At 33.1% G+C, this 60,220-nt stretch overlaps 4 protein-coding genes and 1 long non-coding RNA gene across 7 annotated transcripts; 4 read left to right on the top strand and 1 right to left on the bottom strand.

Annotated features, from left to right (window-relative positions):
• The first annotated feature begins 11,906 nt into the window (after positions 1 to 11,906).
• On the top strand, positions 11,907 to 17,289 carry LOC133695116 (mitogen-activated protein kinase kinase kinase 3-like). Its single transcript, XM_062116934.1, has 11 exons — positions 11,907 to 12,519; positions 13,238 to 13,615; positions 13,969 to 14,056; positions 14,188 to 14,250; positions 14,420 to 14,580; positions 14,677 to 14,752; positions 15,265 to 15,324; positions 15,486 to 15,593; positions 15,712 to 15,948; positions 16,466 to 16,572; positions 16,666 to 17,289. The coding sequence occupies exons 1-11, from the start codon at positions 12,122 to 12,124 to the stop codon at positions 16,916 to 16,918; spliced, it is 1,929 nt and encodes a 642-aa protein (XP_061972918.1). The 5' UTR covers positions 11,907 to 12,121; the 3' UTR covers positions 16,919 to 17,289.
• A 1,150-nt stretch (positions 17,290 to 18,439) lies between these two features.
• On the bottom strand, positions 18,440 to 19,197 carry LOC133693443 (uncharacterized). Its single transcript, XR_009842129.1, has 2 exons — positions 19,123 to 19,197; positions 18,440 to 18,936 (listed from the first exon to the last, which is right to left on the bottom strand). It is a non-coding gene; the product is annotated as an uncharacterized LOC133693443 (long non-coding RNA).
• A 7,793-nt stretch (positions 19,198 to 26,990) lies between these two features.
• LOC133694282 (disease resistance protein RPV1-like) lies at positions 26,991 to 34,347 on the top strand. 2 transcript variants are annotated; one of them, XM_062115771.1, is made up of 4 exons: positions 26,991 to 27,300; positions 27,421 to 27,505; positions 27,633 to 28,171; positions 34,128 to 34,347. In XM_062115771.1, the coding sequence occupies exons 3-4, from the start codon at positions 27,696 to 27,698 to the stop codon at positions 34,264 to 34,266; spliced, it is 615 nt and encodes a 204-aa protein (XP_061971755.1). In that variant the 5' UTR covers positions 26,991 to 27,300; positions 27,421 to 27,505; positions 27,633 to 27,695; the 3' UTR covers positions 34,267 to 34,347. The 2 variants fall into 2 exon arrangements, with proteins under 2 accessions (XP_061971755.1, XP_061971756.1); XM_062115772.1 differs by lacking the exon at positions 27,421 to 27,505.
• A 4,607-nt stretch (positions 34,348 to 38,954) lies between these two features.
• Positions 38,955 to 47,136, top strand: LOC133693806 (ABC transporter I family member 10). The gene is made up of 6 exons (XM_062115129.1): positions 38,955 to 39,107; positions 39,228 to 39,411; positions 39,517 to 39,603; positions 44,632 to 44,757; positions 44,840 to 44,962; positions 46,431 to 47,136. Exons 1-6 carry the CDS (start codon positions 39,034 to 39,036, stop codon positions 46,638 to 46,640), a joined length of 804 nt encoding a protein of 267 aa, XP_061971113.1. The 5' UTR covers positions 38,955 to 39,033; the 3' UTR covers positions 46,641 to 47,136.
• Positions 47,137 to 48,888: 1,752 nt separating this feature from the next.
• LOC133694190 (GDP-mannose transporter GONST1-like) lies at positions 48,889 to 56,509 on the top strand. Of its 2 annotated transcripts, none has more exons than XM_062115652.1 (10): positions 48,889 to 49,052; positions 50,480 to 50,638; positions 51,630 to 51,867; positions 52,028 to 52,167; positions 53,571 to 53,700; positions 54,280 to 54,378; positions 55,050 to 55,204; positions 55,671 to 55,787; positions 55,869 to 55,966; positions 56,108 to 56,509. In XM_062115652.1, exons 3-10 carry the CDS (start codon positions 51,649 to 51,651, stop codon positions 56,158 to 56,160), a joined length of 1,011 nt encoding a protein of 336 aa, XP_061971636.1. In that variant the 5' UTR covers positions 48,889 to 49,052; positions 50,480 to 50,638; positions 51,630 to 51,648; the 3' UTR covers positions 56,161 to 56,509. The 2 variants fall into 2 exon arrangements, with proteins under 2 accessions (XP_061971636.1, XP_061971635.1); XM_062115651.1 differs by lacking the exon at positions 48,889 to 49,052 and adding an exon at positions 49,064 to 49,576.
• Positions 56,510 to 60,220: the final 3,711 nt, after the last annotated feature.

Below are 60,220 nucleotides of genomic sequence, written 5' to 3'. Positions count from 1 at the left end.
ACCCTCTAATCAGTATATCTACTCCATCTTCATGTTATTAGAATTATTAGGGATGGCAAGATCTGAATTTTAATTGAATGAGAAGAAAAAATAATTGGTGGTCGCGTGGGTCATATTAAAATAATATTTGGCATAATTTTTCAAAATATTTTTTATTTAAAAATATATAAAAATAATATTTTTAAAAAATTTATTTTTATATTAATATATTAAAACGATACAAATTAAAAAAAAATAACTAGAAGTTATAAAACATTAAAATTTTTAAAAAACACTGGCAACAACAGCGCTAAACACCCTCTAATTACAAGGAAGAAATCAAAACGAAAATGATAAATAAGAGATGGAAAAGAGAAGCAAGTAATCCATGTCTATTGTTAGGTCAGCACAACCTTATGGCACGTACGAGACAATCTATTGTTTTGTGACCTGGAATCTTATGCGTGGTCCGTATTAATTTCTTAATAATTTCCAAATATTAATCTCATCATGAAGAGATGGTACCACCGCCTCATACTGTATTTTTCAGATATTAATTTCTTCTCGATATGATATTAGCTCGGTGGTCCAACTCTTCTAGTCAAGTGAGTTCATTTGAAGAATCCAATACTTGGATTCTGTTTTGAGCTAGGTTTTTAATTGAATTTAATAAAATATTAATATATATGATGAAACTTAATTGATTTGATTAAACTTATTATTTTTTTAATTTTTAATAAAATAAAATAACTGAATGACTTGCAAAGTGAACTAATCCCTTGTTCAGATCACTTCTCGAGAGAAGTCTACAGCCATGGTTGTTACGAGTCCAATTCAATATCGTCATCGATCCTTATTAATACTTAATTAATCTATTGTTCTAGTGGTTGATCAGGGATAAGTTTTGTTTAGCCATCAAGAGCTAAACTGCAGTTAGAATGTGAAATACAATTTTTTATAAATCCAAAAAATTAATCTTGTTTAAGAAAATTAATTCAAAAAATAGCTTTGGTATGGGATGCGGCACAAACAAAACCGATTAAAATTCAATTTTTTTTTATTTTTTTTTTTTTGCACTTGAAGGCCTAGCTGCTGTGGTCAACCGTGTGACTTGTTCCGCCCCCGTCCCGGGTTCGACCTTCTATGTGCACGCCTGTCACCCCCGCGGTGCCTAACCTGCTCCTGGGCTTGTAGGATGTCCAGTGGGCCGTGGGGAATAGTCGTGGTGCGCGCAAGCTGGCCCGGACACCCCACGTAAATCAAAAAAAAATTAATTTTTTTTATTTTAAATTAATTTTTTTATTTTTTTAAATTATTTTAATATATTAGTATAAAAAATACTTTAAAAAATAATCAGATACATTAAACCTACAATAATATCTTTTTATGTATATAATAATCTATGAGGTGATGATGACAAAACTCAGCCTGAGGTTACTTCCTGGGAGATGTATTATTACAACAGACATCAATCACAATTGCCAACATAAGAAGGCAATGTGATTCCATCTCTTCCTCACTGATCTTCATTTGGGTGGGCCCTGCATTATCTCAATTAATCAAAGGTTGTTAAAAGAGGTTCATCTAATTTAAAGAAAAAGAGAAGTGATCATAAGAGTGTTGTCCAAGGTAACACAAGCTTCCTAATACTGTCCTAATCATACCAGAGATTATTTTATTTAATTAGGGTTTGGATTCTAAAATACATAACTGTCGTTTTTTCTAGAAGTTTCGGATGATTGTCAGTTATTTTCTCGGATGTTTTACAATTGGGCGTTGCTGTTGGGCTACGTGAATAGATGTTAGAAGATTGTGTAGCTACAACCTGTCGAGGAGTAGTGTTGGAGTCCTTGGTATCATGCTACTGAATGCATCAAATTCTATGTATGATCCTTCCTTTAGACTTCAGTCTCTAAATCAAGTCATTTATGATATGGTAGACCTGCTCATAGAAGATTGACCCACGCATCCATTGCTATAATCAAATATATATATTATAAACAAAAAGAAAAACGTTCATTAATTCACGCCATTTATGCACCAATAAATTAACTATCAATACAACTAAACTAGCTACCAAGTCAATGGATATGTATGGGATGAGCAAAAGATCTTTGGTAGTATTTGTCACGTAGACGCCAACCCTCAGCTAGTGTTCTACTCAACTGTCGAATATATATAGATTGAGACATTTATATATGCTTACATATGAATGTGTTCGTTGTATGGAGACACCGAGCCCTACATTACTCGTAATTGAACAAGTAGAGAACTCTACCTGCTCTCTTCTCCGAATTTTCCATGAAACAAGTATAGCTGTTTGAGCCGGGCCCAAACAGCTAGAAAATATATGTTTCTTTTTTTTTGAAATATGGTGCAGCATTGGTGTTTGATTTTCTGTTTTTAGCCCATTAAATAAAAAGAAAAAAGGACAAGTCTTGGGTGACAGCCAATTAACCTTAAGGACATGGCTTAGATAATAGATTATGGGGTATTTGATATACTTCCTTCAGTTCCTTGTTCGGTATTAGCATTTAAATGCATATATAGAAATTATAAAAATTAAAATTTTCATGAATTATTTAATTTTAATTTTAATGTAAATAGTTGTTTTTACTATTTTTAAAGAATCAAACAGGTGATTAGGTGTAGATATAAAAAATTTAATTCCTTCATAATTAGTCACGGATTACAATGAATTTAATACGCTATTGTTTGTGTTATCAAGTTTTTGAAAAAGTTGATGATTTTATTATCTTATTTTTATAAGTGGACAACATGTTGATATGAAGGATTTAGAATCAATAAGCGAAATTTTAAGAATGAAAATTCACCAAGATAGAAGTAATAGGAGGATTTGACTTTTCTTAAAAAATTATTTAAAAAAAATCTTGGAATGCTTCAACATGTAAGATGCATGTCAATTTATATCCTATTTTTTATTAACTTTAAATTATTTTTAAGTATTTCTTTTATCAATGAAGTCTTGTATCAATAAAGTAAAATAAACTAAAAATGATAAAGGTGTTTGTATATATTAAAAATAAACAGTTTAATATTTGTCCTGATATATACAAGATTAGACATTACACAAGCAATGAAAATGATCGATTGATATAAAATAAATTTTAATAAAAAAATATTGAAATACTACAGAGAGGATCTTGAGATAAATCAAGATATCTTAAATGTTACATTATATTATATTATATTATATTATATTATATATGGAGGATAGAATTTATTATGTTGATTCTGATTTTACAGTTAACCTAGAAAAAAAAATCCATTATAGATTATGTGTTCATAGTTGCAAGAGGAGATGTTATAAGTTGGGTATTTAAGCTTCAGACTGTGTATAGTAGTAGCTTTTACATGTCAAAATCTCAGTCAAAAAAATGTTCCGTTGAGCCTTTGTTTACTCCATCGAGACAACTTTTTTCTTTGTTGTTTGTTCCTTTGCGAATGCAATCAGCCTCAAGCGCCTGATCTGATGTTGTTGCTACGGTTTGCTTATATATTTCAAACACTTAGCATTTCCATTACAGTGATATCCTTTGACACTCTTTGTTACAATGCCCTGCTGTTCTTACCTCCTTTTTATCCTTTTCACTCTCATAGTCTCATTCTTCATGCTAATGCACCAAATTTCACACTCAACCAAAGGTTGTTATAAATCTCTACTCAGCTGCATTTGGGTCCTATCCTTCGACATTATAAGCTCTCCCGCCTATCTCTCAGCCCCGAATCAGTTCTTTTGCACTTGAATATTCTTTATCTCACATTTATCATATATCATCTCTCTCATTATTCCACGTTCACATTATCAACCCCTTTTACAATACCAGTTTCTTCATTACAGCTATTCTTATAGCTGTTTTAAAAAAAAATCCTTTTGCAAAGCACGTGATTACATGAACAACCGATCAAAGCTGCCAGGAACTCATTGCACAGCTACCACAGCACAGATTTCAAGCATTTGCTTTTGCCTTTTGAAACTACATTACTGTACCGTGGAGCGCTTATCCACGGCTGCTTAATTTATCCTTTTGCTTAATCTGTTTTTTGAGCCCTCTCCATAACTGCAGAAAACATATATGTCTGAGATTTGTCTTGCACCCACGAGAGTCTTTTGCCTCTTACAATTTTTTTACACAATTTTCCTAATGGAACTCCTCAAACATATATGTTTAAAATCTCATTACTTTTGTCCTAGCTCAAATCTGTAGCAGCCTGTGCTTACATATAAATCAGGATCAAAGAGCAATGTTCTTTGCTCCGCATTAGCTACTTCGAATCGTGATATATAGCAATGTTAATTAGTTGCCAAATCCTTTTCTTCCTTCATTTCCCATTATAATTAATTCCTTAAAAATTTTATTGTTAGCAACTGCTATAGCTTTTCTCGTATCTCTTTTTGTCTGACAATCGCTTGCCAACCATTCAATCCCATTGCGTTTCTTTATGATTGTACCAATTCACATACTAAACAGGAACAATGCATCCAAAATAATTGCTTTTCTGAGCAACAGAAGCATTGCTCCTGCTCCCCTAAAAACACTGATCACATAATTATCTGTTGAGTTTATTCTACATGCAATAGAACTATCATTTCTAATCTTGATTTTCCAACTTTACCTGTTCCGAAACAGACACTGTGCAAGTCGTGATCTTCCAATCTTAATCTTGATCACTGATGAAGATGAAACCGCTCGTATTACCGGTTGGGTTCGATTCGGTTATTTTAGAGCAATGCTTCGGTTTTTTTACGGATATTGTTCAAACTGATTTGGTTCGGTTTTTTCCGGTTTGGCTCTGATTTTTTCAATTTCAGGCTTATAAAACCAAAATCAAAACTGACCGGTCGGTTTTTTAAAAATTCTAATCAGTTTAATCGGGTTTTTTTCATGGTTCGGTTTTTTCAATTATTTTTTTATAATTTTCTCAGTTTAATCGGTTTTTTGGTTTTTTTCTCCTCCCTAAATTCAACCATTCAACAGCACTGAAGCGCGGGATTATGTGGAAAAAAATGTTATAATTGATATATGATATATAGTCCCTTGAAAATTAAGCACAAAAGCTTAAACACAAATACATTTTCCGTTTTATCTATAAATCTTCCTTTTAAAACATCCCATATAGGTGAATATATTCATGGACAACTCTTTGGTGGTGCCAAGGATGAGAGAGGCAAGGTTAATTACCCGAAGAATATTTAGTTGAGGGTTGCATCACAGATTTTATTTTGCAAAGAGGTTTTAGTAAAAGTTTTTTTTTTTCTACTTACAGTAAAATCGTCCCCAGAACTGTTGGTGGTGTGGTTATTGCCACTTTGATTTAAGATTAATTTTAATATAATTTAACGATTAAATGTTTATTAATTTTATTTTTTAGAGTCAACAATCATGGACTGGCTTGAGAGTAATAATTAAAGATGTCGAATATTCAACGTCACGTCGTTGTGTACTCGTAAGTCCATGAAGATATTTATTTATTTTGTTCATAAAATGTTTATTTGATCAAATTATTTGGAAGATAAATTGAAGTTGTAGAGAATTAATGCAGTCCATTATAATCTTTGCATTAAATGCTTGCACATTATTGATGAAATGGGCTTGTTATAATCTATTGGAGAACCGTATATGGTGTTTGCATTTTCTTTTTATTTTTGAGTTGGGGATATAGTTTTTAGACTCGGTCCGGTAGCCAGCCCGGTCCAAGGTCTGGATTTCAGGTTTTGACCGAGTTGTCCGGGTCAATTTTTTTAAAAAATAAAAATCAAAACGACATCGTTTTAATGAAAGAAAAGTCAACCAGGTCTTGCCGGGTCGCCGGGTTACACCAGATTTTTTTTTTTTTTTTCTTCAACCTGGCCCGGTTTCAGCCCCGAGTCGGTCAGGTTTCAAAACTATGGGTGGGGCATCATCTATTATAATTTTTGTACATGCTATGAGAATATATATCTTGTTTATTTATGCATATAAAAAAATAGAAAGGAAAAACATCATTAACTGAAAAATAATAGGTTTCTGCTTCATTTTTTTTTTAGATTTAAGAAACTGAAAAATTAAAAGAAGTTGAGAAAGTGATAATAAAATTGTAAAAGAGGAATGGATGAGGGGAGACCAACTTACTTGTCAAGCCGAAATAATTTTGGTGCTTCAATATGCGAAACCATGTCAAAACGCACAAAAAAAGTTGTGGGTAGAAGTCAAAACGCATGGATATAATAAAAGTCAAATCTTTAGCAAAATTGACCAGAAGGCACCTCTAGAGTTAAAGGTGAATCCTTGTGTATTTTGATTGAAACTTCAGGCAAATCCTAATGGATATTATTTGAGCAAGTTCGATCAAGGTCAGAAGTATTTTCTTTTTTTCAGATTTTACAGCCACAGATATATATATTTTTAAAATCGGTTTTTACATACTTAAATTTAGTTAATTTTTTATTTATTAAAAAATATTTTTTTAAGGAAAAATAGACATGATTATTTAAGTTGAAAGAAAGTGAACGTATAAAAGTGCTTAAAAATACAAGATGCAGAAGTTATTGTCAAAATTTAACTTAGAAGTTATTGCTCGGATTTTTATTATTTTCCTTACTTTATTTGGATTTGTTGACTGTTTAGATTAAGACTTTTAATTTAACTAGGATTTTACTAATTAGGATGGTTTTTTTTATTTAAAAAGTTTTATAGGCTATTTTTCAGGGAAAAAAGTTATTGAATTACAAACTTTTTAGAAAATATAAGAATTTTCTCTCTATTTCTCAACACTTTTGAATTGTAACTTTAAAACTTGAGAATTATAATGCTTTCCTTGTATTTAATAGTTTTATAGGCTATTTTTTAAAGAAGATTATTGAATTATAAACGTTTCATAAAATATAAAAATTTTCTTTCTATTTCTCTATAGTTTTGGATTATAAAAAGAATTTTAATTTTTATTAACGCTATGTATTGTGTCACACAGAACTACAAAACACATTGGTGTGTTTATATTGACATATTTAATAATTTCACCGTTAACAAATTGTAAGATATGTTGATATTGTAAGATTACATGCTAAAAGTATGTAATATGGTGATAATGGTCACGGAAGTTAAAATAATATATAGCAGCATTAATGTAGTTTCAAGAAATTAACCGAGAAGAAGCGTGGAAGATACATGCCTGGGACACGGCCACGCCGCGAGATAAACAGAGATTCCACTTGCCAGGATGCCGAGCTAGTCCCAGACATCCTTCCATACCTTGAAGCTGTCGCAATCAGAGAACCATGATTCTTCCTTTGCCTCAGAAAATGAAAACGGGAGTTTTGGAATTGGCCCATTGATTTCATGTACAGTTCCAGTTGTATGATTCATTTTCAAGCAAAAGTTACACGTCTAGAGATTATCCACACGTACAGCGGTACAGGGGCTCTAAATTTGTACTGGCCAACTTGTATACTCTCTTAAGAGGGATCGGAGAAATGATGTATAAAATAAGAGGGAGTAGGTGCATCTATGGGAAGGATAAAGAACAAAAAAATAGCGTTTATATGGTTGTTAATTTCAGGGCCTGTAGGATTAATTAAAATGCGTGCAAACTGGTCCGGACATCCACGTTAAACTAAACAAAAAACAAAAAAGAGATTAGAGGGATTCCTTTTATTCTTTCTTATTACCGAAACAATTTGAAAGATTAAACGTGCTTTTCATGAGCTGATAAAATTAGGATTTGGTGGGCTCAATAATACCTGTAAAAAAAAAATTCAAACTTAAATCAATATAGTGTTTATTTAAGTGAAAAGAATAATAAATATTTTTTTGATATTTTAAAAAACAAAAATAAACTGATTTTTTGCTCAATTTCCACGTATAACATCAATTGATGAAGCTGGAAAAATTCATGGTAGAAAGTTTTAGCCATATAGCTTTAGATACACGTTATTAATAACTCCTTAAGATCCTAAACGAACAAAGATTCCAGAAAATATGCTTAGGATTTAAACAATTAAAACCTAAAATGAACTTGCCTTTTTAATTAATTTGTTAAAACACCTAACTACATTAATTGCAATTCACGTGTTTTTATAAAAATATTTTTTAATTAAGAATATCAAATTTATGATTTCTTAGTATTTTTTTTATTGGTTTTAATATCATTATATATTAAAACACATTTTATTCTCTAAAATGTATTTAAAAAAAAATACTTTTGATCACACTGCAGCTGCACCAAACGAGGCTTTATTATTTATATTTATATTATATAGTAAATATATATAGATGTGTAATTATAATTGACAAGCTATTAAGACGAGGATTTCAATTCATAAGAGTGTCCCGTGCTTGATTTAATTTAAATCCAATGAATCCAATTATTGCTCCCTTCATTAATTCCTACGTTTTGTGCCCATAATCACTCCATATAGTCAATAATTTTCACCTGAAAGACAAAATGTATTAATTTTCAGCTGCTGGCCGTGAACCTTAAAGTGCCCCGTTACCTAACTTGAGAAAGGAGAAGATAAAATGTGCTTAAATCTTACATCAAGCATTTTCAATAGCCAATTGAAATATAAGAGTGTAAAAGTATTATATATTATAATATATATTTCGAGAAGTGATATTTTAAAATTAAAATAAATTTATATAAGAGTGTAAAAGTATATATTATATATTATATTTTCCTAGTTATATACTAAATGTAGTGGGGTAGTTTATGAGATTTATTATTTTTTATAATTAAAATATAAATTTTCATGAAAAGTTATTTATAAATAAGTAATGAAGTGAGAATACTAAAAAAATAAATTATAAATAACAACATTCAGGTTTTTGTAGCAGATTTAATGTAATTGTTCTCTCCATTTTATTTATTTGTTTGTTTTTATCTGTAAGTCAATAGTATTTTTTATATATATAGATTTATTTGTCAATCCATGTATCTGGAAATAAATAAACAAAAAATTGTCTCATTAACCATGTATTTTATACATGCTTCCTTTTGGTCTAATGGTGATCTAAAAACTTAAACAATGGAAATTGATTTTTTTTTTTCATGTACAGCGATCCTAGGCGAAGATATATGGGTTGGAATATAGATTTTGTGTTTGAATTTGATTAATAATGAAGAAATAAGCATCTAATCATGGAGTAAATAATCAACTCTTCAATACTTAAGTTAGTAAATATATATAAAAAAATATAAAAATTAATTGTCGAAGAATGAAATGTTGAGTTTAAAAAAATTATTTGTTTATATTTATAATCTAAAATATTTATAAATCTTGAGCACATTTACCTTAAACGTGGAGTCAAGAGTTTCATAATTTTTTTTTAGTTTAATATGGGTGTTTGGTCTAATTTACATGCACCTCGACTAATCCCACAAGCCTTAAAGTTAACGACTATGTAAGTTTCTAGTGGTCATCATATGAGCAACTATAGAGCTTGAACCTGAGACCTCAGAGAGAACAAATCTCTTAATCCCAAGCTTTTATCACTAATCCACCACCTATATGATTAAGAGTTTCATAATTGGCACTTGAGGGCCTAACTGCTGTGGTCAATCGTGTGACTTGTTCCGCCCCCGTCCCGGGTTCGACCCTCTATGTGCACGCCTGTCACCCCCGCGGTGCCTAACCTGCCCCTGGGCTTGCAGGATGTCCAGTGGGCCGTGGAGAATAGTCGTAGTGCGTGCAAGTTGGCCCGGACACTCTACGTAAATCAAAAAAAAAAAAAGAATTTCATAATTGATAAAAATATTAGTGCTCATTATTAATTATAGTGTTTGGGTATGTTATTAATGAAAAGATTAATGATTCTTAATTAAAATTATTGACGGAAAAAAAATACCATCAAGACGTACGAATGAAATCCGTCTGGGGTTGGCACAAATCACATGGTGTTATATTGTTTTTGAAAGTACCGTCCACCATCAAGACGAATACAGCATAAAAATAACTGGCTTCACACACACTTTCTTGATTTTTTTGGATAATTTTCACACTTTTTTTTTTTAAATAGGTATATTATGCATTTTATCAAGTGAAATCCAAGTTAGCATCTTCTTTCATAGCCAATCATTCAGAATTATATTAAAATAATATTTTTTTTAAAAAATTATTTTTAATATTATTATCTCAAGATGATTTGAAAACATCAAAAAATAATATTATTTTAAAGTAAAAAAATAAAAAAAATAATTTTTTTTAAAAATATTTTTAAAACACAAAAATAAACAAGATAAGAATAATTATAATGATATTTACAATGAAAAGAATAAAAATAAATTGTAAGCTTGGGTAGTCCTGAAGAATTTAAAATATAGCCTTAGTCCCTAATGAAAAGGGATTAGTTAATTCAGAATTAAAAAATAAATTATAAATTAATAAGTTTTGGAGAATATATAACTTTACCTTCTCCTCTTTTAATATTATATTGTTAAGCTTAGGTAATGCATGATATCTAATGGTGATTAAGTGACGTACAACATGTAAACTAGATCCATAGGGATTTATTATCAACGTGCACGCTTTGAGACTTTCCTTTCTCTTTCTATATTTCTTTTTAATAACAATCACACTTGCATTATTTAATAATATAATTTCTCAATTCTATTTTTTTCTTCCAAATATTAGGTTCAACAACCCTTAAATAATAACATAATTTTTTTTCTTGAATATTTTATTAATAGAGTCTTGTAATAGAATCCTCGCTCATTGGTTTACAAAACCTTAAATTCATCCACGTATATGAGATAGTATAATATAAATCGCTCCAAAGAAATAATAATAATAAAAAGAGCAAAGGAAAAAAAATTAAATCAAGCCAGCTTGCGTTACAGTTAATTTAAAAAAATTATAATTCAAAACTTAATTTAAATTGAATTTTAAATTAAATAAAAAATATTAATTTAATGACATCAAATTAACACATTAATCGTGTCAAAATAACTTTAAAACAATTAAAAAATAGAAATAATTAATAAATTGATTTTTTAATTCAGGAACCGATTCAATATGCTAGAATTTTTTCTAAATTAATCATTATAATAAAATCATGTTTGAGGTTGTGATATAATTTATTTTTTATTTTATTTTTTAATATTTTAATATCATTTTAATATATTGATATTAAAAATAAAAAAATACTAAAAAAAAAGAGGTTCATGACTCTCCTAAAAACCTCTAAATATTCATACAATATATGATAAATAAATAAATAAACACCTTTTATTAATAAAAAACTGCTACCCCCACGTAAAAACCCCACTCTCTGTCCCCTTTCACTTCTGTCTGAAAGTTGAAGAAAAATATTAAAAGAAAATTGCCACGTCATCACTCCTCCTCTTTATCCAACCACCGCCTGCCGTCTCTTCCTTCTCCTTAGCTGTTCCTCACAGTAGCCTCTGGACCCCACACTCACCTTCTTCGCTTTCTCTCTCTGAAACCCCACTTTTATATATATATATATATATAGATATATATATAAAACTCATATAAACAATAACATTTGTATCATTTTTCCATATAGTTTGGCATGTGATCTAGATTCTTGAAAGTGAAAAGTAAAATTCTCTTTTGTTTTGAATTATAATATTATTTATTATAAAACATAAAGTAAACCCCACTTATCATGTTTTTTTTATATATATAAAATACTAGATCAGAAATTATTTATTTATTTTCATTTGATTGATTTCGTTCTTAAAATTATTTTAAAATTGAAATTGGATTTATCGATATTTTTGAACATTTTTTTATAAGAATAAAAGAAAATGTACGAGGATTATATTATATTTAATCTCAAATTAATGTGATTAAGAAACGGATGCTTCAGTTAAAACAATCTTACTCAAAGCATAGAGAAATGGAGATGAAAACGTGTTTTTAATCTACTCTAAACTAATTATAAGCAAAACCATGTTACAGAGCAATTAAGATGAGTTCTCTCTCTAGAAAGTTAAGTAAAAATCTAACCTTCTCTCTCTAAAAAGACACCAAAAAAGTCTCCTTTTTTTCCTACCTTTTCTTTCTTCGAAGTCTCCTCTTTACACACACAAAGAAAGAAAATCATATCTTGTTCTCTATTTTGGCTCGGAAGTTGATAAAGTTTGCATATTTACAATCTTACAAAGCGAAAAAAAAAAAATGCCTGCTTGGTGGGGTAAAAAGAGCAGCAAGAGCAAAGAAGGGAGTAATCAAGAGAACCCACATGGAAAAAATGATAAAAAACTCTTTAAAATCAAAGAAAACAAGAGGAGGAGCAGTCTTGATGAGGCGGCTTTGAGGAAGAATTCACCACGTGCGAACAGGGAATTTTCTGGCAGTGGTGGCTTATCCGCGTTTTCGGGTTTTGATTCGGATGCAGGTGAAAAAAGAGGGCTTCCTCTGCCTAAACCATTCACGAGTGATCTTGGTGGTGGAGGAGGAGGAGTCGGGTTTGGATCTGGGTCGGTTTCTGTTTCTAGTGTTAGCTCTTACGGGTCATCTGGAGGTGAAGATCATGATAATAATCAGAGTAGTAATGGTCTGTTTGATGGTTACAGGTTAGTGTTTTTATAGAATTATGGGTTCAGTTTTTATATTTTGGTGGGATTTGGAATTCTGGGTTAAATTATGATTTGTGAAATGGAGTTGTTTTTGGATATGAAGAATAGACTTGAGCTATTTTTAGGGGATTTTGTTTGAGTTCCGAAAAAAGGGGTATTTTTAAATCTTTTCTCTATGTTTTTGTGTCAGAGTATGGTTTGTCGTCTGAGGTTGCTGTCTCTTCTGTTTTCTCAGCTTTTTTGATATCTGAACTTCCAAATACCTTGTCCTTAAATCCCCTGCTCTCTCTCTTTTCCGAGTTTTCCTGTCAGAGTTTGATTGCTTTGGATGGGAGCTAGTTTCTCTTTCCAATCAAATATTACTGATTTGGATTTTTCTTACCTGTTTGGACAGTCTTATGATTTACTGGACTTGTCCTTAACCATTTTAGTTTTCATTCGGGCATAAAATTAGGGGTGAACGTTTTTGTTAAGGTTTTAATCTTAAAATGATGTGTGAATTAAAGATGTCTACTTTATTGTAAAATTATCAGCTTTGTTCTTTTGCTTTAATTGTTAGTTTTAAGCAATGGATTTTCTGCTCCATTTGCAATATCTAGAGACGGGGTTTGTTGTATGTCACAATCAGCTTGCTGATTTGAAAATCTAATTGGCTAAGCTTTACAAATCTGTAATTCGGTATGTTTCTCAAGTGCATCTGCCAACTGCAACCCAGGTTATCTGTAGATCATAAAGGACACGGTGGGGGTTCAAGGAGTCCTGGTCCAGGTTCGAGGAGTCCTGTTCCAGGTTCGAGGAGTCCTGTTCCAGGTTCGAGAAGTCCTGCTCCAGGCTCGAGAGCAGCAAGCAGGCCTACTTCACCTCTCCATCAGCTGTTGGGTGCTTTAAGCATAGACTCCCCAACCGGGAGGCTGGAAGATGGGAAGAACGAATGTCATCCACTGCCTCTTCCACCAGGTTCTCCCACCAGCCCTCCTTCCTTGCCTGGCCCAAGAACTGCTGGAGCGACAGAGATGTCTACCTTGTCAAGATGGAAGAAAGGAAAGCTCCTAGGAAGGGGAACTTTTGGACATGTTTATCTTGGATTTAACAGGTAATGTCAATGATTCTTGTGGGACTAGTTAGCCTAATCGTAACAAGTTTTAAGTCTTAATAAAATACTACTTGATGATGTTTATTGGCACGATTTACTCATCAGTAGTCGGTGCTTGGAGACAATAATAGTTTTTTGGTATTGATTTTTTCTGTTTTAGTGTATCCATTTTATGGAATGTAATGTCTGTAAGTTATGTAAAGTGCCAATTACTGTCTCCATCTGCTCAAAGGGGGGAAAAAGAGAAAAAGGCAATAGGAGTGCAACAGATCCTAGAACACTGTTTTTATTTATGCTGTTCCTCTTGCAATTTATGGCTTTCTCTTCTAAACATTGTTTTGCAACTTAAACAGCGGGAGTGGGCAGATGTGCGCAATAAAAGAAGTCACGGTTATTTCAGATGATTCAACATCAAAAGAATGTCTCAAGCAGCTGAACCAGGTAAACTTGTTTATGGCATCAGATTCAGCAAACAGTATTATAGTATAGTTTCTACACATGCATTTTCTGGTTGTCCTTTAGATTTTTTGGTGATTGATGATGCATTTCTAATTGCTGCTCCTTGCCAACAGGAGATAAATTTGCTTAGTCAGCTGTCACATGCAAACATTGTTCGTTACTATGGAAGTGAACTGGTATGAGTTACTTTTGCACATGAAAGTCTCATTTTTTCACACATATGATTGAGAGGGATGATTGAAATCCATTTCCTGACATCTTAACTTCTATTTTGTTCAATCCGAGTGATCAATTGTGTATACTGGACCCTGATTCTGTAATCTCTTTGCCTTTTCATTTTCCCAGAGTGAAGAAAGGCTTTCAGTTTATCTGGAGTATGTCTCTGGTGGTTCAGTCCACAAGTTACTTCAAGAATATGGTGCCTTTAAGGAACCGGTTATTCAAAATTATACCAGGCAGATTCTTTCTGGGCTTGCCTATTTGCATGGAAGAAATACAGTTCACAGGTATGTGTCAACTGTAATTATGGTTAATAGTTTGCATCTGAAATCACAGTTTCTTCAGTCTCTCCATTGTTTTATGAAATGTGTTGTTCATGGCAGGGATATCAAAGGTGCAAACATATTAGTGGACCCTAATGGTGAAATCAAGTTGGTGGACTTTGGCATGGCTAAGCATGTATGTCTCATCTGCAACAGATTTTAAAATATAAAATATTTTCAAAGAAATATTGGACTTATTTAATTGCCAATTTACTCCAACTCCTTAGATGTGGAAGTAGCTAAATAAGAGAGTGTATGTTTGTGCAGATGATGCTCTCTTTCATGAGAATTTTGTCATGTGTGCACCTTAAAATAACTAATAGTTGGGATTCAAGTATTCTTTTCCTTTTAATCAATCTTCTGGAGACATTATGTTTATTACAAATTGCCATTAAACTTGTGTTTTTATGTTAGGGAGATTTTTTATTTTCACTTTTAATGTAACATAAACTTTAACAATTTCACATGAGGGTATAAAGTGCATGTAATGTTAGAAAACACTATATCATAGGGTGTCCAAGATAATTTTCCCTAAATATTAATTCTATAAATTTTGCCCCATTAGTATCAGATACTTTTTTTCCCTTTTCCATCTCTTTTTTTTGGCTTATAATTGAAAGTGTTTTAATTTGTGTTATTTTGAATTAGATCACGGCATGCTCTTCAATGCTTTCATTCAAGGGAAGTCCTTACTGGATGGCGCCTGAGGTAGCCTCTCTCTCTATCTCTCAAGAAAAAATACCTTTCCTTGTCCTTTGCCTTGCTCAAATCCAATCTTTCAGTCCATTTTTAGCCTTTCATTCTTCTTGTTCTTTTTGTTTTTTTCTCTTTAATTAATGCTACTGTTTTTCTGGATACTCTTATTTCAGGTGGTGATGAATACAAATGGCTACAGTCTTGCAGTAGATATATGGAGCTTGGGATGCACACTTCTTGAAATGGCAACATCAAAACCACCATGGAGTCAGTATGAAGGGGTGCGCCTCTGAAAATCTAGAACTTAAATAGAAGAAATAGTGTTGTGGCTATTGCTCTGCCATTTCCAGTTTTAAAGTGCCCCTTATCAAGACTGTTTTATCTTTTTGAATTTAACAGGTTGCTGCAATATTTAAAATTGGAAACAGCAAAGATATGCCAGATATACCTGATTATCTTTCCAATGATGCAAGAAGTTTTATAAAGCTATGCCTGCAACGAGATCCATCAGCGCGGCCGACAGCCTTTCAGTTGTTGGACCACCCGTTTATTCGGGACCAAGCAACAACAAGAGTTGCGAACATCAACATTACTAGGGATGCCTTTCCCAGAACTTTTGATGGAAGCCGCACACCGGTATGCCTCTTAGATGCGTAGTAACCTAATATTTTAGATAGGTGTTTGCTCCTCCCAAATGAGCTGAACTTTAATTTATTATATAACAAGGGGATAGATGATTTACGGAACATGATTATTAGAAGGAATTTGTGACATGTTCGTGGAATTCACAGTAAAGCAGTGTTTATTTAGTGAAAAGTGTACATGCTAAACAGCTACGTGGTATTTCACCAGGCTATTCAATCTCCTTCACCAAAAGCTTTTGTGCTGTAAAAGAATTGTCCAAGAAAGTTTTTGTTGCTTCAAATGCAATATGAGATTGAATCTATCACGTTTACTACATATCATTTGGCAATTGTAGACCCCTATAGTATTGTTACTAAGATTTTATTAGAGTCTGTGTATGTGAAAGAGACTTGTTGCAAAGTTTTCACTGCTGCTATATCCTTTAGAACTTTAGCATTAGCGCTCTTAGTTCTTTTCAACCTAAAGTTGCACACTATCTAATTGCTTAATTATTATATCGTCTGAGCAGCCAGTCTTAGATCTGCACTCCAACCGAACAAGTGCCAATTCTTGGGATGGAGATTTTGCAATGAAGCCAGGGGTTAATAGTAATACCAGAGCATTGAAAAATCCAAGGTAAATGGCACAGTGCCATCCATTTATATATTTCCGCTCATGCTTTATAATCATTCCTGAGTTTTAAATTGACTTCAATTTTGTTGTGTGCAGGGATGATGGCGGAATGATCACATCTATGCCTGTATCTCCTTGTTCTAGCCCACTGCGACAACGTGGGTCTGCATACAGGAATTATCTTTCTCCTCACTCACCCTATGCTATGGTAGGACAAAGCAGCTACCATGTAAGCGACCCCTCATTACATCCAATAAGACAAACTACATATACTCACGATCTTTTCTTTGATACCACCTTATTAAAAGTTCAAACACCTGGTACATCACCAAGAACGAGACCCATTTGAAGGAGTGTAAATATCAACAAAAATAGTCGAGCTGAACCCACACAGGTTTAACATCTAACGGTTCCTCGCTCTTTCGAAGAATCCGGCCATAAATTTTCTTTTTCCACCGAGTGAAGTTAGTGAACTCCTCTTTATAAACTCCTAAGAGGGTAAATGGAGTGATCAGGGGAGAAGAAACTTAATTTTGATGCGGAGGGGGAGGTGCTGAATTTGTTGATACCAAGACAACTCTCTTCTTTGATTATTGTAAATGGCAGATGTCAGTTTGTTTGTAACATTCTTGTTGTAATCTAGTCTGTTGTATAAAGATTACTGCTAATACCAACTCTTTCAGCTAGATAATGAAAAGCATGCTGTTCAAGTTCCCCCCCCCCGATAAGGCCTTCTCCATTGTTATTTTCACTGTTTCTTTTGACTTTCATGTTTTTTCCTGAAATTTTTTTTTTAAGAATAATACAAGGGTGAACACTATATTAATACTTTTTAAACGCAAACCATGTTTTTAAAAGCTATAAAAACATGTTTTTTATCAATATATATATAAACTAATTCCTATTCGAACACCCTCTATTGGTGGCTTTTATCTTGAATGAAGTTGCTGCACCATCTATTGGCCTGTGGCCTGTGGTTTTCGTTCGAGGTATTGTCTGCTTGAGGGCCTAGGGGCGGTGGCAACGGAATCATTAGGGGCAGCTGTGTCTAGCAACTGCAGCTGGGGAGCTCTGGATGGTCTAGACAGAGGCAGTTGTGATGGTAGACCTCTACTACAACTTGGAGTTTGCTAGTGGGACAAGCGGGAGGGCTACTGTATGGATACTTTCCAGGACATTTTCATGATAGTGTCATGAAAACGCGTCAAATTTGAAACTTCTTGTGGGCATGATCTGATAATACCACTGGCAAATTTGATGTGACAAGGTGATGTTGGCAGCAATACAGCACTGCAGGAGGTTTTCGCTAATGATGCCAAACGTACAACGCCAGCTAGTGTAATTCTATTTTGTAGCTTCTGTCATCGATAGCTCCAAGCTACTCTCTACCCTCTGCTCTACTCTCTTTGATGCAGGATTCCCTTGCCGGTTTTTTTGATAGTTACTTGCACGACCGCCTTGCCAACTTGACCGTATTGGGAAAAAAGTTTGGAAAGGGATCATGTAAAAGAGAGATCCAAATTCAATCCAAGCGTTAAATTAATTTTTTTAAAATATTTTGATATATTAATATTAAATGGTTAGGATACATGCGGATTAGTTGTTACTAGTTCTTAAACTCTGAGATTAAATCCTTTCTTATTTGGTTTCAAGATAGGCTATCTAAATATTCATAATAAATTTTTCATTGGACATCCTTTATTTGATTCAAACAATAAAGATGATATGTGTGGATTAAACTCGCCATCTCCATGAATACCTCAGGGGTTCGTCTAAACAAAAGTTGGGTTTTCCTTAAGTAATTTTGAAAGAATTAAAAGTTGAGGAGTTAATTAAGAACTGAATTGGTTAAATCTGAAATTAAGAACTATTGTGTAAATGACACTAAAATTCAGGGTCCAATTACAATTGATCCACAGGTGAAATTAAAAAAGAGAGGAATATTTCGATGAATAAGGCGCTAATTGCTAAATGTCAGAACTTCAGGGGCAATTGAAGATAGACATTTCAGCCGAGTAAACGACGCCGTTTTTAAGTCAACTGTTCATTCTCCCCTTCCTTCCGTAACAGAGGAAAAATTGTGCGAGAAAATTGCTAAGAATGGCATCGGCCAGACCCAATCTCTTCACTAATCTCACCAAATCCAACCCAAAATCACAGACCGGGTTGTCTACCACAAATCGCACAGGTGTTTCAGTTCCCTTCATCCCTACGATGCGCCTCTGGCGCTAGGATAAAGTTAATCACCAACAGTCCCACAATGGCAGGACTGTTGGTGTTTTCATTCCACCCAAACACGGAGCAAAAATAGTAATGATCTTCATCGCCATCCCCAGAAGATATGGATGAGATTTGATATTTTTGGCCCTATAAAAAGCCAGCAAAAGAACAGAGTAAGAGGACCAGGAAGAAAACAGAGAGAACAGGAAAAAAAACAGAGGAAAGACCATACAGAGAGAGCCAAAAACACAAAAAAACAGAGAAACCAGAGAGAATGACTATCGGAGAGAAACGAAAACAGAAACAGAAGGGAATAAAGAAGCGTTGCCCAACCAGTGCACCATCGCCATCGGCTTCATCTCCAGCAAACCAGGTAAGCTTTTCTTTCTCCCACTTGCAATTATAATTACCTTGTCACTGTGCATGCTGCTACGGTCAGCCTGGCCACGCATGCATGCTGTGCTGGGAATAATTCACGCATGCATGCTGCTACGGTCAGCTTGGCCACTGTGCTGGGCTAGCGACCAGGCTGGATCAAGCCTATAAAAATAGAAATTATTGAAACCGGGCTGGTCCTGGGCCACAGGCCCAGTCAACCTATTTTTTTTAGGTTAAATGTGTGTTTGACACCCTTATATAAGGAGAAAATAAATTGATTTGTATTTTTAAAATTAAACTAGGACTAGTATATACAGATGGTAAAAATTGAGTGATGACAAAATATTGGAAAAAATATATTAAAATGGATGATATACTTCTATAAAATCTCTAATTTCTGTATTAAAACATTGTAGAAGCTAAAGTTAATGAAAAAAATTAGCCTCTACTGTAACTCTATAAACTGTTTAAATTTTATTTTACATATCTATTAATTAGCATGATTTTTATCAATAATTTGAATGGCATCAAATACAAACACTTCATCAGTTGCATTTATTCATGGAAAAAATGTTTTGGAATTTCATCAATAATGAATGCATTTAGCACATCTTACAAGTATCATTATCATCATCTGCCTTACTTTGGTTTACAAGCTAAGCTAAGTATGCCGAGCATAAGAGGCAATCAGAACATGACCATTACCTCCTAATCTAATTTTGGATTTCTTCTAAAATTATTGTTATGTTTTTTAAAATAAAAATAAATCAAAGAATTAAAGACTGACAACCTAGCAAAAACAAGTTAAAAAAGATTTCAAATACATGGAGAAACTAAGATGGAATTTCGAACAAAATTAGGAGTTCAATTGTTCCCATTGTATATAATATTAGAAGACAATGTAGATTCAAGGTGAAATTAAATGATTATCGGATGAATTTGCATAAAAATTAAGTCCGAGAACCTAATTAGAATAAGCCAATTTGATTTAATCATGAGCCCAATTAAAGGTTTAATGAAGTTTAAGAATTAATTTATGTTAGATTAAAAGAATTAATTAAATGTAATGACTTAATTAGACTTTTAATGGGTCAAATAAATTTTATTAGGAACTTAATTGATTAAAAATTAAGTTTAGAAGCTGAGTTTGAATTTAATTAAGAATATTAAAATTATAAAGAACCAAATATAATTTTTACAAAGTCAATTGGGTGAAATAAGAGTTAAAATTTCATGAAATTAGAAGTCAATTGGGAGTTAAATTAAAGAATATCGAGACCAATGATCACTATGTAAAAAGAGTAGAAATTAAAGGGTCTAATTAAAGCAGGCTAAGGATGAAATTAAAAAGAATTCAAAATATTAAAGCTGATTGGGGTTCATTACAGAGCTCCAAAGGTTTAGGAACCAAACTGAGAAATACTGTAATTTTATTCTTCATCCTTTTCTCATTAAAACAAGAGAAAAAGATGCTAAAGTGCCAATCTTTCATCCTTAATATCTCTCTCACTCCTTCACCGTACCATAAAAATCTTATGCCATCGGATACCATTAATGTATTATTACTTCACCCTCGCTTTAAATTTCAGCTCTAATTGCACCAAAAATACATGCATGCAGATTCTCTCCCCGCAAAACACTAACCAACACTATTCTGCCTACAAATGCAGCATTGATCCTCCATTTGACAGTTGCAGAGGAGGACTCCATTTGGTATTTTAACTTCACTCTAAGCTAAAATTCCAACTCTAATAACACTAAAAACACCTGTAGATTATCTTTTAAAAGCACCACTCAACACTGTTTCGCCTGCAAAAACAGCCTTGCTCCATCCTTCGAATTGTTAGAGAAGAATTAGAAATTAAAGCATACAGCAGTTAAATTACGAGACGGAATCCTTTCTTAAGTATTAAAGAAAAAAGATTTGAACATAGGCACTCTCGCCTTACCCCCTCGTATTAAGGAAACGCTCCAGAAGAAAAAGTCTCTTATGGCTCTTGATGACTAAACAAATAGCAGTATTGGCAGGAGGGGATTGTTTGCTTGGATCGGGAAGCAGAATAATTTTAACAAGTAGAGAGATAAGCAAGTACTTAAACCTCGATGTGCCAAAATATACGAGGTTAAGGAATCAGAGAACCATGAAGCTCTTCAACTCTTCAGTTCACACGCCTTTAAACAAACTCTTCCCAAAGAAGGGCTGGAGGAGCTATCAAAGAGGTTGGGGAGCTATGCTAAAGGCAATCCATTGGCTCTGAAAGTTCTAGGTTCCAATCTATATGACAAGGGTATGAGAGAATGGGAAAGTGAGATTGTCAAATGGGAAAGAACACTTGACATGGAAATTCAGAAAATTCTGAGAATGAGTTATGATAGAATAGATTCAGATGAAAAGAGCATATTTCTTGATGTTGCATGTTTCTTTAGCAAGGGCAGTAAATATCGGGTCCTAGAGATAAGGGAATGCGGCAGTTTCATGGGCGAAAAAGCAATTCGTCGTCTTATTGATACATGTCTGATTTATATATCAGAGAACAAGATATATGAAGATACGTGATTTGCTGCAGCAACTAGCACAGGATATTGTTTGCCAGGAGTGCATGAGCGATCCTCAAAAACGTATCAGACTATGGATTCCCGAGGATGTCCTTCATGTATTAACACATCATCAGGTATGAGTCTGGACTTAATTTGTTTTAGACATTTGTGTTCTCTATCTAGGAGATGAAGAATTATATAAAAAAGATCCAACGCGAGTTGTATTTAATTAACTTCTTTATATAATGATACCCTGTTACTGATATTTCTTTTCTTTTGGTTATTTGGGAACTGAAACAGTTGAAGCTTTGATTCCTTGAATTCTACCTTCCAAAAAATGAGGAAAACAGCATATTTCTTCCTCAGGGCCTTAATTTTCTTTCAGATAACCTAAGGATTCTCCGCTGGGACCAATACCCTTTGAAATCTTTGCCCATAATTGTTTTTCCAACAAATATTGTTGAGCTACAAATATCTGGAAGTCTTGAGAGTCTACCAAACAACATTGGCCAGTGGAAATGTCTTATAAAGCTTGATCTAGGTTTCTGTCGTTAGCTAGCAAGTCTTCCAAACAACAATATTGGCTAGTTGAAAAATCTCAAAGAATTCAGCCTTAGTTATTGTTATATGCTAGCAAGTCTTCTAAACAGCCTTGACCAATTAAAATGTCTCGAAAAATTTGACCTTAGTCATTGTTGTCAGCTAGCAAATCTTCCAGACAACATTGACCAGTTGAAATGTGTTAGAGAGCTCGATCTAAGTTCCTGTCATAAGCTAGCAAATCTTACATGCAACGTTGGCCAGTTGGAATGTCTTGAAAAGTTGTATATCAAGCATGCAATATTGCAGTCAGCTAGCAAGTCTTCCAAGTAACATTGACCGATAGATATGTCTTGAAAAGTTGTATATCAAGCATGCATTGCAGTCAGCTAGCAAGTCTTCCAAGTAAAATTGACCGATAGATATGTCTCAAAAAGCTTGATCTCAGTCATTGTTGTGAGTTAGCAAGTATTCAAAACGACATTGGCCAGTTGAAATGTTTCAAAAAACTTAATCTTAGTTATTGTTCTAAGTTGACAAGTCTTCCATACTAGGCCAACTGGATTGTCTCAAAAAGCTAGATCTCAGCCACTGCAGTCAATTAGCAAGTCTTCCAAACAGCATTGACCGATTGAATGGTCTTGAAAATCTTAATCTTAGTCATTGTTATGGGGTAGCAAGTATTCAAAACGACGTTGGCAGTTGAAATGTCTTAGAGAACTTAATCTTAGTTATTATTCTAAGCTAGCAAGTCTTCCATACTACATTGGTCAGCTGGAATTTCCTGAAAAGCTAGATCTCAGCCATTGCAGTCAATTAGCAAGTCTTCCAAACAGCATTGCCGGGTTTAAATGTCTCCAAAAAATTGATCTCGGTCATTGCTGTGAGCTAGCCGGTCTTCAAAATGGTATTGGCAAGTTGAAATGTATCAGTATTAGAGAATAATATAAATTATATCTTAAGATTTTATTTAACAATTTAAGTTTTTGGGTTGAATTTATTTTTTAATATAGTATCAAAACCTTGATGATCAAGCGGTTACGAGTTCGAATCTTACCATCCCTATTTATTTGAGAAACATCAAGTACAAGATAGTGTGAGTCTGTGATAGTTTTAAACCCAAATGTCTTTCACTTGAGGGGATATATTAGAGAATAATATAAATCATATCTTGAGACTTCACCTAATAGCTTAAGCTATTGGGTTGAAATAGTTTTTTGACATGGTATTAGAGCCTTGATGACAAACGGTCACGGGTTTGAATCTCATCATCTTTATTTTTTTGATAAAAATCAAGCATAAAATAGTATGAGTTTGTGCAATTTTCAAAACCAATTTACTTTCACTTAAGTATGCATCCTCATTTAAGAGTATAAATTGTTCTAATAATCATATGAAGTATGGTTCTCTTTCAATTCTTTGTTTTCTGTAATTCTTTACGCAGTAAGACTATGCATTTACTTCTGAGTATTTTGATTTTGATATCAACACATTAAACTCAGAGTTTGTCGGAAGAAAATAGGTGTGGTAAATGTTTATGAAAAACAAAACAATATGCAAAACTAAAGAAGAAGAAAATTTGAGAGGAAAAACAATCTTATTAAATGTTTTCTCTTGTGTATTTATCTCTTGACTTATTAAATTATGTTTCATATTACAAGCCTATTTATAGGTCTCAAATCCTAGACAAATAAGAAATTAAACCACTTAAAGGAAATTCTAATATGAACAGTACACATATTCTATCAACTTAATTGGTTGACCTTTTTTGAACCGATCAATTGGTTCTCAACCAGTAGATCAATTCCTTTATTTTTTTAGAAAAACTAAATGTGATTTAATTTCAACATCCCTTTTTAGACCTGATTTTTTTATAACTTTCAGCATATCTCTCATCTTGGCAAAAACATCATGTTTGGGTGGCGTAATGAAAATGTTTGCGACTTGATATTAGGTCTTTACATACTTGACTTAGACTTCCTTGTTTGTAATGCAATCTTGTAAGTAATGAAATCTTGTGTTAATGTGCTTACTTTTGTAATGAAACACATGATTCTTTGCTAAAGCAATGACTGATGAGTTGTCTATATAAATTTTTATAGGCTTCTCTCATGTCATTTGCAACTCTTTTAATCATCTTTTTAGCCATATAGAATTACAAACACATGTTGTAGTAACCACATATTCAGCTTTATAAGTTGATAATGTGCATATAGGTTGTTTTTTTTGAACTAAATGTGAATGTAGTGTCTCCCACGTAGAAAACAAAACATGTAATGCTCTTTTATCATCTATATCTCCAGCCCAATCATTATCAATATAACTTATAAGTTTAAAGCTATTAGAATATCCATAGAACAAGCCAAAATCAACGATACCTTTGATATATCGAAGAATTCACTTCAAAGCTTTGAAATATATCATAAGTGGTATTTCCATAAAACTACTCATAAGCCTTACTCTAAAAAGAATATCTGGGCGGGTGAATATCATGTATCTCAAACTCCTAACTAGGCTCTTAAATGTTGTAAAGTTTATCTTTTCTCCTTCATCGTTCTTTGACATCACTCAACACTCAACTGTAGTATTCACTTTGTACAATCCTCCATTTTGAAATTCTTGAAATTCTCTTTTGCAAACTTTTCTTGATTCAGAAAGAATCTATCTTCTCTTTGTTTGATCTCAATCTTTAATTAATATGTCATAAGAGCAATATTTTATTAGGTTGCTGAATGTCATACACGTAGCGGAAACAATAAAACAAAATTATTTGGGAGTCTCTAAGATCCCGTTAAACAAATCTAGATTTCTTTAGGGATTTATTACCTGAAGATTTGATCTTATTCAACTTTGAATAATTCTTTAAAGGTTAGGTTGTCACAAACCATAATTCACCAATTGTCTGGCCAACAACGGTGATCCACAAGAACCACAAATAAAAAATCTTCTAAATCCCTATTTAGGAGAGAGGGATTATTATGCCTAAAGTGCTAGCTCTTTATACTATGACTTACATAGTTTTTTTGTCTAACAGATAATAACCTCTAAATAAGAGGCATAACTTATTATTTATAGAAAAATCTGAAAAACTCTATAAATTGATAAAATATGAATTTGCCCCTGAATAATATCCATATATTAATTCAGATAATTTTAGAAATTAACTTAATTAAGTATTTACTTGATTTTTCTAGGTCTAGAAATATAATCCTTGTATTAATTATATTCTAGTCCTTAATTTTTAAAATACATTTTAATCAAGTTATATGCAATTAAACCTCCAGTTTAATTTCTAACTAATGGTTCTTAATGTGTGTTCCTCATTAAGTTTCTAATATGTTGGTCTAACTATAAATTCTAATTCTAATTAAATAGAATTAAATAAATTTAACAAGTTAATTTATCATCAATTAATTTATATTTGAATATCAAGTGTATCATTTGACAACGTATCACTATCGTTTAAATATTAGAAAAGTCTTTAGTGATTTGACTTAATCTCTCTATGATTATTTTTTTATTGTAATTAATATTATTTTATCAATAATATTTTGATTTAACATTAGAATATGGAGTATGTGATCTTAATCTTTCTTTACCTTGAGTAGCATATGCCATATTAACCATCTCATACGTTAATTTCCTGAATTAAGACCATGCTGAGTGACTAAGCTTAGTTCACATAATATTCCTCCAAGAAAACCTTTAAAGATGGAACATGGTTATTAAACTAACACATGAAATCTTAAATTACTTGAACATGATATGATTCTTTGTTCTTCATAAACATTTTAAATTGAAACTTCCATGTGGAATAATTCTTTCCATTAAAACAAATAATATAATTTTTTTCAATGATAAACAGATAAAAAAGAACTAAACTAAATAAAACCTTGATGTTAAAAGAATCTCTATAAACATCAAGATTGTAATTCTCTATCAATCAATCTCCTTGTACCAATCGATCCTTGTAGAACAAGCTCTATAAATATAATAGCTACGTATCATTGAATCTCCCTGAAACAAGATATTACAACTAACAAGTTCGTTTATGGAGCCTAGCACATCGATCGATTGGCTTCAATTTGTGAGCAATGCAACTATATCCCTCATTTATAACACGTCAACAATATTTCTATTCTTCACCAATCACATCCATCAATTTTATCTAAATAAGCATTCTATTCAATCATTTCAATTCCACTCTTACATCCAAATATATTAACAGAATACATTTAAAAACCATGCGAAAGCTCTAGAATTTAATTATCAACTAAATTTTTATTTAAAAACAAAAAATCAATCATAGAAAAGAAAAGGTTAATTTAAACTCAAAATTTTGAAAATGTGGAATTCCATATACAGCAAAAGTTAAAGTTTGTAGTTGAAAAAATAAGTAAAGAAAAATAAAAATATTCGAATCCCATTTAGCTACAAGCTGGAACCAGTCAATCGATTCCTCTCCAACTGATTAAATTATTATCTCATCAACTTGCTCGTCCACTTGCGCTTTACCTCATGATATGGTCATTCTACTCTCAATCTGTTGGGTCCTCTTGATATTTGTTTTATATCAAAACTGCAATGTGGGACAAAACAGGCGAGAAGGAAATATTAACTCTGAATAGCGACAATGAAACTGGTCGGCCCTCCACTAATTGATTCCTGATAGGCTGCTATCAGCTAGACAATATATCCTTTTCCAAGCAGTGAATCAATTTGAGCTGCAACATGTTGGTGGGGTTGCCTAGCTATAACATATAGTTAATGCCTTTTTATATCTTAGGTCTTTGGTTAATGGGTTCGTCAAATCATGATTTACAGAATAATTAAGAGAAAATGTTCAGTCTTTGTTTGTTAATCACGCGCGTCTAATTTGCTTTAGTTCATACACGTAAACAGGAGTAGGTTAGCTTTAAAAACGTTTCATCCTGGAAATTTAACTAAACTTCTCTTCAGTTGATCTCTTTGAAGCGAAAGAATGGTTCTCTCTATACAATAGCTAGCGTCCTGGCGAATACATGGTGAAAGATCGTTAGGCCCTTTGGTTAACTGGTAGAGTTATTTCCTTTGTCACTCTCTCTTTTATCATTACTTGTTTGTTCTTTGCAGTCATTAACGTTGTTTTGGAGTCTTGATAATCTTTCCATGAAGATTTTTTTTTCCTTGGCGCAGCGGGCTGTTAATGAATAGTGGAGGAATTTGATGTAAAACATTCATATCAGATTTCAAAAGCGCAGTACTGTTGCATGTTGAAAATGTATTATCCTTTTATAATTCTATACTACTTTTTGAAGTTGGAATTCAGTGTAAATTTTTACACTCGGATATTCATGTCCTTTTTAATTCGGGTTTTAGTATCTAAAATTGTGTGCTTATTGTTTCAGGATATTCATCTTGATCTTCACCAAAACTCTCCACGTACGCTCACTTGTGCCAACTTTTGTATTATGGCGTCAAGCTCTTCCGCCGTTACTCCTCTATGGAAGTATGATGTGTTCCTTAGTTTTAGAGGTGCTGACGTCCGCCATAATTTCCTTAGACATCTTTATGATGCTCTAGATCAAAATGAAATCGAAACATTTATCGACTACAAACTTGGTGCTGGAGAAGAGCTCTCACGGATCCTCTTGGAAAAAATCGAACAATCAAATGTTTCAATCGTCATTTTCGCCAAAAACTATGCAGATTCTCCTTGGTGTTTGGAAGAACTGGAGAAGATCCTCGAATGCAGGCAAACGTTACAGCAAATTGTTATACCAGTATTTTACCATGTTGATCCAACCCATGTCCGAGAGCTGAGTAACAGTTATGGAAATGCACTTGCCGAGCATCAGAAAAAAATCAGTTCAGACAAGGTGGACAATTGGAAACGTGTTTTGATCGAAATAGCTGATCTAGAAGGCTGGCATTTTAATGACACTAAGTAAGTTATTACCTTTTCTTTTTTTCTTTATTTTCACTCCTTGTTTGATATCAGTATAAGCATCATTTATTTGACAATGTCACCGGTGATGTAGAATGACAATGACGTGTTTTTCTCCTTCCCTTGAGGCATAGATAAAAGAAAAATTTCCTAAGTTTAATTATAAAATTATTATTAAGGTTTAGGAGTTGTCATTTATTATTATAATTATTAGTAAACTAGTGGTTTGTGAGAGTCCATGTAAGAGGTTGATTGTGCAAGGGAAAGACCCATCACCCCTAGTACACCCTACCTGACTTAAGCTGTATTGTTGTTTGATTATTTTTTTATGTCAACTTTTTATTCGTTTTTCTAAGATCTAAGACAAATCTTTCTTCATGAGAGAGTTTTTATCTTGTTAAGTTAAATCCTAACCGCTCTAAGGTCTAAATTTTAGTATCGTATTTATTTATTTATAATTTTTGTTTTTATATCTTTAATATCTGATGATATATTTTACTGTGTAGTTTTACACCCTCAAGTATTAAAGTCTACAACTAAACCTTAACACTTTAAATATAAAGTGAACAAAATGATTGATGAAGGGCTTTTAATATTTTGGCCAAACCCTAATCGTAAACTGATTACGATACCCATTTTCCATTTTAAAACATGAGAAATATGCATTTTTTTTTTGTCAAAATATACTTGAAATTTTTTAGGATTTGGTTGTATGCATGAGAACAAAACATTTTTTGTTTCTTTATTGTTTTGTTGGAAAGAGGAAATTAATTTAAAAATTTTTGAGATTTTTTTTAATTTTCAAATTTTTTTGAAAATGTTTCAGAGAAAACCGAGTATTTCAATACCGAATCTATATCTTATAATATAAATATACAACTTGATATTATGCAAAATTGATAGAAAAACATGCATGAAAATCACAAATATTTTGAAATGATCCTTGGAATCGTTTGGAATTTTTTTGTTTTTTATATCATTATTATTATTATATTGGGTTGGGCCTGACCTAACCAACTAGGTCGAACCCGGCCGGGTTAGGTTGGACCGACCGGTAGCCAAACAGCTGTCTTTTTTTTTATTGAGCTAAACACGGCCCAACCATTTGGGCTGGATCCTGCCCAAACTCGCACGGTCACTTGCCCAGCCTAGTGACCATAGGGTAATTATCATGGCCACTACATATAGAATGTAAGAGCCATGAGGTTTTTAGGATGAAAAAAAGAAGGGAAAACTTGCCTTGCCGAAGAAGGATTGTTGCTAATTGCATTTTTAGTGGTGTAAGAAAGACCAATGAGTGGTTAGTGGTGGTGCTGGCAGCGAAGGTGTGGTGAAAGAAGAGGTGTCGGGGAGAAGAAAAATGGAAATTGGGGAAATGAATGATTTTTTTTTTCAGACTTTGGCTTCTGATTTCTTCTCTCCAGGCCATGGAATCCACCTTTATTTTGTCTTCAATGGTGCCAAAATTTAGCCCTTGATTCGACTCAAAAGGATTCCAACCATTGGCTCAAGGTTCTCGTCATGGCCTGGAAAAGTTACTGCAAAGGGGTTGGTTGGGTTGACCACTTTGAGGTAGTGCCGCAACTGTTGTGGCTTTAATCAACCACAAAGGACCACACTGGGTGTAGTTAGATGTCAAGTCATAGTTTGCGTGTAAGTTTTGTCAAATTTGGTAGAGAGATAAGACATTAAATGCCTTAACAAAGAGGACACTCAAACAACTTTTTGTGACTTAAATGGAGAAGAAGATGAATAATCACAAGACGACATGTCGTTTGGTCCCTTTTTTTACTGTTCAAAACGACACCGTTTTGGACATTTTAGGGTTTTGATTTAGGATTTTGGCCAAAGTTCAATTTGTCCTTCTATCTTTTAATTTCTTTTAATTGCACCCTTAATTGACCCTAAACTTTCAATTCTATGCGATTTTTCCCTTGTCAAACTTCAATGTCGGCCTCGGATTTCAACTTTTTTTCACTTTAGTCATTGGTCATGAATTTATGCAATTTGACCCTTAATTGACCATTAAACTTTCAATTTTCTTCAATTTCACCCTTGATTTCAATCAATTGAGTCCCCATAGTTTGACGTCTTTTTGCAAAATGATCATTGATTGTGAATTTCTGCAATTTAACCCTTAATTCACACCAAAACTTTGATTTTCTTACAATTTTACCCTTGATTTGAACCAATTGACTTGGTAAAAAAATTAATTTGATCTCCTAAAATTCCAATCTTCCCAATTAAGCCCAAGTTGGGCCCCTATACTTAATTGTTCACTAATTAAGCCACTAATAAAATTAATTTAACTCATTTAAAATATAATTAAGTCCTTACACCTAATTAAATCCTTCAATTGGACTCAAATTAATTCTTAATATAATTACACTTTAATTTGGCCCATGATTAATCATGTAACTTGACCTTAAATCTGCATTGTCTCTCTAGTTTTGGGTAAAATGGGGTACATTTATGCTTCCGATTCCATCTAAAATTACAGCTTGATTTTTTTACATTTGAAATCCTCTCAGCTTGCTTTTGTAAAAATGTTAGTCTTTTTGCTATTATTATTATTTTATTTTTATATTTTTATTTTAAAAAGAAAAAGGTAAACAATTTGGGGAATAACCCAAAAATTATGACAGACAAAACATTGATGTTATTTAAAGCAATGTTTTCTCGTAAACACTAAAATTTCAACAAGTCTAGCCAATGATCTAAGCTTTCTATGACTAAGCAAATTAAATTTATTAGGGTTTGTGTCTGGATTAAATTTATTAAGTTTGGTTTCAAATTAAATTAAAAACAAACTCATTACAAAAGACTAGAGACCAAGTATAAATATATGGAAGTTCTTGGCGCACGAGTGCGGCGTAGAGACGATTATCCTCTTGGATTAGGAATGGTCGAGAATGGGAATGGTCGAGAATGGTGTAGGTGAAAAGAACAAAGAATTATTGCCCTTTATCTGTAAACAGAGGGAAATGAGAGTCGCCACCTAATATTTTGGTCATTAGAAACTCTAACTGGTCTTAAAGTTCGGGTACGGGAATTAGTTACGTAAAGGAAAGGTATTAGAACCCTTAATACGCCTTACCTGGTGGTAAGCTGCATTGTTTATTTGTCTGATATAAGCTAAGGTATTGTTACGTTTTCTAATAATTGGTCTATCTAAAGTTGAAGAAAAGTCATCCTCGATAAAAAGATCCTTATCTTATTAGCTAAAAAAACCTAACCGTTCTAGTGTCAATATAAAAACAAAACAAACTAACTTTTTATTTAATATCAGGAATATATCTTACATATAAATTCATAATCCTAGATACTAACCGAAAATAAAATAATGTTTTTGGTATTTTTTAAAATACAGGCAAGGTTCTCAAGGCTTTAATAAACAAGTTATTAAATCCTAAAATGCATGAAAATACATATTCTTGAATTTTTTTTATGGAGATATGATATGATATTTTTTATATTTTTGAGAGACTTGTCCATATGAAAATTAAAATAGAAATTGTATTTTTGATGAAAAGATTTTTTGTTGTTTTTTTGTGTAGAAGAGAATCGATTTGTTTAATATTGAAAAAGCACCTCGCGTGTAGGTCACAATTCCAATACTAAATATGAAAGGGTGAAAACAAAAGTGGAGGAATCAAAATTGATTTGCAAAATTGTCATCAAACTTTTTAAAATTTGACTTAAAAGCAAGCAAACACTGAACATTCACACCGATTTTATTAATGTCACATGCTTCATTCAAATTTCATGCTAATCCAAATAAACCAAACACTGACACCAAAACAAACTCATATGTCAATATTAACGTTCACAAAGCAATCACAACCCAGAAAATAAATCCATAATTCAACGCAATGAATCAAATTATTTTGAAATCCAAACACAAATCAAACGATATTAACAGTCCAAAAAAGTCCAAATATTATACAAAACAATAAATATTGAGTTCCAAAATTCATAATATTTTAACAATGTGTTCAAGAATGGTTTGAGTTCATAAATCGACCTTTTGAGGCATTTAGTGTATACAAGAATTACTGGGATTATTGTTGTCACGTGGATTCACACGCCGCCACTGCTGGAGGATGGCTGGCTACTGGATTTGAAACTCCTCTCTCTCCTATTCACTCTAGTGGAGGTGTTCTTTCAAGTTCTCCGATGAGAGAGATCTAGCCTCCCAAAGCTCTGGTCCCCCTTTCCTTTCTTTCTCCCTAGGCCAGTGGTGAAGATCAACGTTATTTCTTCTCTATTTTAGGACTAAAAGGTTGTTGGTGTGACTAGGTTTCTGCTTGAGTTAGTGGTAGTAATGGGTTGTTGTGTTGATGAACACAATTGGAATCAAAAGAGAGGGCAAAACATGATTGTGGATGGTGGCTTTGTCGTGGATATGATGGTGGGTAAAGGTTGTTGGATCTATGGGTATTGCCATATATGGTCTAGAGTGGAGGAGCTATGGTGGTTAGTGAGCATGGATTTACTTACATGAATGTCTATGTATGCTCTTAGTAATATATTAAGTGAGAAGGGTAAGCATCGCTAATGGTTTAGTGGTGGCGAGTTTTTGTGCTGGTATTTAGATGTTGGTATGGGTTGAATGGTTTGCTAGGATTTGGTAGGAGGCTTTAATTGGTGATGAGGGAAGGTTGTTAGTTATGGAACCAAAACCGGAGCTTGTGGGCTATGATATGGAGGTAGGGGCATTGGCGATGGAGGGTGGCTGGTGGGATAATCGATGATGGGGAAAGATGGTGGATTTGTTCTGTGCCTTTTTTTTATATGGTTCAATTGTTTTTTTTTATTAAAGAAGATGGAGGGACGTAACAGGAGGGAGGGCTGGTTTGGTTAGGCGAATGAGGTGAGGGTGGAGAATGGCTGAGGCTTTTTTGTGTAGGTGGTAGCGGGTCTGTCTAGAGCGAATAGATTGAGTGTTTTTTTTTATGGCTCCCCCTTTCTTGTGTGTATATGAACACCTATTTATAGGTGAAATTTTTTTTCTTTTTACCTAATTGCTTGGTCCAACATTTGTATTTTGATTTTTTTAAAAAAAAGCAATATTAACATTGACTCAATACGAAAAATCAATGATTTTAAAAATGACACATTAAAAGCCCAACATATTGAAAATAAATTTGAAATTTGAATCCTTTTAAGGCAATGCTGAAAATATTGAAAACGATGCAAATATATCAAGAACATACTTTTTGGGTTTTCATTTTTTTTTGCTATTGTTTTTCAAAAATACTTTAAAAATGGGTAGCAATAGTTCTCTCAAAGAAATTCAAGTTCATTAAGGAAGCAAGGGATCAAAATCCTTTACCTCATTCAAATCAAATCAAGTAAGGGATCAAAATCATTTTGTTTATCAAATAAAATCAAGTTAAGATCTCACATGGTTAAAACTTTTGGACTTATGTTGATACTATTTGTCTTCATTAAATCAAGCCAAATTTAAAATCTCACATTGTTAAAGCCTGCTTGTTTGAATACTCTTTGTCTTCATCTAATAGAATCAAATTAAGATCTCACATGGTTAAATATTTCAAGCTCATGTGGATATTCTTCATCTTCATCAAATAAAATCAAGTTAAGATATCACACGGTTAAAGCTTTTATGCTCGTATGAATACTCTTAATCTTTATTAAATAAAATCAAGTTAAAATCTCATACAGTTAAAGCTTTCAGGCTAGCGTAAATATCTTTCCATCTAAGTAAGATTCAGATCTAACTGTTAATCATTGGATTTGTGCACATGAAGAGCATCTCAAGAGAGTTTTCACCTTTTACTTGTAATGAAATTCATTATTATAATTGTTTCACCATTAATTTAATGTATTTTTAATGCATAGAATTTTGTGTGTACAGAACCTTTTAAAATACCTTTGAGTTTTATGTGATTGTTTCCACTTACTATGTTTATTTGTTATACATGTTCCCCAGGAAAGAGTCTGAACTAGTCCAGGAAATTGTTGATTACATTAGGAAGGAGCTAAAACCTTTATCCTCAAGCAATTTTGGTAACTTGGTTGAAATTGTTTCATGTATTGAAAAGGTTGATGATAGTGAATATTTTATGTAACCAATCGGTTGGTTACACGTAACACTAAATTTATTCACTTAAAACATATTTATTATTAATAAAAGCTTTCTTTATCTTTAATATTCAATTATATTTGATTAACGAATCTAATATTTGATGAATGAATCTAGAGTAAAGATAAAGCTTGTTGAGCTAAAAATGTTTGCATAAAAAATTATAAAGTTATTATTATTATGAGATTTCTATTGCATGAAAACGTTATTCCCAAATATTCCTGGTCAATGTTCTATTAAGATTGGATATTAATTAGAATTATTGATACTAATGCATATTATGTTCTTTTCTTTATGAAATGAAGCAACTGCTCTGATAAACTAAGGTATGAGGGATACCTTGAACTAATATGGAGGTGCTTGTCAGATGACATATATACTGAATTGACTCTCATAGAATTCTATATGGAAAGATAACTTATTTTTATAAAAAAGCTCATGTGAAATTTGTGTAAGTGATCCTTAGAATTGAGATCATTAAGTTATCTTATATGGAGAGTGTTATACTTTGATTAACCACACGTTATCATAATCAAGGTTAAAAATAGGAAGATATTGTGTATAGCATAAATTATATGAATGTATTTAAGTAATCAAGAAAGGATTTATCACCCTGAGTGAATTAAAAAAAATATTATATTTATTATCAAATAGTATTGATTGTGAAATCTTTGACCGGGGTGGAATGAGATTTGAAAAGAGTTTCAAATCTTATTTAAAGAATCAATAACTATAGCGTTGAGAAGTAAAATAATTTAACAAAGTAGACATACTTTATAGTATAATGTCTAAATTGAAATATTCTTAATAAATGGATAATAATTACACTGAGAAACTAATCACTAAAAGGTTAAGTCAAACAACTTATGACTTTTTTAATACTTGAAGGATCATGATAAGTTGTTAGACATTATACTTGATCTTTAAATATAAATCAATCAATTGTTGAATCGGTAATAAATTAAATTGTTTAATTTATTTAATTCTATTTTATTTAGTATTATGATTTATATTTGGACCAATTTATTAGGGAACCTAATAGGTCACTCACATGAGAGTCATTGGTAAGAAATTAAAATGAGATAATTAATTAAATACCACTTGATTTGAAATAAATTTTAGAAATTAAGAACTAGAATGTAATTAATACAGTAGATTACACTTCTATAACTAGAAACGATCAAGTAGGAAATTGATTGAATCAATTTATAAAATCATCTTAAAATAATATATGCGATATTATTTAATGGGTAAATTGATACTGTTTTCATTTATATGGTTTTTAGATTTTCCTATAAATAGAATATTATGCCTCCTATTTTTTACACAGTATATGACAATACAAGACAATATAATGCAAAAACACTTAAACACAAAAGAAAATATCTAGCACTGTAAAGTATAGCAATCCCTCTCTCCTACAAGGGTTTATAAGATTTCTTATTGGTTGTTCGTGTGGATTGTCATTAGAGGTCGGACCCTTGGATGACTTGTGGTTTGCGACAACCCATTCTTAAAATAATTATTCAAAGTTAAAAAATATATTTAATCTTCAGTTAATATATATAAACCCTAAAAAACTCTAGATTTATCTAATGAGATCCTTGAAAGTTCTAAAGATTTTAAATTTATTATTTTCATTACGGCTATCCGTTCCAGGGATCCCAAGTGTGGAGTCATTACAATGCATTGAACCACAAGGTGTACGTACGATAGGAATTTGGGGTATGGGTGGTATAGGCAAGTCAACACACACTGAAGCTTTATTTAACCGAATCTCTTCTCAATTTGTAGGTAAATGTTTCCTTTGAAATGTTAAAGAAAAATTAGAAAAGCATACAGTAGTTACTTTACAAGATGGAATATTCCTTTTTTAAGTATTAAAGAAAACATATTTCAACAGAGACACTTTCATCTTATCCCATCGTATTAAGGAAGTGCTCCAGAAGATGCATCCTAATTTAAGAGGAGTTATGCATCCTAATTTGGAGTTTTGTTATCAACATTTTCATGTTATTTAAGAAGACCACAAAATTAATAAAAGATGTACTTCATGTTGTTACTCATCTTTGACCTAAAAAATCAAGAAAAGAAAAAAAATACAAAAAGAAAATACAAAAATACAAAAAAATACACATGAAGAAAGCCCGAAAGATTGCCCATGTTAGTGGTTAATGACCAAAATGACAAGAGAAAAAGTTGGTGACCCAATTTTGATTGACAAAAGACCTATTCGGTGAAAATATTTTTTTAGGGTAAAGAAATACAAATTTAGAATGAGTAAGGACTCAATGAGAATTTTGGAAGGTTTAATCAATTTTATTGAGGACTTGATTGTAAGGAAAATTAGTTTTTTTAAGTCAATTTGGGTGTTAATTTGAAGAAATTGAAGTCTATGGACTAAAATTAGACTTTGAAAAGTTTAATTGGTTAAATCAGGGGCTTAATTGTAAAAAAAATAAAGTTCAATAGCCAATTAGGGGTTTGATTGAAGAAATTAAAAACTAAGGACCAAATCGTAAAAGGCGTGAGACTTCAAGGGCCAAATTGTAGAAAATTAAAAGTTTGATGGTCAATTAAAAGTCCAAATGTACAAATATAAAAAAGGGCTAAGATTAAACTGGCGTTAAACTAAAATCTAAAACCATCAATTTTTTTGTGTGCATCTCAATTCTTCCATAGAAGTCTCCAACACCTTATCCCTGATCAACCATCACTATAGTTTTAGATTTTGGGTTGATCAAGTTGATATCTTTAAATAAATGAATGTGAAGTTACAGATCATCAAATTAAGCAAGATTTGATAGAAACAAAAGGTACACACCTCCTTTACCAGCTTCATATGGTTTCCAATGATGTTTACATTGTAGTTGCTCCAGTAAAGCCTCAAAAGTGGTCAACCAAGTCAGCCTAGACTGTGACATCGATTTTTCAAAAGCCATCAATTTTTTTGTGTGCTCACACTTAAAGCTTGTCAAATGGTTCTTATCAATGGCTTTAAACCTCTATCTCAAACATTTGATTTTGGACTTTTCTTCCTCAAAAATTGAATTTTCCTTGTCAACAGAACTCTCACAAGTTAAAAATATATTGTCAAATTTCAGTTCTTGTATTTTTGAACCTCCTCAGCCAATTTTGGCCTTTTTTTGGTATTCGAGCATCCTTTTCTCGCTCATATTATTTTTTGGATTTCTTCTGAATATTTTTTGATATATATTTTTTGTATTTTCTCTTTTTTTTGTGGGAACCCAAAAATGGATAACAACATATATCACCATGTAAGAAGGCATTATGCAAGACAGGTCTGGCTTAGGCCCGTATGGTTGCTGGCTCGGCCCGACAACCATGCTATTAATTATATTGCATGCAGAACGAGAATTCGTTATGCATGAAGCAATCCTATTGCAACAAGAAGAGGGGCGACACTACTTGGAGTCGAGGTTCCTAGCTGGAGGTTTGTCTAGTCATGACGGGGAGGGGTTGACGTGAGGTTGGTGGCAGCGTTGATTGAGGAGTTGGCGGCCAGCGTAAGTGGTTGGTCCTTATAGTTCGACGTCTTTTGCAGGTTGGTCCTCGACTGTGGATTTTTTCAATTTAACCCCTAATTGACCCTAAAACTTTAATTATCTTGCGCTTTTGTCTCTGATTTCAATCAATCGATTTGGTGAAAATTAAATTTGGTCTCCTAAAATTCCAATCTTCTCAATTAAGCTCAAATTGGGCTCCCAATAATTTTTCACAAATTAAAACCCTAATAAAATTAATTTGACTTATTTAAAGAATAATTAAGTCATTGCACCTAATGAAATCCTTCAATCAAACCCACATTAATTCTTAAATATAATTAAATTTTAATTTGGCCTATGATAAAATCAAATTGGCTTATTAAAAATTTAATTATGTTCTTAGACTTAATTTTTATGTATATTCGTCCAATAATTATTTAATTTGACCTTGACTCTATATTATTTTTTTAGTTTTGGGTAAAATGAGGTACAATTAGGCTCTAAAATTACAGCTTAATTTGAAATCCTCACAATCAATTTTTATTTTATTTTTTGAAAGAAAAAAAGATGAATTTGAGAAATAACCTAAAAATAGATTATGAATCTCTCATTCCTTTTAATATATTTGCTATGTGTGTTGGATGAAGCTCATCGGGCATACATTTGATATGCAACTTGTATTCATGGAAATCAAAAAAATAATATGTTACATAGATGACAAATCATTTATATATATGACAATGATATTTTTCAAGTATTTTAAAACCCATACCACCAGCCTTTGCATTCTCTTAACGTTTGGAAAATGTAAACTTCCAACCTGCATTTCTTCACATTACACCAAGAGTGAAAGTGGCAAGTACTTGTGGATTTGTTGCAGCTCCTTCTGTATTTGTGCTTCAATTGAGAGTTTCTTGGAGAAAAAAAAAGAAAAAAGAAAAAAGAAATCGATGCTCCATTGGACTACAGAAACCAAGTAGAGATTGCATTGAACAAGTGAAATAAATTGCAACTTAAGAATTGAAACAATATAGTAATATAATTTCGTGAAAAGCCTTTTGCAAAATCTCATGTATTTCTAACCAAACAAAACTAACAATTTTAATTAAAAAAATCAAACCAAAACACAATTACTTCTTTAAATAATCATAGCCCATTAAATCTTAAACACTCAGCCCATTCAAATTAATTTTGTTAGCCCAATAGAATGCTTTATAATCTCAAACCAAGTAGTTTTACTTCTACCTATGGATCTCCCCGCTCTGTTTCGTGCTGCTGCTCCTCCCAACATTCCCCCTCTTCACTCCGCTCCATCCCCAAGGTACGAACCACACACTGTCTCTCTCTCTACCAATTCTTCAAACAGATTGCGGGCTTGCTGATTTTCTTGTTTTTCTCTACTTCTTTTATATTACGTTGTTGATGCTTGTATTTTTTGCAGGAGTAATTACATTATTGAGAAAGACAATAATATTGCCATTGAAGGTAGGAATCTAAACTTCTCAATAAAAACAAGGAAAGGGGATTTAGTTCCCATTCTTAAGGACTGTTCTCTTAGTATTCCATCTGGGCAGCTTTGGATGCTTCTTGGACCTAATGGGTGTGGAAAATCTACCCTTTTGAAGGTAACTTCAACTTTTACTTCGTTCATTCAAAAAGGTTAAATTTTGGGTTTTAAGATGCTGAAAAAGGAAAGAGATAATGGGTTTTCTATATTGTGAATTAGACAGATTCTGGCTGGTCTTTTGAATCCAACTAGTGGAACCTTGTATCTGAAAAGGCCTAAGAGCTTTGTTTTTCAGAATCCAGACCATCAGGTTAGTTTTTTCCTCCTTTAAACTAGTGTACAAGCTGATTTTGTTCCTTTCTCTGAGCGCTTTAGAAGAGACGTTCTGTTATTTTACATGGAAGAACTTGTATAATACCTGTCATTGATGTTTGCTTCAAATATATTTTTTTCCCTTTCATTTCTTGATTTCTGAGGTATTTACACCATTTTATTTGGTGACAAAGCTGGATTAGCTCTGCAACAATGTTTCTTTAGAAAATGATTATCTAATGATGATCTATTACTATTGTTGTCAATCCCATTTCCTACTACTTCATAGAGCCTCTAATTGTGTATCCTACCTGCCTTTTTTGTTATTAATCCACCAAGGGAAAACATTTTAAAAGTTTTTCTTTCTAAAAATAATTCCCCAAAAGATCCTGTGTGGAGGTTAACATTAGTTTCTTGTTTAGAGAAATATAAATGTTAAACTAAAGCTACTATCTGCCAGTCATTTTTTGTTGATAAGCCGGGTTACAATATGTCTGAAAGCCACAACACAAGGACCACACTGTTTATAATTTGGGCCAATCCTAGTTATATTTTTGTTCTAATTTTGACTGGTTTGGCATGCCTGCTCCCTTTATAATATGTGGTTTTGTTTCTCATGTTATGCGCTATATTTTTAGTGAAAATAAACTTTCTTTGTCACTATCTTGCCCTTTTTTTCTGGCTAGCAAGGAAGATAGAAGAAAAATAAATGGTAGAAGAAAATTTGAATATTCTTCTTCTGTTTGTCACCATGAAAGATCATTGGAGGACAAAAATTTAGAAATGAACAGTCTTTGTCTCATTGTCAAAATTTTCACCCATCCATAAAAATCTGTTGTCAAATTCTTCACGCATCCATAATAATCTATCTTAAATTTTGACATCTTTTGAGAAGGTTTGTCGCACCGTCGCGACGACTCTTGATTGATTTTGGTTTTTTTTGTTTTGTGAATAAGAGAGTCGTCACCTAGTTTTATGGTCACTAGGAACCCTAACTGGTCTTTCAGAGATTCTAAGGTAAGGGACTGGTTGTGTAAAGGGAATGTATTAACACCCCTAGTATGCTATACCTAAGGTAAGCTGCTTGGTGTTTGGTTTGCCTTGTAATTGCTATGGTGTTGGTATTCTCTTAAATAGGTTTCCTAGGATAGGTTTGCTATGATGAATGAATTTGGGTTTAAAGTCTAAAAGCAAGAACTCTTGACCAATATAGATCATACCTTTAGATATGTCTATAAAGTGCCAAAGAGAACCGATGCAAATCTCTTGAAATCTGTGTTTGATTCAAACTAAATTTATTGTGATAGAAATCGAAGGAGATTCCATGTGCTTTAAAAGCATATTTTTCCCCTCAGTATTTCAAGAGTTTGCGACTCGTAAATCGCAAGGACGAAGGACAGAAATTTAGAAATCTAAGGAAATCCAGGGCGCTTTCAAAGCCTATTTTTGCCTTAGTGTTTCATACTCTTACGACTCGTAAACTGTGGGGTCAAAAATTGAAATGTCCTCAATTAAATCAAGGCTTCTTTCAAGGATGTGTGATGACTTATTATTCCTATAAAATTATTTTGGATATTTACCACTTAGGGTTTCTTTCTCCAAATATTAACAGTGAATAATAACAAGTTATTCCCAATAATATTTTGGATATTCATCCCTTTGGGATTTCTTTATCCAAATATTAGCGGTGAATAATAGATGAATTTCCCCCAAAATAAGATTTTTATATTTTTTTGAAATATTGGCCAATACCCTTTGAAGTTTTACAAACATGTTGTAAAATCTAGAATGCAAGAAAATAATTTTTTTATTATGTTTAAAAAATCCATGCAAAAACATGTTTTCGAAACTTCAAATATTTGTTTTTTTATAAAAAAAAAACGTTCAAAACATGTTAGGGTATTGGCCGTATGCAACACACAAGAAAACATTTTTTATATTTTTTTTGTCAAAAACACAAGCATCACAGTTAATCGCAATTAAACACACACATCACTTTTACTATGCTCCACTCACACATTATTTTTACATGATACAAAATACCATAAATTCAAAACAAATCTAGCGACATAATATACAATTCAGAAATTGCAAAATAGACCCAAAATATTCAGGAATTGCAGAGGAAGACTTCTGGCAATGCAAGAACAGTGGCGACGCGTGGTTCTTACCCACCACCGTCACTGGCGGCGTGTGGGTTCACGTGCCATTGCAAGAAACTCCACAGGACGGGGTGGTCTGGAATGGCTTCCCCCCTCTTCACTTTCCTGCCGGCGGTGAGGTTCCCCATCACCTGCAAAAAGGATAAAAACAAACAAATAGCAGTTGATTTTATTTCTTCTTTTTTCAGATCTGTTTCGATCTCTTTTGGATCTGCTTCATTGCAGATCTGTTTCTTTTGTTCGTCTTCTTCTCATATGTTCCATGTACTGGCGGCAAGGAGGAAGAACGGACGAGAGAGGGGTGTCACTACTGGAGGCGGTGAACTAGGTCTGCTGGAGATGCTAGCCTGTAGGTTGTTGCCGTTTGCGGCCGCTGAAGCGGCTATGGTCGGTGCGATCTGGAGAGAAGGAATGCTGGAGGTTGGTGTTCACGATGTGTGTGGGGAAGAGCTGGGGATGACTGCTGGTTTGGTCTTTAGTGAGGACAGTGTTGATGTGGCTGACAGTGAAATGGGTCGGTGGAGACGGGGAATGACTCTGCCTATTCCCTGGTCGGGGGAGATGAGGTTGTTCTGTGGGGGAAGCTTGTGCTGACGAGGAAAATGGAGGGGCTTGGGTTTTGTTCTGTTTGGGAGAGAATGCCAGAGGAAGAAGGGGGAAGGTGGCTTCGGTTGATTCTGGTGAGGGAAATCAAAGAGCTAGAGTCAGGGGGGGCTCTCAAGTGCGCAGGGGAAGAAAGCCAAAAATCCCTAAGGGCTGCTGCGGCTCATCTTGGTCGGGAGAGAAAATTAGGTTTAGAGTTTTGTGGTTGCCCTAATCTTTTTATCTTAAAATTGTTCATCTGTAAATTTTCTCTTTCTTTTGCATATGGCTGGAGGTTCACTTATATAGAAATCTCTATACGTGCTATTAAAGGAAAGATTGCAATAATTATTATACCAATAAATCCTTAGATAAAAAATAATTATTGCAATATTTCCTTGAATAGCATGTGTAGAGATTTCTATATAAGTGAACCTCCAGCCATATGCAAAAAGAAGAGAAAATTTACAAAGGAACAATTTTAAGATAAAAAATAAGGGCAACCACAAAACCCTAAACCTAATTTTCTCTCCCGGCCAAGAGGAGCCGCCGCCCTCCCTTAGGGATTTTTTGTTGTCTTTAATTGCGATTAACTGTGATGCTTGTGTTTTTGACAAAAAATATTTTCTTCTGTGTTGCATACGGCCAATGCCCTAACGTTTTTTTTTATAAAAAAAACAAACATTTGAAGTTTTGAAAACATGTTTTTGCATGTATTTTTTAAACAAAACAAAAAAATTATTTTCTTGCATTCTGGATTTTACAACATGTTTGTAAAACTCCAAAGAGTATTGGTCAATATTTCAAAAAATATAAAAATCTTATTTTGGGGGGAATTCATCTATTATTCACTGCTAATGTTTGGATAAAAAAAATCCAATATTATTGGGAATAACTTGTTATTATTCACTGTTAATATTTGGATAAAGAAACTATAAGTGGTAAATATCCAAAAATAATTTTATAGGAATAATAAGTCATTATACATCCTTAAAAGAAGCCTTGATTATAATTGAAGACATTTTAATTTTTGACCCCACGGTTTACGAGTCGTGAGAGTATGAAACATTAAGGTAAAAATAAGCTTTTAAAGCGCTCGGAATTTTCTTCGATTTCTAAATTTTTTTCCTTCCTCCTTGTGATTTACGAGTCGCAAACTCTTGAAATAATAAGGAAAAAATAAGCTTTTAAAGCACATAGAATCTCCTTCGATTTCTATCATAATAAATTTAGTTTGAATCAAACACAGATTTCAAGAGATTTGTATCGGTTCTCTTTGGCACTTTATAGACATATCTAAAGGTATGATCCATATTGGCCAATAGTTCTTACTTTTAGACTTTAAACCCAAATCCATTCATCATAGAAAACCTATTTAAGAGAACACCATTATCATAGCAATTACAAGACAAACCAAACACCAAGCAGCTTACCTTAGGTATAGCGTACTAGGAGTATTAATACCTTTTCTTTACGCAACCAATCCCTTACCTTAGAATCTCCGAAAGACCAGTTAAGGTTTCTAGTGACTATAATATTAGGTGGCGACTCTCTTATTCACAAAACCAAAAAACTGAAATCAATCGAGGGTCGCCGCGCTCCGCCGCGAGGGTGCGACAAGGTTCATAAGCACCCTTTTTGACATATTTGTCAGGTTCTTTCTTTTGTACATCAAACAGAAGAAATGAGAAGAGATATTCTCCCTATCGTCATTAATCAAAGGAGTTTTTCTTCTGCAGGATGCATAGCATCAAAAAATTTATTGAGAAGTGAATAAAAACATTCAATCTGGCAGTAGAATGAAATTTCTTCTCAAGTTCATTTACTCATTATAGCTCCTTTTCTTGTAATTTTATCAAGGGCACTTTTCCTATCAGCTTCTGTTGGTGTTGGTTCACTGTAAAGTACTGCAAGAATTCATTTTGATCGGTTTCCACTTTCCACTTAAAGATAACTCAGTTTAATATGAAAAGTTATGCAATTTCATGAGCTACATGATTTAATAGTGTCAAATATACTTTACATTGCCATCTCTTGAATATCCTTCCATAAAAATGTAGTTACTTTATTGCTGGATTTTATATTATCTCTATGACCTGCTTTCCAGCAGACAACAAAAAAACTTTGTGCCAATATTTGCATTTCTGATTTTGTTCTTTAACATATTTTTTATTGTACCCTTGCAATTCTGCCTTTAAAGTTAATGCGTAACTACAAAATTATGAAAAATGAGATCTGGTACTTACAAAATTTGATGAAGGCAACATCCTTTTTAACTGCAGGTTGTGATGCCTACAGTCGAAGCTGATGTATCATTTGGCCTTGGGAAGTTGAACCTGACTGAGGATGAAGTTAAGTGCACGGTGTCAAAAGCTTTGAATGCTGTGGGAATGTCTGCCTACATGCAAGTAGGGTCATGAACCATATAACTTTCAAGAGATATCTTAACTACATGTTTCTTGCATAATCACCTTCTTCTACCCTCATCAGAGGCCAGTTCAAACTCTCAGCGGCGGTCAGAAACAAAGGGTTGCGATTGCTGGTGCTCTAGCTGAAGCATGTAAAGTGCTCTTATTGGATGAGCTAACAACATTCTTAGATGAAACTGATCAGGTATATTAGTTGCTGTGCAATTTAGCTGTTTTGATGATTGATGATGTCAGATAATAGCAGAGATGAAGCAGTCAGGTAGGAATTGGCATTTAACATTGTAGATGTAGGTTCTTTCAGAGTAGGGTAGGTGAGGCAGTGTTGTCTATTAGCATCACCACCTCAAGGAAGGATTGGTGCAAAGAGTGTAGTGGACAATCTTGACAAATGTGAATGTTGTTGTAGGCGAGGACCTTATTAGTAGTAATGGAGGATTTGACTGAATATTTCCAGTGATGAGGACTGATGCTTTCTACTACTACTACTACTACTCAAGTGGGGAGTGTCTTAGGAATATTTGGGGAGTACAATAACATAGCATGTGAGGTTTTAGAGTGAAGCTCTCAAGGAATGCAGAAGGATCCTTAATGAGGTAATGAATGGCAGTGGTAAGATACTTCGCCATTCAGATCTTGCTAAGCCTCTAGCATGCCAATGGTAAGATAGGTGTCATGCATCTAAAATTATCATCGCTACATTCTCAAGCTCTTTCAAGAAAAGTTAATGAATGTCACCTTGGGCCAACCTTATTAGACCTGCTTTGAGGTCACCAAGTCAAGTCTCTTCGTGCCAGGGTTGGGCAAGTGTTTGACTTGTTAGCGCAACCATATGAATATTTCCTAATCTTTAGGCTAACGGGATGCTGAGGGAGACTTAGTTTGGTGGGCTTAGAGAGGGACCTATTGAAGTTGCCCGAGTTGACATGAACCTTTCTTGAATGAGCTTGATAACGTAAGGACACATGGTGCCTATCCTACCATTGACACACCTGGCTTGACCTCTACAGTCGGGTATCATCCCTGCCACTATAAATAATCCGTCTAGTTTGTTCTGACTCTTCCTTTACTTGAGAGCTCTCTCCAATCTCACACTCTCTCTCTACAATACCTTTTTTGGCTAATTATTCCTCTGGGCTGTTGTGCTCCACAAATTTTACTAGGAAACACCCCCTTAGGTTAGTAGCCAACATCATTCCTAATCATTGGGTATATTTAGTCGCTTCACCTATTTCTAGTACCAAGTTCTCACCCGCTACAACATTCTCATCTGTTAAGACTTCCTGCTTCTCTTCTCACACATCTCCCAACTGCACCAATTTCCTAATGCAGCATTACAAGATACTTCACCAGCTCTACTTTGAAAGAACCTGCTTCTACAAACCGCTATATATCTATGTGCGATGTTTAAGCTTAGTTGCTGAAAGCTTGATGTGATGGGCACGCTGTTAGCTTGACATCAAATATTTTGCTTTCGCTTCTTCAAGTACATGTCTTGTCTGGAGAGATGCATATCAAAGAAAGCAGCTAAATCACCTTAATGCTTGAACTCCATTTATGTTTGGCAGCAAGCTCTGATTTTTTTATTTTTTTTTTGTGAAAATTATTATACATTTTAAACAAGAAATAGTGCTTATTGAAATATTGATTGCTAGGTTGGTGTGATCAAAGCCGTAAAGAACTCCTTGAATGCATCTGATGATGTTACGGCTCTATGGGTGACCCATCGATTGGAAGAACTTGAATATGCAGACGGTGCTTTATACATGGAAAATGGGAAGGTTGTCAAACAGGGTGATGGATCAAGCATAATGAATTTCATCGAAGCCAGACAATCCTCTTACATCAACCGAATTAATTCTTGAGGATATTCTTTTAAATTCCTTTCTTTGGTTCCTAACAATTCTCTTGTTTATGATCTCAGATCCTAGTTATCTACAAATATACCGATTGCCCCAGTTCTCTTGTCCTGTTTTTTTATGGAACACCAAGCATGGTAATAAGCAATCCTGAAACAAGTTCCAACCATCAATCTCGCATGCCTACGTTCATTCCCTTGAAAGAGTCGTTGAGGCGTGATTGGATATAACCCTGTTACATTGTTGTGTGTCTCGCTGGACTGTCAGAGGAACTGGTTGCCCCTCGGCTTTAGTGTGTCAGAATGCACTGAACTGCAGTAGAGTACTTGAAAGATTAAATTATAACATTAAATTGTACTTTTAACACAGAGGTGTCCACTTAGTCAGGCAATGCCTCCACCAGTGGCGAAGATTATTCCTGTACAATAGCCAAACTCTTTGATATTTTGTTCTGTGCAGTCCAAATTATCCGAATAAGCTAAAAGCCAAGCACGTTTTGATACTTTCTTGATTCATTAACCTGATATGTTTTCAATGATTCCCAATTGAGCTGGTGGAACTTGGGTGCGGCGGCAAAACAGAAGCACTGAACCCATTCACATAACAGTGATGGCCGCCAAGAGTGAAGAGTCCTACAGTCATAGGCGAGGTATGGCAAAGGCTGGGGTGGGGTGGGCTTTAGCCTAGATCAAGATTTTATCAATATTTTTTGATTAGTTTTATGTAAAAAAAATTCATAATTTTCAATTAAATTATAAAAAAAATCTGAAAATTTGCGTGGAGCCTTTTAATATGATGCTTTAGCTTGGGTTAAAATTTCAGAATTTTTGAAGAAATTTAGAAATTTGATGAAAAATCACAATTTGACCTGTTTTACGTTATTGGACGTAATTTTCAATCCGACCATCAGATCGAGCTGAAATTTTATGAGGGATCTTAAAATATGTTGAATAAAATCTGGTTAAAATTTTAGAATGAATGGAGCTTGGTAGTGCTAACAAAAAAAAAGACCGTAAAATAAAAGCAAAATGACTCATTAAGAGTAAAATGGTTATTTGCCATTAAAAAATAAAACAAATCAGCTCTTCCTTTCTTTTATATGTTGCCGACTGGGCAGAGCCAAAATAAAAAAAAGAAAAGGTGAGAGAGAAATAGAAAAAAGCAAGGGAAAAACATAAAAAAAAATCTAAGAAAAAAAATAAAAAAGTGAAAGAATAACCTCGTAAAATTACAAAGTTCAACTTATAAAACACTAATCTAGGGAAGAATTAAGTGAAGGAAGGAGGAAATGAAAGAGGGAAAAAATTTAATTACTTTGTTTTTCAGTTAACATGAGATTGTTATTTTATCTCGGTTAAGGGGTTGTTACAATATCGATTCAGGTTCGATTATAGATTAATTATATTCCACAAAATATCAAAGGATGTAACTTTAATAGTGAGTTTATTTTTACTTTCGCTTTAATTTTATGTACTTTTAAATTTATTTTTTAATATTTTGGGTAGTGTATTTGAATTAAAACTTTACTATTAACTTTAAAAATTAATGTCAATTTTAAAAAATATTTATATATTTATTTAATAGTCCAGGATAAAAAAAATTCCTGCCCTTGCCTACAGTAGTCTTGGACATTGGCCCATCCACTGCACGGTTGAAGATGGAAATGTATCTAATTAAAGGAGTTCGTTGAGCTACCACAAGCAGGACATTATTGAATAATTTTTTTCTTTCCCCGCCACCATGGCTGGTGGATCTTCCCTTCTCTTTCTTAGTGAGTCATAGGCTGAGCCACTTGGTTGGCAAACACTACACATGCTGTGATTTGGTAGGAACCTGGCTCGCCAAAAATCATCAACTACAGGTCTACAATTGCATGAATTACAAGAGCGGGCTTCCTCCAAAGTTGACTTGTAAAGTTTCTTTCTTTGAATTCTCAGTCAATACTCGGTATGAAAGACTGGTCAAAGCCTTTTTTTTTTTTTAACATTAAAGTTAAAACCATTTGTAATTTGAATTTTAAAGTGTTTTAGAGTTTTATAGAAGTTGTTTTTAAAATATTTTTTATTTTAAAATATATTAAAATAATATTTTTTTATTTTAAAAAAATTAATTTTAATATTATAACATTAAAATAATTTAAAAAAATAATGTCAATAACTTTTTCTTAAAACACGGTTTACAACATAATTACAAACAGCCTCTTGACAGTTGGATAAACAACAATGTCATTATCCAAATAGACTAGAAGAATAATTGCATTAAGGATCCCCTTGTGGCCATTGATCAGGCATCAATGTCTGAAATTAAAACATAGCCATGATTAAAAGTAGTAAATTTGCAACGTTACTTACCAGATGAAACCATTTCATCAGAAGTGTCTACCTCATTAGAAGGAAAAAAAAACCAGTTATTCATTAGGTGAGTTTTCTAGATCATAATACTATAATTCTTCCATATTTTTCCCTACCAAAATTATCGTGTTATAAATTATTGCTTTAGAACCCTTGATTACCTGCATCTTTCTCTCCTAATTCCCCTTATCTATTTTCCTTTTTAATTTCCAAAATTCTCACTTTCATGACATTTGACCAAGAAACCACTAAAAAAATATCCATCTTGAAATCTAATGTATTAAAAGGAGCTTTCTTTTTTGAGTCTACTCTCATCCATCTCTGAACAACTCTTATATGCATCTTCAGCTTTCCAAATTCTTTCTTAAGTTTGAAGAACCCAACTTGGGTTTTCTCGCTTTTTCTAGTTCTAATCTCTAAAGGGTCTCTAAATTTGCCTCTCAATTTCACAAATTCTCCTTCTTTTGGACAAGACCTCTTGCTTAATTAGTATTTCTCATAAAGGGCTTTAATTGGTGTCTTCTAATTTAAAAGTTTGGCCTTTTCTGGGTTTTATGGAGCTGCCAAACTTTTAGCTTTAATGGGTACAAGGTGATCCCTCCATTTTCCCTTCTTCTTTGGTTTACTTTTGCTGTTTGTTCTGATTGCGCTCTATTGGATATGAAATGGGAATTATTTTGTTGATGGTTGTTTTAATTTGTAAAAAGAGTTAGTTTCTTTATATATTCTTATGTATTTGACAATGGTACTTGAAGTAATAGTTTTTGCTTTTAAGTTACAGTTTGGTTGCCTAGAAACCTATGGAAAATGAAAGATGTTAGAATCTATTGATGGGTACACCTATATTGGCTCTCAATGATCTCGAATTGAAACCAGAAGTGTCAACTTGGCTTCTTCTTCTTTTTCCATGTATACTTGATCCTGTTGTACAGTGGCTGATCATGCCGTTCTTTTAAAGGTTATGTTGTTAATGTTGATAGTGATACGTGCATGCAGCAGAAACTCAAATGCTTCGAAGCTTTTTGTTGCGAGGCCTTTTCCTTACAAAGTAGGAATAAAATGCAGTTTTGAAATTGGTCACTTGATTTTATTTGTTAGCCTTGTATAGACTGGTGCATTTTGCACAACTGAGACAATTCATATCCTTTAGCTCTCCCTTTTTTTGAGGACTAGAAATTACATTTTAGCTAAAGGAATGGGAGGGCTGGTTGGTCTTTGTTATATTTTTTTATTCCTTCTAAATGCTCGAGTAGTTGAGCCTGATAGTATAAAGAACTGAACTTTCCACGCTAGAATTTTTGAAATTCTCAATAGACAATGCTAATATAGTTACTTAATGATTGTTGTTGAGATGATATGTTTCGTTCCCTTTTTACTATGCATGTCATGTACTATTCATTTTGTAATCTGTGGTTTCCAACTTTTTTTTCATTGGATGAACCTATGGTTTCCAACTTCGGGGAAATGGAAGTAATGTTGTGTTCTATATTGAAGGTCTATTTCTTTGGATTCTCCCGATTCTCTTTATGAAAGGAATCTCATAGATGATTCAGATAAGGTTAACCGAAATGAGGAAAGAATCCTGAAACTTCACGAGTCAAACGGGGTGGTGGAACAGACCTCAAGTCCATTAAAAAGAGAAGTAATTAACAGGTATGCTTCCATCATTATTTTAGTTTATCTGCTCAATTTATTGCTTGATATTGCATGTCAGTGATCAGTCGAGATTGTGTGCTTTGGACAATGAGAGCTCAAGCTGCTTTTCTGCCTGTATCATTCCTCTCTTTCTCCTTCTGTGTACGTATTTTTTGTTAGCCAGACACCATTGAGTGGACTGGGTTTTAATTAAATCTGTTAGAAAATCAGGAAAAGATGATCTTGAATTGTTGAGTGTGTAGATGCAGACTGAACACATAGTTCAGTACTAGAGGGTGCCTTCGCTGAAAACATTGTCGATACTGACATGGAAACTCTGGGTGTTGGGTGTGTTCCAGGAGCCTTATAAATAATGATGACGCTCTCATGATTAGATGAGCAAATCAATTGGATGAAGAAACTTAGATTATTGGCTACAACAATTGAAGAATGTTTAGAAAGTGAAAAATGTAGAAGTTGTAGTGAAGGTTCTAATTTGCTCACTACAATGGAAATGGAGTAGGCCTGCCAGACATCAGTGAAATATTCTCAATAAATCGTTATAGTTGTCAATAATGATAATGTGTAATGATTCTTGCTGTATCATTTGGACTGAGGCTTATAAATAGCAGGAGAGGTTTGGGGTTCTCGTTAGCCATTATGTGATAGTGGAGCCTTTATGACACTGCATATCTTGAACTGAGGTCCTCTTAATATTTGAAATGAGAAAAGAATATGACAGTTGCACTGAAACATAGTTCATTGATGATATTGTGAATGCTCAAATGCCATAAATTTGTCCATGTCTGCTTTTTTCATAGTCCTTTTGACTTTCTGTGATGTGAGAGTTTTTTAGGATCCCTTATCTTTCATACTTGAACAGGCTTTTACATCTTTCTTTTCCTTTTCTTCTACTCCCTCTTCTCTGTTTAGTTGATATGCAACCATCAATGCTATATCAGAGTTGCAGTAGTTGTTCAATACCTTATCTTCTTTTATTTTCATACAGGCTATCTTATTCTTTTTCAATGAAATCTCATGAGAATGATGAAATTGACTTGGAAGGCGGCAAGTTGGTAAAAGATAAAGATAAGCCAACACGTAGTAAAGGTGTAATTAGAATACAGAATCAGGCCTTATTTTCTGGCATTGCTTATTGCATTTCCTCCTGCAGCATGATACTGGTTAACAAATATGTGCTTTCCAGTTATGATTTTAATGCTGGGATTTCATTGATGCTTTACCAGGTAATTTTTCATACTCGTGTATTATTCAACTTGTCATTTTTTGTGTCTGAAACTGATTTTTTGGGTTTTTACCTGCTCACATTCAACTCAAGGAATTGAAAACAGACTCTGATATCTACAAGTTCCAAAAGCTCATGAAACTTTGTTTTCTCTGCTGCAGAATTTCATCTCAGTTATTATTGTGTCAACATTGAGATTTCTGGGTGTAATATCAACAGAACCTCTAACTTGGAGATTGATTAAGGTCTGGCTGCCTGTAAACTTTATATTTGTCGGGATGCTCATCACAAGCATGTTTAGGTATGACATCTTTTCTGCTTTATGGTCTTTCTGTATAGCCATTTTGTGCATTCATTTTAATAAAAAGAATGTTTGGACATTTGGATTTCTAAATGGTATTTGGACTTTTTTCTGTCCTGATGACTCACCAGCTTATGTCATATATGCTATCAGCATCCTATCACACTTGAAATGTATATAGCAAGACTTGAAGTACGATTTACCTAGAACTAGATTCAGTATCGAGCTAAGTGATACAAGCTGATTATTTTGCATAAAACTAGAGAGAATCTTCATTTTTATAAATTGACCTTTTGGTTTGCTGTCTTATATTTCATATACCTTGCAGTGTGTAAACTGACAGGCAATTCTTTCAAGGTTTTGCATGTTACAACACTCAACATGACTAGGAAACCTTTCTATTTTGAGTGGATGAATGTAATATTTTTGTTATGCAAATCTCCAAGAAGAAAGTACTGAAGTAAAACATGTTACTCAGAAGAACATGAAGAGTAAAGAGGCTCTTACGTTTGTAAACTTGAATGAAGAAAGAAACATATGCTGGTCTCCATGGATATCATATGCTTAAAACTCCATCGGTATCTTTCAAACTTTAGGCTGAGATTTTCACATGGGTTTGTTCAGGAATGCCAAACTGCAGCTTGTCTTCTTTTTTTCTCATAACAAAGACCCATTCTCATTGACTATTGGAGATTAATTAACATGTTTTGCTGAAGTCCTATTAGTTTAGAAGCTGAACTTTTTCCAAGATGACTTCCTAAACAATAAATTCTGGAACTTATTATTTGAAGGCCTTTCCAACCTTTGATGTATGAAATTTCAACTCTATAGAAAACAAGGTTTCTAGAATATCCAAGTAAAATTTCAGCCCGATCCAACTATCAGATCGAAAGTTATGTCCATTAACATAAGGTTGCACGTGAGGAAAAAATCTCCTTCATCACATTTCATCTTCAGTAAAGTGTCTGACTTCTTGAATGGCACTTGTGCTTCTTGTGTTTCGTCTTCAGCTCCTTTAATCAATATTTTATCTTGAAAAATCTATATTTTACTGCACATGCACCTCAAAGTGGTAGAAAATAATTTATCTTGAGAGTGACACTTTAGCCCCTTTAATCTATGATGTAGAAAATACTTTTCTAGTGTCTGGGGGGATAATTTGGGCACCTGCAACAATATTTAATGAATCAGGCATCTAGAATCAGTGGTAAACAAACGATAGCCTGGATTCAAATTTGCAGTCACATACACGTGTCTAGGTTTGCATAGTTATTTACATTCCCAATTATGAGATCTCAATTTTTGGCTTGCTTGTGTTTGGATGTTGAATTTTAAATTATAAATTAGGGGCTGTGTTTATATTACTGATTACATTGATTCCTGCTATTCTGTGCTTTCTGCAGTTTGAAATACATCAATGTTGCCATGGTCACAGTCCTGAAGAATGTTACTAATGTCATTACTGCTCTTGGTGAAATGTATCTATTCCAAAAGGACCATGACAGTAGAGTATGGGCTGCTCTGTTTTTAATGGTATGTTTTTTTTGTTACAAAGATGGTTTTCAGATTTAGTTGGTTTAAGAATTAGTACATTACCTAGAATGATACAGTTAGCTTGGTAATGTAGCTTCGATGTTGACTTGTTGATCTCATCAATAGCATCTCCCTGTATTATTCTCCTATCTATTCTATCTATTCTTGTATACCAGCCATATGGGTACAAGCTATCACATTTGGATTGATGGTGGAATGCTTACTTAAAAAGATTTAAAATATTGAGTCTAACAAAAGAATATCTGGAATATGTATGTATAAGAGGTAGAGAGACTTTGAATGCATTGTGTATGTGTGTGTGTATTTTGATTTGGGGATGCGTGGATAAAATTGTGAATACGATAAGAGGGGGAAATGAATGGATGTTTTAACTTTGGCATTGAGGATATGTGACTCGTTGAATTATTTGGGTCAAATTATATTGAGTTATGAAAATTTTAATGCATTGACATAGAATGAATGGGATATATTTTTTCATGTTATGCATGTAATCGTTCTTGTTTTTCTCCAACTTGGCCTTTTTCACTTGGTCTCATTTTTTCTGTTTTCCTTGTGCAGATTATATCAGCCATTTCTGGAGGAATTACTGATCTCTCTTTCCATGCTGTTGGCTATGCATGGCAGATCCTTAACTGTTTCCTAACAGCATCTTATTCGGTAAAGTACATAACTTAGAGGTTTTGCTTTCTGTACTTTGGTTTCCCTTCATTTTTTAGCTTAATTTGTTAAAATATGATATCATTTTGTTGTATATTATCAGGATTTAAATACTCATATTTCATTTTACACACTTATGAGTGCATTCTCTCGCACAAAATCTCTTTCTGGAGATGCAAGTGAATCAGAATATTTGAGCAATAATTACCAAATACAGAGTAACCAACTTTAATTCTCTCCTCTCTTCACAGGAATATAAATTTAATTAAAAAATTTATCTCATCGATCTTCATTACTTGCTATATTACCAAAGCATACATATTGTTTTGACATAATATATAAGATTGTATTCTGGTAGTTAAAACTTCCTACTTAAGATATTCACGAGCAATATTTTAGGTTCTACTCAGTAATGATTTTTTTCCTTTTTGGTCCATCAAGCCTCAGGCTGATATACATTGATTTGGTTGGTAGCAAGCTCGAAAGGATTGTTATAGATACACCTATATTTTGTATGTTTCATTTCGGAAATATTGATGCTTAGAATGAAGTTGGTTTATGCATTTGATACGCTTGTCCTTTATCAGCTGTCTCAGTTAACATGCCATGTTTCATTTTAATTCTAAACTGCAGCTGATAGATTTTCTGCTTCTTTGATTTTGTTGCCACAGCTGACTCTACGCAGGGTTATGGATACAGCCAAGCAAGTCACAAAATCTGGAAACTTGAACGAGTTTTCAATGGTTATGCTAAATAATACCCTTTCTTTGCCACTGGGGCTTATTCTTATTTTTGTTTTCAATGAAGTGGACTATCTCTCCAGAACGTGAGTTTCTCTTATCCATTTCCATTTCACATACTTCACTGCTGGTTTTATGTTTGTGAAAGTGTACTTTATATTCTGACAATGAATATGAGTGTTTTGGTCCGTCCATGATCGGGATGTTCATAGGGCCTAATTATCCATTTCAGCTTTGAATCATCATCTGACCACCTTCTTCCCTGTGTACCTAGAACTCATACTTGTTGCTAAATTTAATGTTTTTTATTTTGTTTTTGCCCTCTTCTGGTCTTGTCTAATTTTCTAGATTAGATTTCTTTTTTAGAACTTGCATTTAACTTCTTGTCAACTTGAAGAATACATCATTTTTCTTTAATTATCTTCGATAATGAATAGAGAGAATTTTTGGTCTCAAACTTAGTTAATTTGATTTTTTTTTTTCAGTTGAATTTGTGTATTCTTTTAATGGATTATTGAAAGTTTCTAATTAAATGTCATAATCCTTTGGCAGACCACTTTTGAGGTTACCTACCTTTTGGTTGGTTGTGACGTTGAGTGGTTTTTTGGGTCTGGCAATTAGCTTCACTTCTATGTGGTTTCTTCATCAAACAGGGGCTACCACATATAGGTAAGGATTAAAAAATAAACAATAGTCAATTACAGAAGGATGTATTAGAGGCACTTCTAATGCATAATTCTTAATCTGCAGTCTTGTGGGGTCACTGAACAAGATTCCTCTGTCTGTCGCCGGCATCCTTCTGTTTCACGTGCCCACCAGTTTGCAAAACTCAGCAAGCATTTTTTTCGGTAACATTTCTTCGTTTAGCTTGCTTAAGAGTAAGAAATGCATAAGCACAATAGCATGCACGCACAACACACCTGTAGAAGGTGTACATGTGCAGGCACTCTTGAACAACTTGGAGCTAACAAAAAAAATTACTTTTGTAGGTCTTCTGGCAGGAGTGATTTTTGCTAGAGCCAAAATGCGAGAGAGATCTTAGAGCTGACTATCCCGACTTGTTGTATTTGTTGTACACATGATTGAGACATGCAACCGACTGAATTGCATCTGACCAGTGGCATACATCATAGACCTGGGAATCGGTTGAGCAGTTCCCTTGATGAGGAAAACATGGCAGCACATCTTTTTCTTTCAGGTGAGCTGTTTCATGTTGAACTTCCATTTTGACCAAGATCACAGGATTTTGTTGCGATGCATTGAGCATCTAGTTTTGTTGTATTGCAGAAACCATCATGTATAATTTATAGGGCCTTGTTTTGTCCCTGTATTTTCTGTGTTGTTCTTATAGATTCTTTTATTGGATATGAAATGGCATGATATATTTTCCAGCTTTTTTCTTTATCTTTTTAAATACAAGTTTCATATAAAATTTGGAAAATATATTTATGAAGATTGTCACTGATACACATTTTACCCATCTAGCAATTACTCAACCACTGACAAAAATTTAACAGGCGATGTGATGCGACTCTGATTGAAAACGCAACGTTACATGATGCTCTTAAAAGCCTTGTATCCATGGTGGAGCTAGGATTATTTGTTAGGGGGGGCCAAAATTAATATAATAAAATATAATATTTGTTTTAATTTATTATACATGAGTTGTAAAACAAAACCTACATAATTTAGTTTTATTTAAATAACTTATTACAAATATATAATAACCTTTGTATAAGGTAAAAGGTTTTGAGTAATACCAAATTGAGTCAAAGTAATGAAGTTAATTTCATCTTCATAATATATCCATCACTTTAATGTTGTTGGTTTTTATACCTATCAAATATAAACATACAAAGTATATAAGAAACATTAGCTAAAACAAAACATTATTTATGTTTGATAAACTTTGAAATAAAGCAAAAAATAATAAAGAATGATTCTTACATATTTATTTTAATTGTGCTCGTCGTTTTTTCATATAATAGAATTTATCGATTGTCATATCAATTGTGAATCTTTCAGCAATTTCTTTTTCTATATAGACAATCAAATAATTTGCAAGAAAATCATCCTCTATCCGATTGCGAAGTCTTGTTTTAACAATTTTAATCGCTGAAAAAGCTCGTTCAATAGGCTGTGAGTTATCAATATTTTTTTTTTTAAAAAAAAAAGAATTAATTCTTCTTATTTTTTTCATGGTTCAACCTAAAATCAAAACATATATTATAAGAAAAAATTGATAATTTTGGTGGTTTTGCTAAAAACAGAACATAAAAAAAATCCAAGTATAATCAAAACAAACCAATAAAATATATCTAATTAATTAAAAAAATCAATATAACAAGAATTCAAAAAACAATTGATAGAACTAGAAGATCTAAGAAAAAAAAAGAGAAAACATGATAGAATTATTAAAAAAACCTCATCAAATTATTAACAAACATCTCAAAACGAAAAAAAATATTTTAAATTTAAGTTACCTTATTTTGTTTGATGAAACATAAATTAATTAGTAGCTCTGCTTCAATTTTTTGTAGAAAACTTTTGCTCGTGATTTATGTTTTTGATTGGCTGCAGGATATTAGGGTAAATTGGTAGCTCTGTTTTTTATTTCACAAAATAATACCTTTATATTTTTTTTCTTTTCCATGTAGGTCAAGAGTAAATTCAAAGAAAATAAAAAATAAAATCACACTTAATTTAGGAGAGCCACCTTTTTAAAATAAAAAATATAACACTTTTTCCATTTTAATTACCTAATTACCCAATATAAAAAAAAAAAAAAAGATTGCAGGGGTAAATATTGCAGGGGCAAGTATTGCAGGGGGGGCCCGGGCCCCTGCTCGCCCCCCCCTTGCTTCCGCCCCTGCTTGTATCAAAACATGTAAAGAGCATTGTCGACAAGGGCCTTGCTAGTTTTTATCAAAACATGATACTCTTATGATGCTTTATTTTATTTTATTTTATTTTTTGTATGAGACTTGTTAATGTTTTGAGTTGTTTTAGTGAATTTTCATTGATGTATCATATCTTCAAGCCGTGCATAATGGCAATTTTGCGTAAGCTCAGCTCTTAATGCCTTTGTTGTCTCCTCTATGTTCTCAGCTGGAATGTAGGTTAAAATTATTTTTTACTAAATTAAACAATAATAAAAATAAATACTCATAAAATTATACATAAATCAAGAATAAATTAAATTTCAAGATGTTTGTTCGAGAATATTATAAATTTAAAATAAAACAAATATTAAAATAAGCATAAAGTGCATTGCATCCCACCACTTGTAGTATGTAAAGTATAATAAAAAGAATTTCAGGCTCTTTGTGGGATAAATTTCCTTTTATCTCGATTGAGATAGAAAGTGGAGATCAATAAGCATACCCAATGGATTTATATATAAACACAAATAAGATATTCTCTGACTCCATGGATCTAACTTCATACTTAACATTATGTGTATAAATATAAATAAATCTTGTACGTGTGGTGGCTCTAGAACGTTTGCATTCATTCATTTTGATGATTATATCTAACAAAAAGATTTTTGTTCATGGATGTTCCACACTGCATGTGAATGAAAATGGTCGTGGAGAGATTCCTTGTTGCTTAGGTTAGTATTTGGACTTTAAAACTCCATCAATAATTTGCACTTCTTGTAATTCATCAGGAATTTTTTTTCTCGATGTATTGCAGAATTATATATATTTCCATTGCTATTAACGAGTCATCACACGAATAATTTAAGCTACTTTCAGTAGTAATAACGCAGATATTTTTTAAGAGGACACTTGAGAGATTCTCACTAAGCCAATAAATTTACGTATTTTCTTAGAGAGCCTTACATTATTGTGCACTTCAATTGTCGTGTAGAAACCATTATAGAGCAAAAGGTGAAGGCTTTTTTTAGTTCATTAAATACTTTAGAACTTTGAAAATGAAAGGTGAACATCTCCACTGCAACTTGTCATGGACTTCAAATAAAGCCAGGAAAGTAGCCATTGTTATGAATTATCACCTTTTTCCCCCCACGGTGTGTGTATCCCTCTGCTCGCCCCCAAAAAAAAAGAGAGAAGGAATTTAACAAAGAAATTTTTCTTGTAATTTGCCTTTTGTTCTAGGCATTGAATTTAGAATACATCCATAGTTTAGAATAAGAATATGAAATAAACCTTCATTTGGGTTAACAAATGTAAGGCAAATTCACTTCTCATGAATCAAATATTCTCATCAACTTTCATGATTCACAGGATAATTATTGTTGATCAGCTAAATAATTATGTAAGAAGACAACTTAAAATAAAGTGATATAATTAAGCATAGCCTCACAGTGTTCAAGGAGGTATATGGCAGAATAGTAAATGTGTTAATCCATGCGTGTGTCAAGGTCTAGTTTCTACCTTACGCATTTGCATGTGTTAACACAAACCAATACCCTTTAATTCCTGGTGTGATTATTGGGGTGTGCTAAGAAAGAGACAAAAAAGAATTAATAATAAAACTTTAGTGACAGAATTAAAAATAATGGCAACTTTTAGGTAGTAATAATGGCTAAATTATTGTGAAGATGCATACATTTCTTTACTCCCCAACTCTATTTTTTATTGTGTTTGTGACACACCAACCCTAGGTTTTTTTTCTTAATTTTCAATGTTATTATTTTTTTTTTATTATTATCGTGGGTGTCCGGGCCAGTTTACGCGCACCTCGACTAATCTCACGGGCCCTAAAGTTAACGACCATGTAAGCCTTCAGTAGCCATCATATAAGCAACCACAGGGTTCGAACCTGAGACTTAAGAGGAAGCAAACCCCTTAGTCTCAAGCTCTTACCACTGGACCACCACCTAGATGGTTCAATGCTATCATTTTTTTGTTGACCTTGTCGTGGCTATATATTCTTCAACACAAATGAATATAATCCGTATCTTGATTTATCCTTAATTTGGGCATGCCCTCCACTATATTATTCTTCTATTCCATTTGTATAATCACCCTTCCATTGTCCATGAACGCATTTTCGAGGGACAACAAGCAAGGTGGAGAGGCATGTTCGAGATTTTCAAATCATATTTAAATTTGAAATGTTGCTGTTGATAGATT

The sequence above is a fragment of the Populus nigra genome, chromosome 5 (genome assembly GCF_951802175.1).
Source record: "Populus nigra chromosome 5, ddPopNigr1.1, whole genome shotgun sequence".
NCBI classification, from domain to species: Eukaryota; Viridiplantae; Streptophyta; class Magnoliopsida; order Malpighiales; family Salicaceae; genus Populus; species Populus nigra.
Note: the sequence above shows the minus strand (reverse complement) of the source record. Positions and strands in the feature narration are given on the sequence as shown.

What these genes read in the sequence shown, in the direction of transcription:
- LOC133695116 (XM_062116934.1), top strand. Translation starts at nt 12,122, where the DNA reads ATGCCTGCTTGGTGGGGTAAAAAGAGCAGCAAGAGCAAAGAAGGGAGT. An exon ending in GTTTATCTTGGATTTAACAG is followed by an intron (nt 13,616 to 13,968) that starts GTAATGTCAATG and finishes CAACTTAAACAG; the next exon opens with CGGGAGTGGGCAGATGTGCG. An exon ending in GTCTCAAGCAGCTGAACCAG is followed by an intron (nt 14,057 to 14,187) that starts GTAAACTTGTTT and finishes CCTTGCCAACAG; the next exon opens with GAGATAAATTTGCTTAGTCA.
- LOC133694282 (XM_062115772.1), top strand. Translation starts at nt 27,696, where the DNA reads ATGGCGTCAAGCTCTTCCGCCGTTACTCCTCTATGGAAGTATGATGTG. An exon ending in TGGCATTTTAATGACACTAA is followed by an intron (nt 28,172 to 34,127) that starts GTAAGTTATTAC and finishes CATGTTCCCCAG; the next exon opens with GAAAGAGTCTGAACTAGTCC.
- LOC133693806 (XM_062115129.1), top strand. Translation starts at nt 39,034, where the DNA reads ATGGATCTCCCCGCTCTGTTTCGTGCTGCTGCTCCTCCCAACATTCCC. An exon ending in CACTCCGCTCCATCCCCAAG is followed by an intron (nt 39,108 to 39,227) that starts GTACGAACCACA and finishes TATTTTTTGCAG; the next exon opens with GAGTAATTACATTATTGAGA. An exon ending in TTCAGAATCCAGACCATCAG is followed by an intron (nt 39,604 to 44,631) that starts GTTAGTTTTTTC and finishes TTTTAACTGCAG; the next exon opens with GTTGTGATGCCTACAGTCGA.
- LOC133694190 (XM_062115651.1), top strand. An exon ending in CTCATCACAAGCATGTTTAG is followed by an intron (nt 52,168 to 53,570) that starts GTATGACATCTT and finishes TGCTTTCTGCAG; the next exon opens with TTTGAAATACATCAATGTTG. An exon ending in TCCTAACAGCATCTTATTCG is followed by an intron (nt 54,379 to 55,049) that starts GTAAAGTACATA and finishes TTGTTGCCACAG; the next exon opens with CTGACTCTACGCAGGGTTAT.